The sequence below is a fragment of the Eschrichtius robustus genome, chromosome 20 (assembly GCF_028021215.1).
Source record: "Eschrichtius robustus isolate mEscRob2 chromosome 20, mEscRob2.pri, whole genome shotgun sequence".
NCBI lineage: Eukaryota > Metazoa > Chordata > Mammalia > Artiodactyla > Eschrichtiidae > Eschrichtius > Eschrichtius robustus.
Genome location: NC_090843.1, coordinates 4,172,835 through 4,244,923, shown reverse-complemented (window position 1 = coordinate 4,244,923; position 72,089 = coordinate 4,172,835). Strand labels below are relative to the sequence as shown.

Below are 72,089 nucleotides of genomic sequence, written 5' to 3'. Positions count from 1 at the left end.
ACTATCATTATTCTGAATTCTTTTTCTGGAAGGTTGCCTATCTCCACTTCATTTAGTTGTTTTTCTGGGGTTTTATCTTGTTCCTTCATCTGGTACAAAGTCCTTTGCCTTTTCATTTTGTCTGTCTTTCTGTGTATGTGGTTTTCCCTCCACAGGCTGCAGCATTGTAGTTCTTCTTGCTTCTGCTGTCTGCCCTCTCAACTCAGTTTTGAATATAATTCAAACTAAGATAACAACAGTTAGCTTCTGAATCACATTTATTCCTCAAATTATACTATTTTTATCAACTAATTAAAAAAAATCAGTTCCCCCAGTGATCACAGATCAGAATTTCTGGGTTCCATCTCAGTGTTTGTTTTACCTTTTTAAATCAGTCAGAATACTGATTAATGTGTATTACATAAATGTAAGCAAATGGGGAAAGTCTTTGGACTGAAAGAAATCTCTGCATTTGTTCAACAGATATTTACCGAATGCCTAATATGTGCCTAGTCTTGTCACATATGCCCAGGATAAGAAGATCAACAAAATAGGTCTCTGCCTTTGAGAGGTTGATAGATATATGGGGAGAAACATGGATGTAAACTTGTCAGTGTTAGAAGAAGGGCTCTGATGGAGTATTCAGGTACATTTACAGCCAACAGGAAGAAATGTGCTCAGGTGTGGCTGAGGGCAAGGATGGTGATAGGAGGCTTGTCAGAAAAAGATTTCATAGACTCTCCTGGCTTCTAGGCTTGGTTCTTCATGTCAGCAGATGGCCCTTGAGGTGAATCTCAGGAAATATGTGTGTTCCTGCAGTCAGACAAAACTGGGGAGAGGGAGAACTTTCCAAAAAAGAGAAGCAGGGTGAGCATGAGCAGATAAACGTGAAATAATACATCATATTTAGGCAACTAGAAATATACCAGTATGGTGAGAGGGAAAGGGACAAGCTGGGTTCAAGGAGACCTGAGGCCGTGGAGCCAGCATGGGCAGCAGCGTGTCACCTCTTGGCTAAGATGCAAGAGTAGCACCTTTATCCTGAACCTGGAGGGAAATCCAGGACGGTCTTATGCAGTAGAGCAACTTGATGATTTTTCAAAAACTGCTAGACACTTAAATGTGATTTAAAATATTTACTACATTTTAAAATCCAAATTTGGAAACTTAGAAACATTTGGGTTCTCTTCTATAAGCATTTTTGCTAAATTATTATTTTTTCAACAAATGGGAATTTCATACTCAAATGAGATCACACTTTAAACATGAAAAAGGGAATGGGATCTTTCATTCTATTGACATCTCCTTTCCATACTTGAAATTAGACCTATACTAAATTACTAAATTCTACTCTTTACCCCTAGAGAGATAGTGATTCAGTATTCAAGATCTCTTGTTAATGGAGTTCAAAACAAAAGCTTGACTTTTGCTCCTCAGACTTCAGTTTATGAATCTGAGGAAGAAGAAAACAAAAACATACAGATTGAGATTTTTAGTCAGGAAGGTGAAGGTTGATTGTTATATTAGTGTCCAGTGAAAATACATTGATTGTTGACTTTTTTAAAATGCAAAAGCCACAGCACCTGATCTAGCATAAATTGTTTGTTTTTTTCCTAGCAGTTGTTCAAGGGTTATTTACAAATCAATAATAAATGGAAAACACCAAACTTGAGAGTCCTTCTGAACTAATACTGCCAACTCTGTTGACCATATGTTGAGAGATTGTATCAGGAAAATATGTGAAAACTTTCTGAATCTTTCTTCAAGAGAGAAAAGAAAAACAGTAATAGAATTTCATCATAATGCCTTTCATTGGGACAATGTTGTATCTTCCTAACTGGTTTGCTACTTTAAATCTTTTCCTATTCTACTGTATCCACACTGTGTTACGTACAGATCTTATCAATTTGAAGGCACACTAATCTTTTTTAATCTTGGCTCTGCAGGTTTCTTACTCTGTGGTTCTGCTCTGCTATCTGTAAGACTGAAATAACAATGCCCGTTTCAGAAGAATGAGAGGTGCTGAAAGGATTAAATGGAAACTTAGATGTAGGGTCTTGTGCTTAGTAGGTCTCCAATACCTATTTATTAAGTTTAACAATGGCACACTTCAGTGAATGTTTAACTTTTCAACTAAGCTTATTATTTATGGTTCTGAGCTAATTGCACAAAATAAGATAGATCCAGGCATGAAAACAATTTCATTTCTAATACCTGGATTGTAAAAATCCTCAACTTGTTGGATGTGGAACACTATGAATAGAAATATTTTCAGGACATCCTGAAGCTCTAAGGCTTAATATTAACACATGTGTACTTGTGGAAAATTCAACTGCTTCCAAAAAGGAGAGCCAGAGCTATTCAGAAGTAGAAGAAAGCACTTCAAACAAGTGATGCCCTCAGTAGCTGTCAAGGCAAACTGGCTTTGTTTTTGATGGATTGTGGGGAATATCCCCTGCCTTTTACAAAACAATATGTAATTGTCATTAAGAAGCCAAATGGGAAAAGAAAAGGGAATTATGTACCCTTGGGAACTGGGGAAATTAGTACAAATAAGATATTGAAAGCTGATTACCAGTAATTATAATGGTTTACTGCTAGATCCAACCTGATTCAGTAATGAACCTGGTGAACCTTGAGCTAGTGCAGAGACTGAGTACTTGGACATCCATCCTCCAGGATGTCTTTGAATTTCCAGTGTCTTCTTCTAAGCTCTCTGTTAGTATTACCAACAGAGAGAAGAAGTAGAAACCATTCGCTTTAAAGTAGTGTTTCTCAAACTTCTTGGTCCTGGGACCCCTTTACACTCTTAAAAACCTTTGAGACCAAAGAGCTTTTTGTTTGTTTGGGCAATATCAATTGATATTCATCATGTTAGAAATTAAAAGAGAATCTTTATAAATATTTGTTAATGTATTTACAATAGCAATAACAAATATTTACATGCCAGACTATGTAACATATTTTTAATGAAAAATGACTATATTTTCCTCCCCAAATAAGAAGATGGCATTGTTTTACATTTTTGGAAATCTCTTTAATGTCTGGCTTGAAAGAAGACAGCTGAATTCTCACATCTGCTTCTGTGATCATTCTGTTTCTACATTTTGTTTTGGTTGAATTATAGGAAGAAAATCTGGCCACATAAAGATGGTATCTAGAAAGGGAGGAATAATTTAATAGCCTTGTCAGATAATTATGGGTATTTCTTCTTTGATACTATACCAAGACTCTAGAAGAGGTAGTGTCTTAAAATTTGATTGCAACATAGAGTGTGAAATAGTATCAATAAAATTTTTGTACAGTGTTTTATAAAAAAAATCATTGAATAGACCTTCTAGCCCTGCAGGATTTTCTAACATTGTAGATTGGTCATAAGGGAGAACATTGGTTCACCAAGTTATGTGGATCCTCTAAACAATGACATATTTCATTATATTAAATAATCACATCTATTACTATTATCACTGATCACATCAAAAGAGTATTGAAATATTGGGCAACTGACATGCTCACGATGATGGAAATAAGTATTCCAAAATTCTACTTCTTGTTTGAGAGCTTACATTTTATCATGGACAGCAAATACCACCTTTTGTTTTTCTTGAAGTGACAGGTTCACTTTATTTATTTATATTTTTGATTGTGAGAACAATGGTAAGAACTCTACACTCTTAATAGGTTTTTAAGTATACAGTAACAGTGTTGTTATATATAGGTACAATGTTGTACAGCAAATCTGTAGAAGTTATTCGTCTCATTTAACTGAAATTTGATTAGCAAGCCCGTATTTTCACCTCTTCCTAGCCCATGGCAACCAGCATTCTATTCTTTGCTTTTATGATTTTGACTATTTTTAGAACATGGAATGATGCAGTGTTTCTCCTTCTGTGACTGGTTTATTTCACTTAGCATAATGTTCCTAAGATTTATCCATATTGCACGATTTTTTTTAAGGCTGAATAATATTCCATTGTATGTATATACCACATTTTCTTTATCCTCTCATGCATCAATGGACAATTAGGTTGTTACCACATCTTGGCTATTGTGAATAGCACTGCGGTGCACATGGGATTGCTAATATCTCTTTGAGATCCCAATTTCAATTATTTTGGATAAAGACCCAGAAGTAGGACTGCTGGGTCATATGGTTGTTCTATTTTTAATTTTTTGAGAAACCACCATGGTATTTTCCCTTGTGGCTGCACCATTTTGTATACTCAACAAAAGTGTATAAGGGTTCCAGTGTCTCCACATCCTTGCCAACACTTGTTGTCTTGTGTTTGTTTATTTTGTTTTTGTTGTTGTGGTGGTTTGATAATAGCCATTCTACAGACTTGGGATAAAATTAGACCCTTTTCTTACACCATAACACAAAAATCAACTCAAAATGGAGTAAAGACTCAAACAAAAGACCTCAAACTTTAAAACTCCTAGCTGAAAACATAACAGAAAATCTTCATAACACTGGTCTTGACAATGATTTCATGGATATGACACCAAAAGCAGAGAGAACAAAAACAAAATAGATGTGGGACTATATCAAACTGTAAAGTTTCTACACAACAAAGGAAACAAAGGCAACCTTCAGAATGAGGTAAAATATCTGATAAGGGATTCGTTTCCAAAATATATAAGGAACTCCTGCAACTCAGTAGCAAAACAAACAAACAAGCCAACAAAAACAAACTAAAAACTTGATTTAACAATGGGCTAAAGGCTTGAATAGACATCTCTCCAAAGAAGACCATACAAATAGCCAATGGACACATAAAAAGATGCCCAGTTCACTAGTCATTAGGGAAATGCAAATCAAAATCACGAGATATTGCTTCATTCATTTTTTGACAAATTGTCTGCCAAATACTCAAGTCGGAATAGTCATATTTTTAAGCCTTTTTTCAAGTAAAAATGGTGTTTATAAAAAATAGTGACTAGTTCGGCTCATAACTCAGAGAATCATACAAGGGTATTTTCTTTCCTCTGTAGACAGAAGGCTTTATGCCTACCTCCTATTTCATCATACACATTATTAAAAAGACATGTTTGCCAAATTCTAGATTTAATAAAATTAATAATTTTTATTGCTTCATGAAGGATTTCTTAAATGATCCTGGCCTTTTCTCTTTCTTTTTTTTATTATGAACCCGTAGCAGGGAAAAATATGATAAGTATGGTTTGATGCCACTGTCTGGACAGTTAACATTTAGGTGCCAGCACTGCTTCTGCACTATCAAAACAAATGGCAACACAGGGGGAAAAGGCCAGTCATTTCTTTAGATTATCATAAAAAATACTCTTGCTTTCTCAGACAACTCCAAATGGTCTCAGGGACCCCTAGGACACTGAGCACCCTAATTTAAGAACTGCTGCTTTAATTTGCAAAGCCATTTCACAAAACTGTATTATTCCTTCTTTACGTTTGGTCATTTTATAGATGAGGATGGAGTACTGGCAGAGTTAAGGGATATTTTAGCAATTAGTATATATTAGGAGCTTAAAAATCTTTGTGATAAGAGTGAATAAGCTAGGCATACTTAAAAGGCAGGTCTCCTGACTTCTGGCTCTGTGTTCCTTCGACTGAAGATTTAACTTCTTTTAGATTTGGGGGGATACAAGGAATAGGAGACAGCTAACTGAAGGTAGGAGTGAAGCAGGAATACCTAAATCTCTAACCCTCACACTGTACCACAACTCTGAATCAATTTGTATGGTAGTAGTTACCTTGACTTGTTACATACAGAACTTCCTGGGGTGATTTCAGTTCAATTGGCTTCAATCTAAGGTAGACCATGCTCTCTGTGATACCAATTTCTTTGTTCCCAACTGGCCTCCCACTAATCTCCTGTGAAAACACAGGCACCTCTCCTGAGAAAGGAGCTCTTAGAACTTTAAGTGTAACTCCTTAAAGAAAGCAGGGGGCAGGGATGAGACAGCAGGCCAGGGGGCAGATTCAAGTCAAATTGGTTTAGGACAAATACTCTTAAGTATCACACAGGTGCTTTCCCTATTCCCAGGAGGTACTGTCCGCATGAAGGCAATGCTTGCCAATGGTTGTCCCCAGAGGGAAGCCAGAGGACTACAAAATAATCTTCCACTGCTAGTTCAGCCAAATCAGAACTGTAGAAAATCCAAACTGTGGTAGGGTGAATTAGCATATACTTGTTCTGTGAACACATGGAAAACTTAAGTTTCCAGGGAGGTGCTTTTGGCACCTTAAGTGAAAGCCAAATTAACTCAGGGAAAAGCTGATAGTGACTAACAATTCCTACAAAAGACTATTTTTAGAAGCAAACCTGGTGAAATCATAATGGTCAGTCAAGAGAAGGACTGGCCCAATGACCTAATTATCACTTGGTGGGAAAACTGAAACCAGCCCTGGAAAATTGCGTCAATATTATGTTCTTTAATGGGCACCATTTTTAAAAATACCCATGGCTATCCTAAAAATTTTCCCTTTTTTTATGAGTAACCGCATACTGAGAGCCAGTTTCATTTCGAAAAAAAAATAATAACAGTGAAGTTCTTCAAATATCATGACAGTCCCACCAAAAGCTCTAGTCTTGAAATGTTAATTAGGTAATTAATTAAATGAGCAATAATGCTCCTCCTTCTGATACATCTCTTGGACCCAGATGCCTGTGAACTTCTCATTAGTTAATTTAATGCCAAGTAAGTGAGTCCCTCCATATTTGTAGGTCAGAGCTTTCTTAGAGATGCATTTTTGTATACTGCTACATCTAAATGCTCTAGTAATTGCCGCTGCTCTTGACAGATGCCCTTAAATTTCTTTTCTTAGCTGCAAAAAAAAAAAGAAAAAGAAAAAAAATGCTACTTAAATAGAGTGAGAAGTTACCAAATGGACTTGCCTCAATTTTAGTGTGCATTTGTGGTCATAGTTCCAGAACCTCATAGGGAAATTCATCTAATTAAGGGAGATGTAAATCTGGAAAACACATGGACTGGCAATGAAAACTAATTAATCAATTTATTCATTCAATCAGCGGTTCTATAGTAAGCGTGTACTACATCATCCTTATTGAGAGGACACATCATGAACAAAACCAGAGATGACCTCAGCTATTCAAGAGTTTAGGATCTAGAATCATTCTGTAAATGCTTGCTAATTTGATTTGACTAATTCAGTATATTCCAGGCATAAATTATTTGGCTGAAAAATAAAGATAACAGGGCAAATGTTTTAAGTGAGTTTAATTACAAGAATAATAGCCTAAACCCGATCATTTAGCCAAAGCCAAAGTCGCTGGATATGAAATGTTGGTGGGAAATAAATTATTCGACTTAAATTTCTACTTTGATTCTTCAAACAGTTTGCTTAGCTTTTCTTCGTCTTCTGCCCAAAGCCCCTCCCCAAGGTACAGCTTTCATCAAGACCTAAGCAGTTATTCACAGTGAGAAAGCACACTATTTCAGCCTCCCTCTCTCTCATGGCTGATTAGAACAATTGGAACTTCTCAGACATCCTTACACTCCCTTCCAGCTGCTTGTTGTAAATGGGATCGTACAGCTGTTCACAGGGGCTTCCCCTTTCAATTCTGCACCATCGTTCTGATACATTTCTTTTCCACTGACTATCTTACTCTCCCACAAGCCCCAGAATCCCTTTTGTTCGAAGATACGTTTGTCTGGGCATAAAGGCAATGTGCATGATTTCAGAGCATATAGTTTGAAGTATAAAGATTCTTTCAGAGTTTTTATCAAAGTCCTTATTGTTGTGGTCTGTTTTCACAAGCCAAGATGGCCTTCTAATTCCTCAGCTATCTGCCTGCAGTTGCAACAAACTTTTCTATTGGCTTTTTTGAATTGTAGAGGCCCAGTTAAAGGTTCAGCTTAGAGTCTTATCTTTTAACTAGTAGCACTTCTGAAACGTTATCAGTAAAGCAGATTATTTCTATGAATTCGAGTACCTCTAGATCCAGCTTTTTCATATTTAATGTCTGTTTCCATTTTACCACTGCTCTTTTATTCCCTTTCATCTCATAAATGGGTCAAACTCACCAGATTTTGCCTAACTGTTATGGTGATGAAATTAAAGAGAAGTTACTTGTTAAATCATATTTTTCAGGGACTAAGGCAGAAAGGGGAAACCTCTTGATGTAGGTTACACAAATGCTCAGGACAGTGGGTCAGAGTTCACTGGAGCTTGGGCCCTACCGCCCCCTTCCTTTATAGAAAATTGAAAACTGTTCTTATAGTTCATCAAGGCCATGGGTAATGTTCATGTTGCCTCTGGGTGAGGCTCACAGGGGACAATCCTAAAGCCATCTCTATATTAGCCAAGCCTAGTATTGCTTGATCTGGAATATTTTTCTCTTTATATACTATTTGTTCCGTGTTACTCCAGATAAGAGTTCAATATAACAATAAGGAGATCTTCACTCCTCTCTACACTAGATATCACTAGATTTCAGCTCGACTTTCTGAAAGATAGGGTTTTTACTTCCTGTTAAGGGTTGAGAACACATATACCAACATTCCTGAATGGTCGGTGATTACATTCCAGCAGAGGCCAACAATAAACATGTAATCAAATAAATGTTAAGGTAATTTCAGATGACGATAAATTTTAGGAGAAAAATAAAGCCAGATAATGGGGTTGCGGATGCGCCACAGGGAATATGGGTGTGGGTGGGTGAAAACTTTAGCTGGGAGGACAAGATGAGAAACCTTCTCTGAGGGGGGACATTTGAGCTAAAAGCGTATCAGATGATAGGTAGGCACCAGATGTGGAAAATTTGTGGGGGGAGCATTCTAGGGAGAAAGATGGCAAATACAAAATCTTGAAGCTAGAAGAGAAGTGGCAGAAAACCAAAGTGGCTGAATGGTAGTGAACGAAGTGGAAAACTTTTGGGAAAAGAGGCAGGAGAGGGAAAATGTATTTTCTAGACTCTAGTAAGGATTGGGGATATTTTGGCAACTGCAATGGGAAACCACTGATCCTTGAAGCATGTATGAAATCCTGTGAAATTTCTCTCTATGAAGTCCTCAATATTTTGCTTATAAGTTATCTTCTCTAGTTAACTGAATACAGCAGTAACACCAGCTTTATATTGTATCTGCTGATTAGGAGTCTTGCTGCTTCTCCTTAATTCTCGGTGTCTTGCTTGGGTTCCCGGTAGCTATTGGTCAAGTCCAGCGATGCCAGAATGCCACCCATGTGCTCCATTTTTAATTTTCCATAAACTGACATTGAATAACTGAAACTTCTAGCGAGCTTATAAACTAGCTGAGAAGATAGATGGTCTTATAAACTTGCCTTCTGTTTCCCATTTTCATAGCACATACACCCACATAAAAGTTTAGTGACGATCTCTCATTTAAGAAATGTGAGGATGAACTCTTGTGATATCAAATTGCTGCAGATTTGGTGTTAGGGCCTCCCTGAGGAAAAAGTATGAGAAGGACAGTCCCAGACAGTCCCTTATATCTTTTGGTAGTAAAGAAATTTTGTCCTGTCTTCAAATATCAGTGGCACATGGTTTTGGTGAAAAGCTGCTGCTTTCTTTTTTTTTTTCATTTTCTAAAACAGCTTTATTCACACACTATGCAAATCTACCCATTTAAAATGTACAATTCGATGGCTTTTAAAAAATTTTATATTGGAGTATAGTTGATTAACAATGTTGTGTTAGTTTCAGGTGTACAGGAAAGTGATTCAGTTATACATGTATCTATTCTTTTTCAAATTCTTTTCCCATTTAGGTTATTACAGAATACTGAGCAGGGCTCCCTGTGCTATACAGTAGGTCCTTGTTGGTTATCTATTTTAAATACAGCAGTGTGTACATGTCAACCCCGAACTCCCAAACTATCCCTCCCCGCACCCTTCCCCCTGCTAACCAAAGAGTCTGCTTCTGTTTTGTAATCGATGGCTTGTAATTTATTCACAGAGTTGTCTGTCTTGCTTAGGCTGCCATAACAAAACACCATAGACTGAGTGGCTTAAACAACAGAAATTAATTTTCTCATAGTTCTGGAGACTTGACGTCAAAGATCAGGGTGCCAACATGGTTGGTTTCTGCTGAGGGCTCTCTTCCTGGCTGATGGATGGCAGTCTTCTTGCTGTGTCTTCATGTCGCAGTGGGGGAGAAGACAGCAGGCTCTCTGGTGTCTCTCTTTTTTTTTTAAACATCTTTATTGGAGTATAATTGCTTTACAATGGTGTGTTACTTTCTGCTGTATAACAAAGTGAATCAGCTACATGTATACATACATCCCCATATCCCCTCTCTCTTGAGCCTCCCTCCCACCCTCCCTATCCCACCCCTCTAGGTGGTCACAAAGCACCGAGCTGATCTCCCTGTGCTATGTGGCTGCTTCCCACTAGCTATCTATTTTACCTTTGGTAGTGTATATATGTCCATGCCACTCTCTCACTTTGTCCCAGCTTACCCTTCCCCCTCCCCGTGTCCTCAAGTCCATTCTCTGTGTCTGCATCTTTATTCCTGTCCTGCCCCTAGTTTCATCAGAACCATTTTTTTTAGATTCCACTTATATGTGTTAGCATACAGTATTTGTTTTTCTCTTTCTGACTTACTTCACTCTGTATGACAGACTCTAGGTCCATCCACTTCACTACAAATAACTCAATTTCATTTCGTTTTATGGCTGAGTGATATTCCATTGTATATACGTGCCACATCTTCTTTATCCATTCATCTGTTGATGGGCACGTAGGTTGCTTCCATGTCCTGGCTATTGTAAACAGAGCTGCAATGAACATTGTGGTACATGACTCTTTTTGAATTATGGTTTTCTCAGGGTATATGCCCAGTAGTGGGATTGCTGGGTCGTATAGTAATTCTATTTTTAGTTTTTTAAGTAACCTCCATACTGTTCTCCATAGTGGCTGTATCAATTTACATTCCCACCAACAGTACAAGAGGGTTCCCTTTTCTCCACACCCTCTCCAGCGTTTATTGTTTGTAGATTTTTTGATGATGGCCATTCTGACTGGTGTGAGGTGATACCTCATTGTAGTTTTGATTTGCATTTCTCTAATGATTAATGATGTTGAGCATCCTTTCATGTGTTTGTTGGCAATCTGTATATCTTCTTTGGAGAAATGTCTGTTTAGGTCTTCTGCCCATTTTTGGATTGGGTTGTTTGTTTTTTTGATATTGAGCTGCATGAGCTGCTTGTAAATCTTGGAGATTAATCCTTTGTCAGTTGCTTCATTTGCAAATATTTTCTCCCATTGTGAGGGTTGTCTTTTCATCTTATTTATGGTTTCCTTTGCTGTGCAAAAGCTTTTAAGTTTCATTAGGTTCCATTTGTTTATTTTTGTTTTTATTTCCATTTCTCTAGGAGGTGGGTCAAAGCGGATCTTGCTGTGATTTATGTCATAGAGTGTTCTGCCTATGGTTTCCTCTAAGAGTTTGATAGTGTCCGGCCTTACATTTAGGACTTTAATCCTTTTTGAGTTTATTTTTGTGTATGGTGTTAGGGAGTGTTCTAATTTCATTCTTTTACATGTAGCTGTCCAGTTTTCCCAGCACCAGTTATTGAAGAGGCTGTCTTTTCTCCATTGTATATTCTTGCCTCCTTTATCAAAGATAAGGTGACCATATGTGTGTGGGTTTATCTCTGGGCTTTCTAACCTGTTCCATTGATCTATATTTCTGTTTTTGTGCCAGTACCGTACTGTCTTAACTCTAATGGATATTATACTTCCTGCCTAGGACTCTTCAAATGGAAAGTCATGGGGTTCCTAGCTAGGTTCTCCTGTTTACCAAAATAAGCAAACATTTATTGAGCACTGTATTCTATGTGGAGCACTGCTGGGCATTGGGCCAGAAAAGAGATTGGATTCATCTGCAGCAGCACTGCATTCCTAAAATATAGCTGAGATGTCAAGCACACAAGGAGAGCATGAGTACCCTTCCCTTCAGCCTTCAATTCACTTCACTCTTAGTGAGCGTCTTCTCAGCTTTCTTCTACAGTCCTCTCCAAGCTCCATATCCCTACAAGCCATCTCTCAGAATCTGTGAATAACCAAGATAGTATTTTTGTTCATCTGGTTGGTTCTGTTTTAGTCTCACCTGAATTCTGCCTCTTCACTCTTAAAACTTGTTTGGATAAGAAGGCAGCAGCTTGTCCTTGGGAACCATGAGGTCTACTGTCAAAACCAGCACTTAGAATTTGCAGTTCACACTTCTTGTGAAATGTAAAGAGACCTTCACCTCAAGTCTTTTTAAAACGTGTTGAGCCTACTTTAAGGAGGTTGCCCTACTATGTATCTGCCCTCATCCAGTATTTTCTCTCTGAATTTTAATCTAATATCTCAAGTTGAAAAAAAACCCAATGCCATTTGTGCTTACCTCTACACTCTTGGAAACACGGTGCCCGTAAACTTTTTTAGATGCATTTATAAACTCTATCTCTAAAGACTTTGAGAAAAAACAGACAAAAAACACTTCTATTTTGTATTTCATTCAACTAGTGGTCCTCAACTGTAAGTGATTTTGCTCCCTAGGGGATGTTTGGCAACTAGAGACATTTTTGTTGCCACAGCTTGGGGTGGAGGAGGGGCATTGCTGGCATCTTCTGGGCAGAGACTAGGGTGACTGCTACTGTTTACAGTGCACAGGGCAGCCCTCTACAACAGAGAGTGCTATTAGTGCCCAGGATGAGAAACCTTGAACGAGACTCATCCTTAGGACTCTCACAACCGATGTGTCTTTTACTGATCAATAGTCACAAGGCTTTAGTGTAGAATTTGTCATTATGCCGAAATACTGAAATTTTGTTAAATAATTTGTTAACAACCTGTTAAAGATTTTAAATATAATACTTTAATACTTAAATCACTCTACAGTATTTCAGGTTGCATTTCCAGTGATATAATTTTGTTATGTAATAAAAATCATGGTGTTTACTCCAAGCCTGCTAAAAATCCTTTGCCAAAGAAGGCTAGTCTGAATATGTTTGAAAGATTTAAAGACGCTATTGGTGTTCTAATTAGAACTAAGTTGTGTGTAAACACACACTCATGCTCACACAAATATATGTGAGTGCCGTATTTCCATCAGTAATCTTGCATTAGAAGATATTTATAACCTTTATGGTTGATGGCAGGGAAACCAGATCAACTGTTGAAATCTACAGGATGAATCACAAAACTCTCTAATACCTAAGTTCAAATATTTTCCTAGTTTTATTTGTCATTTGAAAACAAAACAAAGCAAACAAATAAACAAACAAAAAGTTCTTATAACATTGGTTTGTCCGCAGCTCATGTGTAACTGTCATCATGAGAGAAAGAGGGAGAGAAGGGACGAGTCATCAACTTGAAATGTACTTTCCCAGGTCTTGTTAATTGGGTTCTTTTCCATTGCTTGTTTTCAGTAAATAAATAAATTTTCATCATAAAATGTCAGGAATAGCATAATGTTTATTATATGAATGTGTTTGGGGGTTGGCTTTTCAGAAGTGTTGGTTTACCTTAAAGGGTATAATTTCATTTTCTGCGTAGCCCTACAATAACCAAAGAGACCAAAAGACTTCTGACCAGGGTGCAAACTTCTTGAGAAATCCCCAGAATACCACAAAGGATATTGTTGATCATTTCTACCTCTTAGCACCATGTTACTTGTGCCCTGTGAACAACCACTGTTGCCAATATTGTTTCAGGACTATGGTTAAGCCATCAGAAATAGAGCATGATGGTACAGAAATGGTGGCATTCAAGACTTGGTATTTACAATAAGCCATTTCCCTGGAGGCAGATTCCAACCTCCTATGTGGAACTATTTTCCCAGTGATCATCTCTCCTTCCCTCAATGTATTCTTGTGTTTGCTGGACTGGTTTGAAGTGTGAGGGTTAACGCACTGGGTGTGTATGTGGGAAGAAGTCCACACCACTACCTAGAAGCTGTTAATCATTCTGATTATTACTTTAACATTGAGAATGTACTCTATCTCAGAGAGTAGAGCCTGCACACAGGCTCATATACAATCTTATGAGCCAGTCAGCCTTTTTCTTGTCTTAATGATGAGGCTACAAGATCAGCTCTTTGAACATTACTGTGTACTCAATTTGTATACATGACATAGATTTGTATAACAAATTGGTTACCTGAATTTATTAAATTTATAAGATGCTTATATATTGCCAGCAGAAACAGTTGCTTGATCTTTTGGCTTCAATAAAGCTAAAGAGAGTAGAAGATAATCGTGCTATTAATGTCGTTAGGTTTTTCTCTTTTTTATTTCAATATCCTTCATCCAAAGAGGTATTGATATATATGTGCTTTGGGTCACATGTCTCACTCTTTTGACACCAAAAGTTATTTCGACGTTAGTTATATCACTAAGTTTTACCATCTGCCTGTGGTTGGACCTGATACCGACTCTCAGTGCTTGGTTAAATAGGCAGTGTACATATGATATGTGTATATTCTTTTCAGAACTAATTTACTTTTATCTCCAACTTGTTTCTGGGAGAAGAGAGAGCTACTTGTCCCTTTGGTCCAAATACCTTAACTCTGGTTTTTTTTGTGCCCTGTCAATACTGACTGCTCCCTTGAACCTCATATACTCTCAAGGACCCAGTAGCAAATGATCAACGTTGCATATTTATATCCCATTCCAAGGGGATGTTAGAGGACAACAAGATGAAGGGGTGAATGGGGGGCTTGCTTATGATAAATGGTGGCTTCTTGGCTAAAGTATATTTACTAGAATTATTAAGTACTTTAGTAAAAGATAACTTTATAACTGAAGAGGCAGTTGAAAGTATACATACATGGATAAAATCTGGGCAAATTATAATCTACCTTGCACTATAAAAAATGTAAACAGGGACTTCCCTGGTGGCGCAGTGGTTAAGAATCTGCCTGCCAACGCAGGGGGCACGGGTTCAAGCCCTGATCTGGGAAGATCCCACATGCCGCGGAGCAACTAAGCCCGTGCGCCACAACTACTGAGCCTGCTCTCTAGAGCCCACGAGCCACAACTACTGAGCCGTTGCACCACAACTACTGAAGCCCATGTGCCTAGAGCCCTTGCCCCGCAACAAGAGATGCCACCGCAGTGAGAAGCCCGCGCACCACAACGAAGAGTAGCCCCTGCTTGCCACAACTAGAGAAAGCCCGTGTGCAGCAACGAAGACCCAACGCAGCCAAAAATAAATAAATAAATAAATAAATTTATTTATTTATTTAAAAAAATGTAAACAGAAAATACCTGATATGACACCATGAGCTCAGGAAACAAGCCTTTATGCCATGTCTCAGTGCCATTGGCTGGATTCTTTCAGGGACAAGACAGTTACTCTGAGATATCAAGCCTGCTGACACACACCTGCAGACAACACATTAGAAATGGACGTTAAAATATTTGCAGGTAAAAGTTTGAAAATTTATAGTGGAGTGCTAAAACAGTGTTTCTGTTTTTTCTGGAAAGCTTACCACGCCCAGTAAGGAAAACTTGATATGTATGATGAAATGGAAAATACTGGCGAAAATTCACCCTGTGTCACTGTATATGTGTATGTGTGTATGTGTGCACACACACGTGTGTGTATGTTTGTATGATTGAGGGGTGCTTTTAACACCTCCTTCTAAGACACATATATCTTGGATTTAACCACAGTTGGACTGGTTAACAAAATAATTTAGTGGAGCCCTTGCATTTTTCTTTCTTTTTGCTATTGTTCAAGGAAAGACATTCCCCGATATATGAAGGTAAGGGGTGTTTGATGAAATGTACCAAATGCTAAAGTTTGACTCTGTATTCAGTCTTTCAGTAGTGGTAGAGTTTGTGGAAGTGTCACTGTAACTGAGGGTAGGGACTTGAAGGAGGCATTCTGTTGTCTATCGAAAGAGTAATTGATGAGCCGTCTAGGGCTGGCTGCTGGGATACTTGATCTATAAAGGGAAGTATGGCATTCTAATGCTAACACTGAGTAGAGGCAGGGACCAAAGAATGGGCCAGCTGCTTTTATTGGGAGGACGTGGTATCATAGGCCTTTCAGAAGAGTAATCAGACCTCAAGGGAATTTTGTGCCTCCTGGTTGGGCTCTGGATATGGTCTAGAAGCTTGACCTCTATACTACTCTTTCAAATGCTAGCTATTAAAGTGCGACAACTTAACTGTTATCTACCTTGCAATGTATATCATAAAACCTGTCTCAGGAAGAGAATTTTGAGAAAGGATGGACAGATGGAAAGATTGGAAGATGGGCTCATGCATGAAGGAAATGGCCAGTTTGTTCTATAGTTTACAAATATACACAAGAGCAAACATGAGTTCTAGACTCATATTAGCTGTAAACCCCAAGTCCTTTATAGGAAAGAGGCCTCAAGAGCACACTGACCATCTACTTAATAACAATATTAGCATCAGTTTAGAAAAGCAACCTCAGACATAACATTTAAGAATGAGATTTTCTGGAGCATAAAATTACAATTGTTTTTCTAGTAAAAGGATAAAATAAATGTCTACTCAAGCTAATTACTGTCCAACTTGTGCTTTTGTTGTTGTTGTTAGCATGTAATAAACCCGACTCATTTTATTATAAAGGGCTATGAAACAGTTCCTGTATAATATTATAAAACCTGCAAAGATATGACAGCAGCAAATTTTTTTTTCTGGCCATGTTCACTTTAACTCAAAACGTCTGTAGTCAGAGACCAAAAAGTAAATACACTGAGAAAATGAAAGCCATCTAGTTCAATACTAGTTTTACTTTAGGATTTAAGCCATTTTTAGAACATGGATTTCCAGGTGACAATGAAAAATATAGGGACCATGGGAAATGGAATAACATATTCCTGGGATAGAAAATCATTATTGGAAGGACTGGAGCCATGGAGTTAACAGCTGAGAGGTGATGATTGTGACACCAGACCATTAGGATGACTTTTTTGCCATATTATTTCTAGAGCTCAATTTGATCTAGTCAAGCTGTCAGGGCCTCATCTTAGTTTGCCCAGGACTTCCCCAGTTTTCAGACTGAAAGTCTTGTGACTCAAGAACCCCACAATCCTGGGCAAACCAGATCTTTCTTCACTCTAACCCTGGGGAAAGCAGCTAGCTTCTTTGGAAGCAAAATGCCTTAGAAGAACACATGCCTTTCTGCATTAGACGCTCTCTGAAGCCGAGAAATGAATATAATGTGCTTCTCACTTTCAGGATACCAGAATTCCTTTGGTACCTGAAATTAGTTATTTTTATTAGTATTGCTCCAGAAGGAGTTTTTTGCTGTTCAAATATTCATTCCTTGGTCCTAAAGACTATCTACTCATCTCAGCTCAAGTTGACGTTTTGACCTAGACATTTGAAGTATCCTCCATAAGTTACTTTCTAGGTTCAGCTTAAGTGGGACAAGGTTATATGTTATCTACCCTCCCAACTGACAAAGGGCACTTTGTATTCAGTGGATGAAATGGATATCCTCACACCTTTCAAAGCCTCTCTTTGCTTTGATACAGTGGTACCCACGGGAGGGGGAGGAGACTAGCAAAGATAATCCCCAGGATAATACTTTTTATTTTAGGAGTAGCACGCAGTTTTTATTATGTGAGCGTATTATGTTTGCTTGGAACAAAAGCTGCCGCCAAGAACCGGACAACCCCAACTCTAGGCATCTCACTTGGGAGGGAAGACTCAGTTTGTGGCGGGGTGGTGGGGGGGGCAGGTCACCAGAGGCAAAGTGCAACGTGCCGTTTCTAAGTCAGCTCACTGTTGAGGTATCCGTGCAATCTGGGGTTACGGCATGATCCACCGTGTACCAATTATGCCGTTAATATGCTTCATTTACTAGATACACACATCAGAACCAGAGTTTTTCTCAAGGGCAAAACCCAAGTCAGGCCGCCAAAGCCACAAATCACGTAAGCCTGCACCAAACACCCACAGAAAACAGTGCAGCATGCGTGTGCGCCTGTGTACGTATATTTGTATCAAAAGCTAAAAGAATGGCCTGGACTGAAGTTAGGGGGAGATCAAGACAGTAAAGAAGACCCCAGATAGTTGTCATCTTGGAGGTAAAATTGGACAGACACAGTTAGAAACCAGAAATGCAGTCTCACCCATTCACCTAGGAATTTTTGACAAATCCTGAAAGATATTGATATTATGTCCTTATACTATGAGCTTTGAGTTGTGCGTCTTTTTAAATGTACTCTTTCACTCTTGTCCTTGTATCCGAACGTCAGTGCCTTCGATTGCCCTACCTTACTCTTTTAACTAATAAGTCATCAAGCTCTTCATTTGTGTTAAGTTTCAAATGACTAAGGACACTATAAAATTATGTTCCTCATATATATCAAAACCTGTGAGAAAAGGAAAGTTTAGGAAAGTGGAATTTCAGACATTAATTAGGAGATGAGATGGGGTTTATTCGGCCATGGAGATCCCCGGCGCCAAGAGTCGAAGCCCTAAGTGGCTAGTCCCTCGCCGCCGGTTCTGAGGGTGAAGGGGCTGCATCTGAGAAAGCACGCTGAAGGGCTTCGGAGAGTTTCCCTTTTAGCTTGAGTCAGATGCTCTTTATTTTCTAGGTGGAGGAGGTGAGAATAAGGTGTTGACTACAATTTTTGTATGATATTGACAACGTCTCAGGGACAAATTTGATTTCATAAAAGGAAGGTGGGATTGAGAGAGGACACGTGGAGGTTATCAATCTCCTTTGTCCGTCAAATCTTTATTCTTAAAGATTTGATCTTTCTTTTATGAGCAAGTACTCTGTATTTGATAAAATTACCAAGACAAAAATATTTATTTTGTTCAAAAATTTAGAAAGCTGTATATCAATAAATTGGCACTGGTATTACTAAAATGTAATAAAAAATTCTATACAATTGCCCATTTGCAAGTCACTGACTGACACGATTCAGATTGGTCAGGTGAGATTTTTGTGAATTGGTGAGTGTGTGTATTCCTAATGGAAGCCGCTCTTATCTGTTTCTCAAATCATTCCTTATGTGAATACTACACCTGTTTATGTTTGTAATCAATAAATGACACACCAAAACACCCAGAATATTAGAATAATGAGAATCAGATGCCTCTTTGTAATAAAGCAATGCCTTGTTAAAAGGTTTTAGAGGATGGTGCCACAAAATTTTGTGTCTTTTGTAATCATAGCTGATATTTACTGGGTGCTTACTTATGATAGGCATTGTGTTAAGTGCTTCACATACATTGTCTCATTTTATTCCTAAAACAACCACATGAGAAATGTACCAGTATTATTTTTTTATAAATGATAAAACAGGCTTAGAGCAGACATTTCCTCAGTTTAGCATGACATTAGTTTTAGTAAGTATAAATATTCAGTGACTAAAGTTATATTATGCTTCTAATGGATATATGAGTAAAAAAAAAAGATGCAGTTTTAAATCTATATACAAAGCAATGATATAAAAACTGAATTTGTCCCAGAAAATTAGGGCACTCTGCATTAAAATTAAAATTTTAAAAGTGTAGTTATCAAATAAGGATACAAGTTTTAACATTCATTTATGAATGAGACAAAGCACATTTCTTTTAAATAAAACAACATATTCTTAAATTACTCTTACAGTTGACCTAAGAGTATAGAGGTCAGTTTTTGACTGTTGAAGAATGTAGGTCCATATAATGTTCATGATGTCTAATTGCACAATCATGCCAACAGAAAAACACACAGTCACAGTAGGCACTTTATGAGTATTAGGCGCTGAGGTTAATCAGTTGATAATTGGGTCTAAATTATTTGCAACTAAAATTTAAAAAAATTTTTATTTACTTGCAACTAATATTTGAATCACTTGAGTCCTCCTGTTGCATAGAACAGATTAACTTTCCAACTTTGCATATGTCCCTGGCCTGTAGCTGAGAACGTGAGGAAGAGAGTTATCCTGCCCTCTAGGGGTGCCTTGGAGAAAAACGTCCCGAAGCACAGCTACCCCAAACAAGGCACTCTGCTCATTTCTCACCCAGCACGAAAGGGTGGGAGGGGACACCTGGGCTGGAGAGAGGCAGTGGAGTCCTCCTGCCTCTGGGGTGTGCCTCCACGGGCTCATTCTTGGAACTGTTCCATCATATCTTACAAGGATCCTAACTGTACCAAACCCTCAATTATTTTGTTATTGAAAGGGGAAGTTTACAGCATGCTGTCAGTGTTCAGCTGCATGTTATGTTATTTCTTTAGCCTTCGTGTTCTAAAATGACTGTTAGTGGCTGGATTTGCACCTAGGAGGGCAGGATCCATACGGGGGCCTCCCCCCACACCCAGTCTGCTGCTGAGTACTGGGCAATGCCTGAAGCTGCCCCTCAAGATAACAACACGTGTTTCCTTATAAAGAGCTTGACTTTCCGAGAATCAGGCTCTCTTTTGAACATAAACAAGTTCCTAGGGAGAGATAAAGGGTAGGAGAGACTCATGGTTGCAGCAACATCAATTCAAAAATAGTTGTTGATGGCTGAAAATAAAACACAGAGCCTGCCCTGTACTGGGGATAAAAGTATGCATGGGGAGTTAACACTTACTGCACAGAATAACTGTCAGGCAGTACACTAAGCAAATTATATACAGTAGCTTTTTTAGTTACTGACTATACTCCTAAAAGGTGGTTTTTGTTATCACTATTTTTTTTTTTTACAGAATATAAAGGCCATTCTAAAATGATAACCTATTTAGGGTCACACGATTAGAAAATGGCAGAGAAAAATTTGATCTTTGATCTTCCTAACTCCATTTCCTGTGCTCTCTCCGATTACCATGACCTCCGCCTTATAACTTATAATTTTGTTGTGTTTGGGGAGAACAGAATAGTGTAAAGGAGAATAGAACTAATGATAACGTTTATAGCACCATCTAATTAAAGCTGTAAAAGAATGATATATAGAAGGAAGTGAGAGCTCTCAGTTTGCTGGGGAGTCAGAGGCTTCAGGGAAAAGAGAGACTCAGGATTAACATTAAAGGTCTTTAGAGAAACTAGGTAGGAATAGAGGTAGTAGGGAGACTTCAGGAAGAAGAGGGAGTGAGGGACTTCCCTGGCGGTCCAGTGGTTAAGACTTCACCTTCCACTGCAGGGGGTACAGGTTCGATCCCTGGTTGGCGAGCTACGATCGCACACGCCTCTTGGCCAGAAAAAAGCCAAAACATAAAACAGAAGCAATATTGTAACAAATTCAATAAAGACTTTAAAAATGGTATGCATCAAAGAAAATCTTAAGAAAGAAAACAGAGGGAGTGAAACGGCATGAGCCTAACTCATGATTTATCATTTTTCATGTAATATTGCAGATGTGTTTAATCAGATTGCTGCTCTACCTCTATGCTGTATGGTAGTTTCAAATCTGATTAGAAGGAAGGGATCAGATGAACAAAAAACGTGGCAAGAAAGATTTTTGAACTTGAGTAATACTGAAAGAGAGCAGCCGAGACAAGGCACTGCAATTAAGAACTCTGACTAGTTTAAAAAGTCACGGGGATTCTGTGAAATGGAAGAAATTAAGTGTCAGAAGCAAGAGTAGCTGAAGCACAAAAATATTATTGAGTGGGCTTCAGTCAAATTTGGCCCTTTCCCCAGTTTTACTTAAGAATTTGTTTTCCGAAATGTATAATTTAACATTTATCCTCACAATAATGTTTTGCCTCCCTGGAATGATGAAACAATTATAAAGTAGGGAAGAACATTTTACAAGGTGTTGGTGGCATAGTGTGTCTTGATGACAAACTCAGGAACGCAAGGCAGACCCAAGACTAGCCATGCCCATTAATAGAAAGTGTGCGTCAGGCTTGTTTAGTTTATGTCATGGCCAAGCCACACACATGCATGGTTTAAAGGGAACTATGGAAATAGTTCAAAGTTATCCCTCCTCCAAGTGGAAAAAGTAAAATAATCTTACTTGTCACTTCTTGCCAAATTTTAGCTGCCCTTCATGCATGCATGTAAAACCGATATTGTCAGTTGCTGGAGGCAAAGTACATATGATAGGCTTGGAAAGGAAGTATAAGAATGGTACATAATATACAACAGTAAGATGCGTCAAACTATTTCACCCTTAGAAATGGGAGGAAAACAGGCTTCGATCTGTGTAAGCAGATGGGCAAAAACTCCTAACTCCCAATAAGCAAATTTCTGCTTGTCCCATAGGAAGAAGAAAAATGTCCTTTCCAAGCACATGACCTAAAAGGAAACATAAAGATTGGGTTGATCCTTTGGAACTGTCACGATAGTGACACAATCACTTTGACCTTGGAATTTACGTATCTAGTTATCTGAAAGCTTATATAATTAAATTCCCTCTCCCCTGTCTTCAAGACTTACTTTTCCTTCATTATCAGTTTTGGAGCCTTGATTCTTTCGGATAATGTTGTGAATTCTCCCCTTTGTGTTGTCCATAATGACATTGCCTAAGAGAAAAATCAAGTTTCGGGCTTAGTGCACGTTTAAGAATTCACTTTCAAGATCTTGATGTGAGCCAGAGGTCTGCCTAACAACAACAAAGATGAATGCAGAAGGAAATTTAGGTTGACAAATACCAGTCCCACCTGCGTTGGTTAATAAGCAAGAATCCAGCGCAGCCAGTAATCCTCTGTCATTTCCATGTATCCAATCAGTTGCCTGGGAATTATCCCAATAAAAAGAATACAGTGTGTCATTTATCAGGCAGCCAATTAAAGGGCCTCTGCAGTAGTAGGATAGCTGGAAGCCGGTTCTCACAAAGGAAGCAGGATGGGGCCAAGTCAGCATGGGCCTTGAGGGAATTCAAGAAAGTAAGTTGTGGCTGATTCATAGAGGGACCAGATTTACAAAATATTAGAAGGAGTTGGTAACGTCAGTTATTTCTTTTTGACAAGAATTTATTTAGGACATCAGTGTGCAAAAAGGCAACGAATAACCTCAGGTGATCTTACCAAAATGGGGCTTTAATTTTTGTAGCTATGAAATAGTTTTCATAGAGTATTTCCTTTGATCTCTAAGCCCTATTTTAGCATTAGAAGTCTTGAAAACATGAAAGGAAAATAAATAAATAAATAAATGAAAATTAAGTAAGTACAAAAATTCCATGAGTTTATTGGGCATCTTTGACCCTCTCCTTAATGAAAGTAGTCAGCAGAATGAACAAGAGTTGACAGGGACCTTCATAATCCCACTTTTGGAAAATGGAAACAATTCTATGTCCTCAAAACCCTGCTAAGTCACAGATTTCCACCCTCATGATCACCTTGGCTGGTGAAAGTTCCCTATAATAAAATTTTAAATCCAAAGATTAAACACTTTCTAGCCCCACTTTAGCCAGTTTACTAATCTACAACATTGATTCAGTATCTAGACATGTCAGGGAAAAAAAAAAAACCATATAAATGTATTTCATGGATGCCAGGATAGACTTTTTTCTTACATTTTAACATCTCTGAATCTGGGACAGATCTAACAATTGATGTGGTCATAAAGCATAATACAATAAATTAATTGTTGGTATTTTTAATTGTTTAGCCCTAAATAAATTAATGATAATGTCATGAAGTTTGGAGTATCACAGGGTGAAGAAGCATGGAGCCTTTGGTGCAGGGAATCAGTGGAAACTCTTTCTTGGAAGAGTTAAATTTTAAAATAGTTCAAAAAAACCCCCATGAATCTAGGGATCTGTGTCTTGGTTTTCATGAGATAGACCTCAAAAGCCAATGTATAGAAGAATCAACCTAAAGTGAGTTGAACTTCAGTGAGCCCAGTCACTCATTTTCTGATTATCTTACTTAAACCAGAGCTAACTGAAAAACCATTTAAGGCTCATCTAATCTGTTGCATGGTATCGATTGTCTGTAAATTATTTCAATAAAGAAAACAACTGAATGTTTTAGGAGGCACTTACAGTTTAAATATTCAAAACAACTTCGCTCTTGGGAAGGATTGTATTAATTATAGAAAATAGTCATATAAATCAACATGTTTTAGTAGATACTATAAGATTTCGCTCTTAAAATGTGTCTCGTTAATGTTCAGTTGAAATCATCAAGAATTAGCTGAATACTTAACGTGTGCACTGGAATATATTAGATATAGCCTGAGATTTTGGTATTAGACAAACTTGAGTTCAAGTTCTAAGTGCAATGTTTACCATCTGTGTGATCTTGGAACCTTATTACTTCACCTCTCTGAGATCCAGTTTCTGTTTCTTTAAAAAGGAGACAATAACACTTGACTGAATCAGGTTTAGTTTCAAACAAATAAGATTCTATTGTGAAGTGCTTAGAAAAGTGCCTGGTACACAATACACTTTCAGTAAGTGACAGCTATAATAATACTTTTTATTACAATTAGCACCCTACTATTGGACAGCACCTATGAATCTAATTCAGTTAAAGAAGTTGTTTCTCATTTCTTCTGCCCAGAACAAATTAAAGCCTGAGCATTCTAACTCTGTCCTGAGACAGTGTCTAACGTGACTTGGCAAACCACAGATGGGCTCCAATTTTATTAGCTGTACAGGAAATTTCTGATTGATTTAACCTCCAAAAGACAATACCGTGTAATTAACATGTAACAAATGTCAACTCTTGTTATTGCTGGAACCGACAAGCCCTCCAGATCTCTGTCCTGTTCCTCGCTTTACTATGCATCAGTGCACTTTTTTCCCCCTTTCTTTTCTTTTCACTTTCCCATAGCGCCTCGCTGCACCCAGTTCCCTTTGAGTGATGTTGGGGACAATTTCAGTTGTAGTTCTTCCTGAAAGTCAGTTATTTTGAAACATAAAGAGACATAGAGATAAACACCACCTACCTCCTCTGTTTTGGATGGCCTAGAGCCAGAAGTGATGCAACTGGTGTGAAGCTTCATCAAGAGTGTTTTTTTGAGGATTTTTTTGTTTTTGTATTTGCATATCTTAGTAATTAAGGGATTGTTTTTCCCCCAGAAGCAATTTGTCTAAATTCTTTAAAACAGCATGATGGGAGGAGGGTCTCTCCTCGTTTAAAATTATGATATGATGGAGATTAAGACAGTGTGGTGTCAAAATATACTGTGCTTAGAGTTGAGACTGCTGAATCTACCAGTGAGATCGCGGGCCAATCACTTTACCTCTCAAAGCTTCAAATTCATCTTTTTTAAAATGATTCCCTGAAGTCCCTTTTAGTTTTTGTATTCTACGATGAGAAATACAGATTGTTGAGTGGCACTGCAAGTTCAGCATCCTCTTAGCAAGGTTATCAATGGGGAGAAGCCAAGACAGCTAAGGCATGCATTACCCTTTCCCTGTACAGATGCTGCTTCTGATCTGTGGTATGTGGGGTGTGCTTTTCAAACTTTTCCGTTAATAGAGGTAGGCCATTGGCTGGAGTTATGGCTGGAAATGATTTCCACTCTCGTAAGCAAATTTGCTTGCTTTTATCAGCACCAAACAGAGAACTTGGCCATATTAATACTGAATTCCATTGGATTGACTCAAACATTGAGTGGTGATGACAAATATAATGAAAAAGAAGCAGAAAACAATTTTTGAAAATTATGATGATTTAGTGATCTTAGTCTCTGTGCTGTTCCCCACTCTACTATTACACCAATTCATTGCTCTAGCCCTCCACTAACTACACACACACACACACACACACACACACACACCTCACTTTTACTTTTGTGTTTAGAGATTAGCTTTCATTCAGTTGTTCATGCGATAGATATTTATTGAGCCCTTGGCAAAACTTTTAGTAAGAAACCAGAAGAGATCCTAATAGTTAAGACAAAAAGGTCAGAGAGCCATTCACAAAGAGCTTACTCTCCATAAGGAGAAATAGGCGACATACATAAATAACTAGAGTATAAGGTAAAGAAGAGAGATTACAAAGTGATATGAAAAAAGATATATTCATAATGAGATACGAATTCAAGGAAGGGGAAATTACATAAGTGGTTTTAGAAAGAGTTTGTGGAGAGGATGGCATTTACCAAGGCTCTTGAAGGATGGGAGAATTTGGACACAAAAAAGTAGGGTTGAAGAAGCAGTCCATGAAGTTGGAACTATGTGAGAAACCCTACAGTCATGAACAAAGAACCCTAGTTAGGGCTAGAGTCAAGAATTTTTACAGAAGCATCATGGGGGCTAAGGCTGGAGGGATATGTGATAATCAGACCATGCAGGGTTTGGATGACAGGACAGAGATTGGAAATGTATCTGGTAGGCACTGGGGAATTAAAAATAGGTCCAGCAGAGTCTTTGCAGGTATTAGCTTGGCTGGTTCCATCTGGCCTTCAGGTCTTAGGTCAGTGCTACCTCCTCAGCAAGACCTACTTAGATTAAAGCAGCCACTTGTATTTCTCCTCGGTTACCTTCAATTATGTATTACATTGCTCTATTTTGATCTATTAATAAAAATTACAATCTAATCGCCATGCTTCTGTGTTAATGTCTTTATGGTCTGCCAGTACCTTCCAGAGTGTGACTTTGAGAACAGAGGTGCCTCCTCATCTTCGGTCATGGCTGTTACTCAAGACCTGGCACACAGTAGGTGCTCCAGAAATAATTGCCCACGGGGGTGAATGAATGAACTTGAACACATTTAATAAATCCTCAGCTACGGATATCCTCAGCCTACAGATATATACGTTTTACTTGTCTTTGCAGAATCTGGTAGAGGGAATAAAAAAGTTTTTAATAATAAAACTCAGCTGCTGCCAGCCTGAATTAGTGGCATCCCCAACTACTGTAAGGATCTCTGTATTTACCGCAACTCTTCTCCCAGATGTTGTTGATGCCTGCTTTTCCTTTCCAAGTACAACTCACACTTCTCATGTGTTCCAAACCACATGGAAGTGGAACGTTAAATCTGGGGGTGGGCATGTCTGTGTAATTTCCTTCATTTCTATAAGGTTTTGGTGGCTTTTTCTCCCCCTAGGCCACAGATGAGCTTAACAATTGCAAATCAGCTTCAGAGGTTTTCCCTTAAAGAAAAAGGAAAAAAAAAAAAAAAAAGATAGCATGTTTGAACAGGCTAGGCCTGGTGAAAGTCTCTTTGTTTTACATCTTAAACTGTTCTCTCAGCTTTTAGCTTTTCTCTTTTCTTTGAATAAGTAAAACTCTCTCTCTATATATAGTATATATATATACACAAACATGTATAGTTCTCATATATGTAATATGAGATGTCTGATATGATACATAATCTGATATGTATGTCTGGTCCCTACATATATACACTCATATATATATTTGCTCCTTCAAATTGTCACAGGAACCAGAGGACGTGATGCGCCCTTCCTTTATAATCCCTACCAAGACTGTCCTGCACGCGCACGCACGCGCGTGTGTGTGTGTGTGTGTGTGTGTGTGTGTGTTTGAATACAAACTCCCAAAGGAGGGAGGAAAAGAAGTGTAGTATAAATAAGCAAACAACCAATTGACTTAGCAAATCCTTATTTAGCTGGCCTCTGATTTTATTTTTGAGAACCACTTTCCTTGTTTTGATTTGAAATGATGCCACCCAAACATATTACAGAAACATTGAGCTTTGCAAAACAGAACAAGTCAAATGAGCCTCCCCAAGTGTAAACAGAAATCTTGTTTGGATGAACTGTTTTTAAGAATCCAAATTAAACCAAACGGCGTCCTTTTAAAGTGCGTGTGTGTTCCTCTTAAGTGCTAAAACTGTATTATGTTCCTGCAATTCTTTTTTATCCCAAATGTTCCAGTTAAGCTGTGGTTTTTTAAGTGTCCTGACTATAAATGGTTTTCATACATTCAGCAAACATGATTCTAGAGTGACCAGTGATAACAGAAGGCATCTGGGTGGTTCAGCACCCCGGGAACTGACCTTGGTAACACACAGCTTGGTGGAAACCAGTTGGGTGCCACTGTGAGTAAAGATGGGCGAGTTCCTAGCATCTGTTGACCAGTAATTAGATCAAGTCTCTGTTTTCCCACCCTGAGTACAATTTACTTAAGTACCTGTATCATGCCTTCCATCATACACATCGTGACTTTTCCCTTCTTTGCAAACCATTATTGGTGATAGCAACACATTTTGAGTTTAGGTTCCTGGGCTGAACATTACTTGTTGTTAACCTCTGAGAAGGTAAGCTGTGAGTAACAAGTCCAGGCGTGACCATATTCCAAAGAAGCCCAGTTGTCTTTTCTGGATTGACCGAAAATGGAGATAGGGTGTTCTTTTTTCAGCATTTTATCAAATCAGCTTGTGTCTTGAGAGTCAAAGGAATAGAAAATTAGTCTCTTTTGCAAAAGTCCATTGGTCTGTCTCTGCTTGTCTACTTCGCACTTGGAAAACAAATTTACTTGCCTACTACACGTGAGATTGATCCTCAGAATGAAGTGTGAGTGGAAACTATCCCTTTCCTTTCCTCAGTGGCCCTCACTCTTCCACCCCCGCCCATCCCCACATACACAGCAAACACAGAGGGCTTAGCCCAGTGCTTTTAAGCAGAGCTTGTTATTTGGAGACCTACCGAGGTGGCGAATGGAATTTGGATGATGTTTCTCTGAGATAAATTTAGTTCTGGCTAATCCTGCCCCGCCCCCCTCCCCCCCCACCCCCCCCCATCCCCACCCCCCGCCCCGCAATCTGAAGCTAGTTTAATGTTGAGCAAGGTCAGAGCGCAAGAACATAATTTCTGGCTGCCTTGTACGTGACTACTAGTGAGTGTGCCTAGTTAGCTTGCCCCCCCATACTTGTCTTTTGTGGACCAAATGGTATGAAAAGAGACATGGGGCAAGACTAAAAGGTAAATAAATCTAGTTATTTTAACAGACGTCACCAGCTACACATCCCCATGGGTGTCCTCACCTTCAATTCAGTCCCTTTGAAAGTTTATACAATTATTCATAAACATTTTGGACCTCCCCTTTTCAGAATTGTTCCTAGAGCCCAAAGCACATTCCTTAAATATTTAAATATTTGAGGGCGTATTTGACTTTGGCTGCAGTCAATTATCTTTCCCAGCCACAGCTGGGGAATCCCATTTGGATCTCAAAATTGTAGCTGCAACTACAGAAAGTCATGGGACTAGTAGTTTTACGTGTATAATAAAATGTTTCTTAAAATCCAAGAGAATTGTGAATGTGGACCTGTGAATGTCTATGGTTTTTTCAACTGGCATCACTGACATAAATGCAGAGATTCTCTGCATGATTAGTCTGGGACCTGAACACGCATTGGATGGGTACATGTCAGGTCAAGTCAGCTCTGCGAAGGTTCAGTTGTGTTTAGGGGTGGGGTCAGCACCTGTGGTAGGATAATGTCTTCCTGATATTCCTAAGTGCCTATGGGGATAATGATAGACACAAGGAAAGGGAAATAGGACACAAAGAAGAGAAGATGGAGAGAGAGAGAAGGCAGGGGCTTTGATAGCATGGCAGGGGGAAGGGGTGGGTAAACGGATCAGCAGCAAGCCTTTGGGTCTTACTCAGTAGCACTGCTTCCAAGCAGTCCTCCCAGGATTAGGGGAATGGTTTGTGTGATGGTTAATTTTATGTGTCAGTATGACTGGGCCACAGGGCTCCAGATGTTTGGTAAAACATTATTCTGGGTGTTTCCGTGAGCGTGTTTTTGGATGAGTTTAACATTTAAAGCAGATTTCCCTCCCTATTGTGGGTGGGCCTCATCTGATCAGTTAAAAGCCTGAACAGAACAAAAAAAGTTGACCTTCCCCTGAATAAGAGGGAACTCCTCTTACCTGACTGCCCTTAAGCAGGGACATCATTTTTGTTTTTGTTATTTTTCCTGCCTTAAGATTCAAACTGGAACATTAGCTCTTTCTGAGTTTCAAGCTTGCTGGACATCAGACTGTAACTACCCCGTCAACTCTCCTGGGTCTGAAGCTTGCAGATTGCAGATCTTGGAACTTGTCAGCTTCCATAATCATGTGAGCCAATTCCTTATAACAACACTCAGATGTAGATATAGATATAGAGATATATTATAGCTATAGATATAGATATATTATAGATACAGATACAGATAGAGATATCCTATTGGTTCTGATTCTCTGAAGAACTGACTAATACAGTTTGGCTACTTATAATGACCTTGTATTCTGGAGTTTTGCAGACCTTGCCTTTCATAAATCTCCATCACCATATTAACGAATCCTGACAGATGAGAAACTCTGATCTCAGTCAGAAGTGGATGCGGGGAGTGGGGAGACCGGCAGCGGCTTGTGGTGGCTGCGTGTCTGTGCCTGGGGCTCCCGGGATTAGCACGATCCGCAGGTGGCCGGGGAAAGACATCTGAGCCGGAAGAATCCTCTCCTTCCTCACTCTCACCCTCTGCACCTCTATTCTGTTGGGGATCGTTACAGATTTTTAAACTCTTAACTGTGGAAACGAATGCAGCTGCTCTTTGCAGTTGTTTGTGAAACTGAGTTAAAGGGAGGTCGCTGTGGCGCTCCAGGTGCAATCATTAGACACATCTATGCTGTGTAATTAACCTCATTTCCATGTGAATGTCCACGGTTGGGCGCTGCTTAGAGAACTCACGCCATGATCATTACACTTACAGTCAATCCAATTAGACAAAGGTTCCCACACTTAGAGAAGGATCAGGACAAACCAGACGGTAGGCCTCTCTCAAGGTCTCTAGTTGAATGTCTCAAAATAAACAACTGTGGCCTAAGCAATTGTAAGGCAGGCCAGAGGAACACGCCAAGGCGCTACTTATGTGTCTGGAGCCCAATCCCAGGGGCTGCTGAATAGAATCTCCTGTGTCCACACTTTCAGCACAGTTGGGGGAAGGAGGTCCGGTGGCTACCCTCCACCCTCTCTCTCATCACAAACTCCGGTTGTCCAAAAAGATATAAAATAGCTTTATTTTGGTTTATTTTATCTCCTCTGTGTTCTTAGAACAGTTAGGGAAAAAAAAAAAAATCCACGCATGCTTCTCAAAGACAGTTGGTGGAGCTGGCAAAAGTTTTCCACAATATTTTAGCAGAACTGCAGCTAGAGGGCACCATCAGGGATATTTTCCCTGCATGTCCCAGATTTATTGACTTTTTTTTCTCCTAAAACTCTCTAATGCTGCAGATGGGACACCTTGTTCTAAACGTTTTGTCGTAAGGCATGTGCTACGCATGTCCATCCTTTCTCAAGTTTGTAGTTAGTTCCTTGAAGGTAGACAGCATGTCTTAGAATTCTGTTATGTCCCCAGAGATGGTTAGCACCATGCTGGCCACTTCAGGGGAGCCCAGTCAACGCGTGGGGTGTAACCGACTAGATGGAAAGAACCACGGTTTGTCAAATAATGGCAAGAATCCACCCGGGCTTTGTATGTAAGTCTCTACACGGAACACATCAGTGACTGCACCTCAAAAAATGCAGATTAAAAATGAAGGAAGTTAGGAAAAAGCAAAAAGTTAGGTAATAAACTACAGTCCCTGAAAGAATAAAAACACATGATATTTTTGTGCTAAACGTTAGAACCTGGCTACTGAAAGTGTAATCCATGGACCAACTGCGTCCGTTATCACCCGGAGTTTGTTAGAACTCCAGAATCTCAGGTCCCACCCCAAACCTACTGAGTGAAAACCAACACTTCATGAAGGGCCCCAGGTGCTTCTTACACACTTTCAAGTTTGAGACGCACTGCCTTAGCTATGAGTCAGCTCAGCATTGAGTGTCTCACAAGACTGCCGAGCTGTCCTGGTCCCTCACGGCTCTTGTTAACTGTTCTTTTCCTCTCCTCATCTTCTGCCGCCACTCTATAACTTTTCTTTCTTATCTCTTTTTTATTTAAACCTGAGACCATATTTCAAAGAAATCGATTTGGTATCTCCCCCTCTTTTTCTCCATTACGTTCCTGTGTCTGTACCCTCTTTCTTAGACTTCTGTACTGAATTCAGGGGTCCTTTCTTCTAGGAAGCATCTCCACATCTTTCAGGCTGGTTCAGTGCCACATTTTTTTCTATTTCATTAATAGCACTTACTAGATACTATAAACACTTAATTTACTTATTTAAATGTCTGCCTTCCTCATTAGACTTAGAAAACACAGTGATTAACATGGCACCTGGCATATCAACGATTGTAGGGTGGGCAAAGGAAGGAAGAAGGCCCTTTGATTCCAAGCCTGGGATGCTGCACGTTCCACAGACAAATCAGTGTTCTTGGATGTTTTGATTGGCTGTAATATTTTCTTTCCTTCTTTCATGGATTCAAATGTTGACTGCAGGAAAAGATGTATAAAGTACAGCCTCTGTCCTCAAGGAAATTAAAAACTCATAGAGGTAGGCTCCAAATTTATTATTTTTTTTTAGAGTTTTGGCAGGGTTTCTCAAAGCTAGCTCGCTATATATTGAAATTATTTGTAGAGCTTTTAAAAAACACTGATTTCTAGGACCCACTCCAGAACAACTAAAATGGAATCCCTATAGATGAGGCCCAAACAGGCATTTTAAAAATCTCTCTAGGTGATTCTAAAGCACTTTTGGGAGGGAATCACTCACCAAAAATATTAGTAGGAGTTAAACTATTATAATTAAAATAAGCTTGGACAGTAGTTTCTGACCATGCATCTCAGAGTTTTAGGGGTTCCATGGCTTGTGTCTCAGAGCCTGTGTGTTTCACAGGGTGGGCTCAGGAGGAGGCTGAATTGGCTCTGGACTCCTCACCCCCACTCTTAACTTGAACAGCATCAATTTTAAGGCTTGATGTATTCGATTTCTATGAAAGATTTCTTTGAAGAAAGGATTGTGCTGCTGTCGGGAAAAAGACCCCTCAGAAGCACTAATGTAGAGAACATCCAAAGATGATATACTGTAAATTAATTTATCACTTCCATTTGTATTGTTTTCCTTTGTCACTCTTCTGATTCAGGATGTTGTGTTCTTAAAAGAACAACTGCCTTTCCCATCACTCAGCTCTTGAGAGCTTATGGGAGGTTTAAATGACCCTTTCTCAGTCAGTGGTTTGAAGGAAAAGAATGCAAAGAACTGAGTTGATGTCAAACAAACAAAATGGTTCAGTGTAAAAACAGAGAATTAGGAATTAAATAATAATAACACAAGGTAGTTCATAAGCTATTCTATTTTTATTTATTTTTTCTATCAACAGTTAAGCAACCGTTATATATAAAGTATGAAACTGACTTTAAATGTACAGTCTTATATATAATATTATATAACTGATGTTATATGATGTACATATATAGTATATAACATGTGTAATATATCGTATGTGTGCACAATCTAAGCACAGTTGACTGGAAGTGAGGCTCTGTCCTACTGAGAGGAGGTATTTCCAAGAATCATACTTTCTCCATATTTCTTTCAGATACTTTTTTAAAGAATATTTTTGAGGTATCTGAACCAAAAATGGCAGAAGTTTTTAAACTCCTGGTAGTCAGTGAAATGTGATTGTTGCGTGATTTTCTAGATAGTTAAAATAAATAACAAGAGAAACAAAAGGGAAACAACCAAGGAAGATTTATACTGGCATAATATTGATAAAAAAAAGTTTAAGTCAGACCAGCCATGTTTATCCATCTAATGTGACGACTGTCAGTTTCTGGCTGACTGAAAGTCTGTAACCTGCTGTTGAACCTCTCCACTTGTTCCGTCTGTGGGAATACTCTTCTGTAGGACAAGCCAAGGCAAGTCTAGGGTGATTCCTGTACAAGAGTTTAAGACTGACTGTAATTTAGGAAAGTCCGAACTCCCAGCCAGGCAGTGCAGTGCATGCCCGTTAGGAAGGAGAAGCGTGGCATATGATGGCTGTTCTCTGTTTCCCCTCCCTAGTAACTCGTTAGCCTGCTTCTCCATACTTTCATGCCCCAGAAGGCAGCCCTTGTAGTGAACTTAAACAACTGGAGCACCGTTGTCCTCTGGAAAAGTCTATTAAGCCAGAAACTCAAGTATCCTATTAAATTTGATAATTCTTGTAAGGTGACCATATCCCCAACAAGGCTCAAAGATATTCTGCAGCAATACCTTTAACTTGGGACTTAAGCCATGGAGAGTGTGAGGTCCAATTACTGAAAGTACTAATTACCTTCATAAACTAGTTGGGGTTCGGGGCGGGAAACCTAAGGGTAGATATAATTTAGTTTCTTTCCATTGGCGCATGTAAGGCCCAACCTGGGAAAATAAAAGCTAGGCGTCAAGTCTCAGTGGGTCCTAATATTTCTTTCCTGATCCATAATTGCTAATTCACTTAAGTAAAAACAACATTTGGTCTCACAGGTGCCAACCCAAGTAAGCTATTGCTTTGCTTGGAGTGGCTGAAAAAGTACAATCACGTTACTGTCATGAGCATTTCTCCTTCTTGAAAGAATGCAGTTAACATTGGAAAATGACTTGCTGCTGGATAATCTCCGTCTCTTAGGTGTAGGAAAAAAATGTCAATAATAAGACATACGTTTCTGAAAGCACAGAACTGTATCACATAGAGACCTGGTCTAGATATAAAAAAATCAGTATTAATCATAACTTTGGCCTGTTTGAAACATCCTGATGCCTCCTACTGCAATAATTTGTGAATGCATTGTGTCTGCCCGTCCACTCGGTCCAAAGAAACGTCCACTCTTTTAGGAAACAAATTCCCTCAAACAACAGCTGCTCCTGTTGGTACTCTTATGGTAGAAGGTGTTATATTGCCTTTAGCACATGTCCCTAAAAGTCTGCATTTTATAAGTTGTATCACTTCATATGATAATTGGATCTGAAGTAAGATTGAGCAATAATGCTAGTATTAGTTCCTGGGTTAATAAAGCCATTTTGGAATTGGCATTCACGGAGAGGGAGCCAACATTTTAAAATAAGAATGTTTAAACAAGTTTGCTGGCTCTATTTTTAGACTAATACATTTATGTCTGTATTAAAACTGCATCTCTTATTATGAAATAAATCGCGTATGAATTATGCATATGAAATTCTCTAAGAGCAGTTAATTAGGAGAAAACAGACACTTTATTTGAGGAATGACCACATGAACATATATATTTTTTTCTAACCATAGCTTTGCTGTCTCATTGCTGGGTGATCTATCTATGTCCAAGTCTGTCTAATCTATGCCTATATTTGTATTAATAGGTAAGTATACGTATATATATGTGTGTGTGTGTATATATATATATATATACTATTTTAAAACAAGAAAAACTAAATTCAATGTCATGAGTAGGAGGAAAAGTGATGAATTTTTAATTTCTTGTAATTACTTCATTATGTTCAGGCAGACAGTGAGAGCCAGCCTTCCACAGCAAATTCAAGTTCTGAATCAAATCAGAATAATTTACTGTATTAAAAAACCCTGTTTGAAGTACATTTATTCCTTGGCAAATCTGACACAAATGTTCAAAGCACATGGGCCAATTTTTTAGCAAAGTAATATACTTATAGCATTATTTAAACAAGGCTTTCTGTAGATGAGGACAAGCAAACGAGAATAGGAAACTTCATCACTTTTATTGTGCGTTGCAGGCCAGGCGTGTATCTCCTATTCGTGATCATGTATGTGTGTGATTATTGGTTAATGTGTGAATATTCACATTTGACCATTGGACTGAGAGTAAGTCTAGATGAGAACTGGAAAATTTATGCATAATCAAACAATGTCTCATGAACGGATTCATCTAGGTACTTACTGCTGCGAAGGTAGAAAGAAGCATGTTTCAATGATTTTTCAAATTTTTTTTTTTTTTATTTTTATTTTTTTTAACAAATCTACTTCTTTTTTTTTTTTTAATTTATTTATTTATTTATGGCTGTGTTGGGTCTTCGTTTCTGTGCGAGGGCTTTCTCTAGTTGTGACAAGCGGGGGCCACTCTTCATCGCGGTGCGCGGGCCTCTCACTATCGCGGCCTCTCGTTGCGGAGCACAGGCTCCAGACGCGCAGGCTCAGTAATTGTGGCTCACGGGCCCAGCCACTCCGCGGCATGTGGGATCTTCCCAGACCACGGCTCGAACCCGTGTCCCCTGCATTAGCAGGCAGGCTCTCAACCACTGCGCCACCAGGGAAGCCCTCAAATTTATTTTTGATGAAAGATTTTGAAGCTAATTCCAGCCATCGTTTTACTTATAAATACTTCAGTATTGTGTGCACATGTTTTTCAAGGCATTTAGTACCCTGGCAAATGCTTATGATATAATTCTAATGGACTGTCCTAGTAGAGTATGGATTCTAATAGTTAGGAAACATTGACAACTGGAAATTTGGAGAATCTGCTATTTCAATGTTACCACAAGGATCAGGTTCACTTTGGGGGGAAGACCGATTTTTGCAATGTGGAAAAGGAAACATACTTGCATGGAATCTTAGGTGATGCTTCCTATGAAACAGACATCTCCAAGTGAGAAACATGTATCTAATATTTTCATATTTGTGGACTTTTATTGCTAATTTTGACAACGTCTTCCTCATTCCTGAGAAGCATTATTAAGACTATCCCAGTATTGTTCACATGAACTATCAAAGTAGCCAGTTACCTTACATGTGAATTGTCTCCATCAACATACTAATCATTCATTCGTTTAACATTTTTGAGGACTTTTGATGCAGAAAACTGTATTAGGGTCTAAGGAGGCAAAATAAAACATTGTTCCTGATAAAAGCACTTCATATTATACTGGTTATCAGAAGCATATAAGGAAATTATTATGACACTGTAGGCTTCATTCTGTTGTAGTAATCGTTATAGAAACAGATGGTAACACAAGACAGGATTTTGACTCGACCTGGAAAGGGGAGTCCAGGAAAATCTTCCCAGAGAGATGTCATAGCTGATTTCAAATATACCGTACAGCACCTTTCATATAGTACAGAAGCAGTAAGTATTTGTTAAATTGATTTTCTTCTAGAATAATATAAAATGTATAAATTACATGTTATAACCAAGTCCATATGCAAGATTTGCCTGGTTCAACATTTTAAAAATGTATTTTAAGATCAACAGCTTTGCAAATGGTTCAGTGGGGTTTTCTCAGCATACATGATTTTAAGTAAGGATATGGTCAAATTTTATTGTTAAAAGTGTATTGGCTTTGGAATAACAAGACTGGCAGACTGAAGATAGAAATTTAAGATAGTGTTCTAAAAATGCAGTCAAAGGACATGTGATTATTTTGTCAGTGAAGTGCTCTTTGTTGATTAATCCTAAACTCTAAACCTGGGACATTATACATTCTCATTTTGGTACCCTGGGTTCATCCTGATGTGCTTATTTTTCTGTGCACTAGGCTTGCAGCAGCTCTATTATACCTCCCCAAGAAAGAGCAACAGCTGAACCTCATCATAACCCTGTGTTTTGTGTGTCGATTCTTGCATTAGTGACATGACATTTATTTGCTTGGTGAGCTTTTACCTGCAAGGTTAACAAGGTCAGTGCATGTCAAAAGCGGTTATTTTCATTTGCGATTTATTTCCCTATGGATAGCCTTAAGATATTCAAGTTACTAATGAGGGCATTGAAGTTAGGGCTTAAGTATATTATTAGGAGAAACATAACTACCTGGAGAATAGCCGTGATACATATTTCAGCCACATCAATACCCTTTTAGGAAGCAGGAAGCATAAGTGTATGAGTGTGTGTGTGTGAGAGAGAGAAAGAGAGAGAGAGGAGAGAGAAACTCCTGTGTATGTATTCGTGAACACAAAACCAAAGACCTATACTTTACTTTTTGATCTGTTGATCTTTCTCTAAGACAGAAAGTTCTGTGTTGGTTTTACCCTGTTCTAGCACTAACTTTAATCTGTCTAAAATGAGAAGATGATTTTATTCTTATTTTATCTACCCGGTTTGATCTAAATAGATCTGTCTACATCACTAGACTACACGCTACTAAGAGACGAAAGTGTCACTTTGGAATATTTATATCCCTTATTTTATCCCTTCATACCCTCCTTCTCTGTCCTTCACAGTCTTGACTTGCATATTGTAAACATTCAAACTTGAAACACTGTGAGTGGTGCTTCTCAAACTTTCCGTGCACACAGAGTACCTGGAAATCTTGGTTCTGTGAAGAGCTGGACTCAGGAGGTTTGGGACGGGGTCCATTTCTAACAAACAAGCAGGTCACGCTGGTGCTGCTTAGCTCTGTTTTCAGGAGCAAAGGTCTACAGTGTACCCCACTCTGGGCTCCCTGATTAGCTAAGGTCCATTTCTACCATGAAAATGAAATCATTCATGGAAGGGAGTGTAATTGTTTGGGATAAGATTTGGATTTATTAAGTTTGGGTGTTAATATGACTTAAAAATAATTATATCAGGATTCACAGATGAATATTAGTGTTGTTCCCTTCAAAACAATGACCAACTGTTTTTCCAGCATGTAAACTCTGCTTTTAGAATTGTCCACAAAGACTCAAAGATGAGGATACACTCATTCATTCACTCACATTATGATTCAATGAATAGCTAAGAAGTACCTAAAAAGTCCTAAGTGCTGTACTGATGAACATGGGAAAGCTGATGTCCTTAAGTGCTCAGAGAGGTCAGAGAGGAGACAAGTAGCAAACAAATAATTATGTCTGAACATAATAAATAAAAATGTGTGTGCTTTGAGTGTATATGTTTTCTTAAACCAAATAAAAGCCACTTAAACTCGGTATCAAGTCTGGTAATACAGTTTCTGATTGAAAATAAACGTGGATATCAAGTAATGAAATTTTTTCTTGAATATCTTATAACTGGGTCAGCATGCACTTAGAGCTGTGTTCGGAATGGCTTATGGAATATGTATATAATGCCCCAAAATAACCTCTTTAAAGAAATCTAACCATGAGTAGCCGTGTAATTGTGGCAGGATTAACTCCATTATTTCGTATTTAAATATATTTATCTCACAAGCTATGGATTTGGATGCATGTGTGTCTGCACACACACACATAATGTCTTATACCAAATTTAATAATATTTAATAGTTCATTCTATATATTACTGGTTTATACAAATAAAAGACTAAACTTCAGGAATTCTTAACCCACACCTCATATATAGCTTAAAGGTGGGCAGCCATATAATTTACTATCCGGACTGAGATCCTTGAGAGTGGAAAGCAGCACTATTAATAGTTACTCCAGGATAAGAGGCATAAATGGGGACTATTCTGGGGAAACCAGGACATAAGGTCATCTAACAGAAAGGCCAAAAAATACTAAATAAAAATATTCTCTGCTCTTTTAGCTTTTAGAATTAAGTTCCTAAAACATTATATTTTTTCTGATTATATTTGATAAACTTCTGTCCATATTTCAGAAAAATGATGCTAGTGGGAGAGTCCTGAATCTTACTGGTTTTCCTTACTGTCCTAAGGAATGAATTTTGTCACGAAGTTAGGGGTACTGGGGCTTTCTGTAGACAAAACTGCTTTTTTGGAAACAATAAAAAGGCTTGATAGGGGAAAAAAATCTCCTGCATTTAGCAATTTGTGCTTTGAATTTAGTAGTCATTCTCTGGAATATGAGTACTGGCTTAAAAGTACTCATTTCTTAAAAAGAAATACTTTTTTTTTAGGAAAAAATCTACGGTTTTTAAAAGTTAGAGGATGCTTCTTAAGGATATATATATGAATATATATTTGATGGTTTAAGCAACCTATCTGGAAGACTCATTTGATCAGTAGTTACATTTTTTATATTTATGTGTGAACGGTTTTATGAATGCAGGGCATTATTTTATAATTTACAGCTGCATTTGGCCAGACATTCTTGAAAAGGGGTGGGGTATGGATTGTACAGCTCTTTCATTAAATCTTGAAAAAAATTATATTGAAATACATTGAAAGAAAGAAAAAAGAATAATTCACTTGGGCTTAATACTTTATTTCTGTGGGTATAGAAAGAAAAAAAAAATGTTGAGGCTAGTTTTCCCCATACACAAAAGAATGAAACCTGCATTTTCAATTGAAATTGAAATTCAAATTTCAGTTGAAAAGTTGTTTTGCTTTTAGTTCTAAATGGCCTTGCCTTTTACAACCTTCTATTTGATACTAATTTTTCAGAAAATTAAATTTCCCCATTATTTGAATTTTCTGTTTGTCTCTCTGCTGTAATGGGACTGTGATACTTAAACAGATTATTTTTCACTTTTACTTTTGAAAAAGTGCTACCCTTATGTGGTTTCCTCTATTTAAAACAAAACAGATTAAATAAATGATTAATTAAAAATACCAACACATAATTAACATCAAAAAGACTCTGTTGGTTGATGAAATCTTGTATTTCTAGTTGAAAATTTTCAGTTCAATCTCTCCTATTATTATAGTGCTTTTTTTCTTTTCAAATGTCAGTACTTAGTCAGACTTCTGGGTCTTATTATCCTTTATCACTTTTTTGTTTTTTTTTTTTTTTTTAAAATAAAAAAATTTATTTATTTATTTTTGGCTGTGTTGGGTCTTCGTTTCTGTGTGAGGGCTTTCTCTAGTTGCGGCAAGCGGGGGTCATTCTTCATCGCAGTGCGCGGGCCTCTCACCAATCGCGGCCTCTCTTGTTGCGGAGCACAGGCTCCAGACGCGCAGGCTCAGTAGTTGTGGCTCACGGGCCCAGTTGCTCTGCGGCATGTGGGATCTTCCCAGACCAGGGCTCGAACCCGTGTCCCCTGCACTGGCAGGCAGGTTCTCAACCACTGCGCCACCAGGGAAGCCCACTTTTTCGTTTTTAATTATTTTATACTTCGGATCTTCTTCTGTTCTTTGGAAATATAATTTCCTTTAACAAATGCAGCTGGTCAAATTCTGTCTTATTGTTTATCTAAAAGTTTACTTTTCTTTCAACTTTTCTCATCTTCAAAATACTTTACAGTTTTGTTTTAACAATAGATTTGTATACAGTGTATAATACATTTGTATTAGGCACGCATGGGAAAATTATCCAAACTCTCTATATAATTGGTACTTTTAATTATGGGTAGTTCAGAACCCATGTCTCATAGACTCTGGTTTTAAAATTAGTTGAACATAAGAAAACTTGAAATGTGTGACTAAAACCATATTTTTTTAATTGGAAGAACTGAAAGAATAATATTTTGGTGTGGCCTCTACCTATGATGCTAACTTCTATAGGATTTGGGTAGAAAGATGTTTGTTCATCAGTAGACCACAAGCATTGTAAACTCTCTGAGTTATTAACTTTGTTTTGTCTGACCCTTGGAGCTCATTTTTCAGTATTAGATTTTTATTTAAATTTAGTGAGGTGATGCAGTGGCTTTTCACAGTTTTCCTGCTTTTTTGCCCTTTGTAGAGAAACTTACATATCACAAAAGATGATGAAATGTATTTATCTAAGAGGGCCGTAAGTACTTGAACTAGGAAGTTTTTTTTAATATAAAATATTTTAAAACGACGACTTTCAAAGCATGGACAAAGAAACAGCTCTTGGTAATTTGCTCGAGTTGTTTGAGATTCGCCCAGAAACCCCTGGGAGAAAGGACACTACATCAGACTATAAAAGCTAAACTTATTTATGTTTTTGTTTATTATGTCATCCCAGTTATCCCAAAGTCAAGGCTCGGTTATTCCTCATCATCTGTTCTTGAACGCTGACCATTAGTTTGACCATTGACCTTGGATACGTCCTTCAGTTAACAAGGATTCTATTTTGAAAAAGACAGTCTCCCTCCTGAAAGCCCCACATGCAGCCTGGTTAACAGACATGGTGTTTTTCTGGGCGCTGCAGAGATAGACGACAGCAAACCCCACTCGACCGGCATAGGGCACATCCTACAGGAGACGAGGCTTGTCTCCTCACCACCCTTCTCATTCTGACATGACCCTCCAAAATCACACCCTGGTCTGCACTCTAATAGCCTCAAAAGGTAATATTCCCTATTTCCCAGTCACTGAAATTATCCTTTTCTCTTTTTTTCTGCTTTAAAATACCCTTTATCTCAGTGTCCTTTCCTTGGAAGACTGTCCCTGAGGACGGCAGTTTGCTAAGTGTGTCTCAGTTCTATCCGTGTCCCTGGTCAACATCACTTACATGGTGTCCTAAATCATGGTTTGATTTTGATGATGCTCTTCGAAAACATAACCTGTGTGTCTTGTGCTAGGCCTGCCTCCCCAGTGTTACCGTGATGTCTAGAACTCTTTATAGTTTTGAATATAGATGTGAAGTGTCAGCTCCCTTGCTATTTTATTATGATTATTTCACTACTGTCTGTGGCAGCGAACTCCATGTATAGTCTCTTTCCTCATCATTAATGAAACAATCAGTCGAACCTACATTTAGGAATTCCGTTAAATGGAAAACAGAGATACCAAATTGCGTAATCAGTTTTTTCTGTTACCAGGAAATGTTGGACTAACTTTTCAGACTGTAATACCCATGACAATAAATGTACATTTTACACATCTGTCAAATACTACCTTTTATCCAAGGAGCTTTACCAACACAGATTAACTTTGCTGACACTCTGAAGCCAACTTCATTCGTTTTACAGGTGGGTGACATATACCTTTATGATAAAGTTATTTCTGAACATTAAACAAAATACACAGGAAATTCATGTGTCAAATGAAAATGTAGATTTTGACAGAGGAGGTCAGGGGTGGCACCTGAGACTCTGCATTTCTGTCACGCTCTCAGGAGATGCTGCTGCTCCCGGGCAGCCGAGCCAGCCCTCTCTGCCCACAGACTTCTTCTGATCCTGCCACCCTCAGCATGTGTATCTTTAGCTCGCATGGCAGCCAGTAGCAATGTGCTGGTGTTTGGCGATTCAAGGATACTAACACCTGGTCGTTGCCATTAGGTACTCAAGTCAGGATGAAGCTTTGTGCGTACGGCCAAGTAATTCCAGCTAAATTTTGTCAGTCAACATGGAATGAAGACACTTTTTTATTCCCGCATGGCTCCTCAAGCCTAACACTGTACATTTGAGACTGACTCTCTCTCTTTATATATATAAGGAATGAATTTTGTGCAAACTGGGGCCGCATATACTGGACCGACTGGATGCCAACGTTTCCTCCAGACAAGGCTACAGAGTTGAGAAATTATTCAAGATTAACCTAACAGGAATATTTAAAGGAAAAGAAAATCTAGTCATCATGGTGATCACGGACATCAAAAGGGAGCTATTGAAGAGCAGTCTTTAGCAAGAAAACAGAGACTTTGCTCTGGGGGTTGAGGATGGATATAAAGCACCAGCATCTGCATCTTAGTCAGTGTTAAAGTGCTTATGATGGTTAGTTATATATGTCAATTTGGCTAGGCTATGGTGCCCAACTGTTTGGTCAAACAATAGTCTAGATGTTGCTGTGAAGGTATTTTATTAATGATTAACATTTATAGTCAGTTGACTTTAAGGAGAGGAAATGACCCTTGATAATGTGGGTGGGCCTCATCCAATCAGTTGAAGGCCTTAAGAGCAAAAACTGAAGTTTCCTGGAGAAGAGAAATTTTGCCTCAAGACTGTAGCATAGAAATCCTGCCTGCCTTTCAAGCCTGCCAAGATGACCTCAGATTTCAGACTCAAGTCTGCAACGTCAACTCTTGCCTTGGTTTCTAGCCAGCAAGTCTGCCCTACAGATTTTGGACTTGCCAGCCCCTGCAATTGCATGAACTCCTTAGAAATAAATATGTATATAATCTCCTATTGGTTCTATTTCTCTAGAGTTCCCTCACTGATACAGTGCCCACCTCTCCTTAACCTAAGTCTTAGGTGGCTTCTCCCTTCATCCTAATGTGTGATTGGTTTCCTTAGAATAAGTTAATTGAAATAATAACACTTAGGTTCACTAAGGAATGTATGTGGTATCATTCTGCAAGTAGGGTACCTGTTACTCTGCATGAGTGATTACTGGTCCCAGAACACCCCAGAGAGGTATAAGTCCTTAGGGTATATTCAGTAATTGGAGGAATGAAGAAAGATGAACGAGAAAAGATAAAATAATACAAAGAATTAAATAATCAACTGTTAAAGTATATAACCAAGTGTTTAGTTTCAATTATAAGGGCTGTAACTGTGTAACTGTGGAAGGAGAAATCTAGTAGCACAAGAGAATGGAGGATCGACTTGTGGCATAACACTGGCATGGCTGGCATTCAGATACATAGGAGATCGTAGGGATTAAGATATTTAAAGCACAGGCAATGGTATGAGTCAACAAATAGAGGTAAAAATCAGATGTTACTCATATAAAGGAAATCCAGACTTGTCAGATAATCATGCCTCAAGCAATATACACCTAGATCTTGAGCATCTGTTACGTGTACAGAGATACTCCTCTGTGACTATGCAGAGAAAATATTTCGTGAAAGTTGGGCCTTCCAAGAGGGAGTGTGATTTTAACATTCCACAAGAAGGTCAAGATTCAGAAGTTTTTTTCATGGTAACCCAGCACGGAGTGATGTGATGGAAATTAACACCTCAGTGTGTGTGTGTGTGTGTGTGTGTGTGTGTGTGTGTGTGTGTGTGTGTGTGTGTGTGTGTGTGTGTGTGTGTGTGTGTATAAAACAGCCCCGGTTGGACATTTTAAAACCTCTGCTTCCTGCATCGTGTGACTAAGTGTGGTTAATTAAGCCAAGATCACTTTTTCCACTCCACCCATGCTTCATAAAAACCTGTTGTAATTTTTTTCTTGATTTATTAGCTCTTTTGTATTTTTCTTTTGCCATTTGCAAAAACAATAATGATTTCAAATGAAAAGACTTTCATATCAATAGGTGACCTGATGATTTACTGATCCTTTTAACACTGTGGAAAGAGAAATCCATTCCATGCTGGGGTGGAAGGGGAACAGACAGGAGGGCTCCTCACAGTGGTGTTCTGTATTTATAGCGTTGGTTGGGCTTTGGCTCCATAAGAGGTTATTGGGGGCGGGTGGTAAATGATACTCATTTGTACATATCAGCCATATTCACCAAGAAAAATGAAAAATTGATCTGTGGAATCCATTAAGATACAAGCATGGGACTTTAAAATTTCCTGAGTTTTAAAATGCATCATATTTTGCAATTTCAAAAGTATGTGTTCCAAGTGGTGAAATCCATGCCTGAATCTGACCCATGAAATAAAACATTTAAACCAGAAACCGTATTTACTTTGGCTTAGTTTTGGCCTTTTTCTTTTATCTATCAATGAATCAATCAATTAGCATTTTAGGGAGTCGACTCTGGGCCCAAGCTGGTGATGAGGCATATGGAAGAAGTAAGGAGGACATACGTGTTAAAACTAACAAAAAACTCTGGGATTCAGTCCAACTCTTTGAGGGTCATCCCTTCTCTTTCCAGTTGCTCCCCCAAATATCACCTAATGCAATGACTACTTCTTACCTCGTGTTGCCAGATTTAGCAAATACAAATGCAGGACACCTATATTTACCTGGCAACTCAACCATCCACGCAGTCCTCATCATCAACGCTTTCTATAGCTTTCTACTCTAGAACAGATTACTACAAAATAATAGCAAACACTGATAAATCTTAAGAATGAACATAATATCTGCCAATGATTTTAGACTTGGAGTTAAAGTAGGAGCTTATTCAGTAATGTTAGTGGTAAAGTCAGCAAAATGGATAACACTTACTTTCTTTACCCTCTATTTCTTTTCCCCCTTTGACCCTGTTTCTTTGAATTAACACTATCTTTACTTTTTAATGCTAATGAGAATAAGGTGAGATTATAGTCTTTGGGGGACTTTTCAAGCTTCTCCAAACCAAATCCATTACTTAACCACATACTGCCATGTTGCCTACAAAGAAGCCAGGGCTTTGAGAGATTAACTGACATCCAGTTGCAAAGACAGTACCAGAATCTTTTCCCGTTTCCCATTTTTCATGGCAGATAAGCTTCCGCTCAATTCCCTGGCACTCTGGCCCATGTATGGTTACAATCCCAGACTGTGGCAAAGGCAACTGCTGGTTTTTACCGAACATCTCAGAGCTCTTAGAGTATTGGCTGTCTGGGGCTATGAGTTAGTCCTAATCGAAATTTTCAAAAATTTGTATTTCTGTGAAGGTAAAATCATACTTTCAGAAATCAAAATATATTTTTTATTATCTTACAACCTCTGTCTCTCTCTCTCTGTTTCTCTCTGTCTCTCTCTCCCGTACCTTTGTTCTCTCCTCCACCCCTGCTTCTGAAAGTACTAGCCAGCTAGAACCTGCTTAGAGTGTGAAAATATTCACTCACCCAGGTATGACTACCAGGCTTTGGGAAAGCTCTGCTGCCAGCCCAACACCAAGGCCAGGGAAGTCTAGGGTTTCACTGACGTTTGCTCACCTTTCGGTATATATAGGCCAAGCTATGATTTCAGACGAAAATAGTGTGATACGTGGTCGTATGTGCCCCCAAACCATGCCTGGACACATGGTTGATGTTTAGCTTTGCACTGTATTTGGAGGAGTATGCAGAGAACGAACTGCAAGCACAGTGGTGATGGGCAGCCTCAGGTGTGCTGGAGACCTCGCAGTGGCTTCCCAAACCTTTAGCCTAAACGATATTTGCCATCCGTTTCCAAATAGCATGGCCATTTGCATTTTAGATTTTTTCCCCCTAGAAGGGACCCTCGTCTCCTGCAATCAGTATCTTATTGTTTCTTCAGTAGCACAGAACTGGCTTTGGAGAATGGCAGTTCCCAAGAGAATGTCCTGCTGACTTAGCAAGACCAAGGATTTTTAGCGTGGTGTTTCTGGCTACATTGAACATGTGGAAACTAAGGTACTGGCCAGAGCTGTTTCAGAGGAAAAACAAATGAATAACCATAGTGTTCCTCCAAGTTGCTGAGAATTTAAGGGACCGTCTCTGTCATTACTCAATCATGAGAGCTGATTGAACATCCTTAGATGATGATATTAAGGCAATTATCTCAAGTACGAAGGAGCATTTGACTCTGGAGTCCTTATTCCAGAAATGGGTTTAAGCAATTTTCTCAGTTGCTTAATGGACTACTCAACTCTAGGCAGCATTCAATAAGTGATGTCAGGGCTCCAATGTAAGGACTTAATTTCGAGCTCAGAAATGCCTTTAGGGTTTCTAGGTTACGATAATCAAAGGGTCTTCGCGAGTATGAGCACCAATCAGAATCACTTCTTTCCTTGTTACTTCTGAGTATGAACAATGAGCAAAATACTATACACCCTTGGGCTTCCCTGGTGGCGCAGTGGTTAAGAATCCGCCTGCCAATGCAGGGGACACGGGTTCGAGCGCTGGTCGGGGAAGATCCCACATGCCGCGGAGCAACTAAGCCCGTGCGCCACAACTACTGAGCCTGCGCTCTAGAGCCCACGAGCGACAGCTACTGAAGCTCGTGTGCCTAGAGCCCGTGCTCCGCAACAAGAGAAGCTACCGCAACGAGAAGCCCGCGCGCCACAACAAAGAGTAGCCCCTGCTCACCACAACTAGAGAAAGCCCGCACGCAGCAACAAAAGACCCAATGCGGCCAAAAATAAAAAATAAATTAAGTAAATTTTAAAAGAAGTGTACACCCATTACTCTTCTGAAGGAAAGCATCTCCTTCCATGCAGCCTGGGCTAACAGTCCTTTATACTCTGTTCAAAGGGAAAATGAAATTTCCTAAATCTGTAGAACACTTTTTTGTTTTTTGTTTTTCTTTCTTGGAACACAGTATGTAAATACTTGAAAAATTACATTGGATGTTATGGAGGTGTGGGGAATCTTGATTTCAAATGTCTCAAATCACAGAGTTGAAAACATATAACAGACTATGTTGGTTAATTTTGGGGTGTTGTCCCTGATGATTTCCTATGTCAGAGGTTGAAGAAATACGAAGACTAAGGGGATAGGGACTATTATTGTAAGAGGTGGTGGTTTGTGATGGGACCCCAGGCCTGGGTGTGGTTTTTCTAGAACTACCTCCAGACAGGACTGAGGTGCCAGGCTGAAAGTAGCATTAGGACTGGCACAGTAGTATAAACAAAGCAGAATACTGTAGTGTTTGTGTTTTCAATGACTTGGCTACCTTCCTTGTCCTTCTCCTTCTTTTCCTTCTTAATTCACCGGATTCCTGACTTCCCCACCAGGAAGACCTTTGAATTCTTCCTGGTGGAGACAGAAACCTTGTTGGTAGACAAGGAGATAAACAAACTAATAAAAACAAAAACAACACATAACTGGAGAAAGAAAGCAAATGTCTCCTGTGTGACTACTTTGTTACAAATTTTAGGTACTTGCATATGTAAATTCATGCAATTTTCCTGAAAACATCAGAGGCTGGCATTTTAGCTGAAACTTAGAGAAGTTAGTTGACTAGTCCAAGTCACATAGTGGCTAAAAAGTGGGATTGGGTTTCAGATCCAGGTCTGTTTACTAAGACTGTCTACCCGTCTACAAAATTATACCTAAGTGTAGTGAAAATGGCATTTCAAAAATTCTACTTAAAGAGATATATGTACATTTTTCATAAACCCCAGTTCATTGCTTCATTGTCCCATCTCTCTCTAAAAGAAATAATTTTGCTCAAGGGACAAGAAGCAAAGGACTTTGATATGGTCTTTTTTTAAGTCCTGAAAATAAACTCTTGAGAGGAGTGGGAAGGAATGGATGCAAGTTCACACCAATGATAAGCCTCAACTGTTCCCACACTAAGGGTGATCATGATCACGAAGACCAATACTGGGATAATCACTGTATGTCAAGCATCGTGCTATATTCTCTATGTGCGTTGTCTCATTTAATCTTCACAACGACCTTATGAAGTATCTACCATTAATTAATTAATTAAAGATAGGTCAATTAATTCATCCATGGGCATGTAGTCACATAGGTTTATCTGAATCTGCATTTTCACCCTTCACCACTATGTGCTGGATTATGCCCTTTACATTTGAATAAAACTAATAAGGTTCAGCTTAATTTATCAATGGCATATGATTTCAGAGAGATCTCCATGAGCACTTGATAATTTCTGTATATTTTGGCACTACCATCAAAATCAGCAGAGGCAATCATATGCCTTGGCCTTAAAGGATGCCAGGTCTTACCTAAGAAAATACATGTTAATGGAAAATCAGCTGTTGGACTTAGAATGAATTGGCTCATCTTAGCCTATTCTTTTGCCTGCCATTTTAGTGAATTAGGCAGACTGAGTATGTGGTCTTGGGTTTGTTTTTTAATTTTTGTATACTGATGTCTCCACTTAATAGTGATACAGAGAGGAGGGCATTGGGAGGAAAATGGGGACGTATTATTGACAAAGTAGAGATGAGCAAAGACAATGGTAGGTGAAATGTTTGTTGGCAGAAGGATTTTTGCGCTTGTCTCCAAGGACGAATTCAGAGAACTTAAACCAATACACTCAAAGTATAGAATTTCAAACTAAGAAGTGGAGGGCAGAAGAGAACAGAATTTCTTAAGATCGTCTGTGTTATGTCTCCTTTAGATGTATGCTTTCACCAGGTTGACATTGTTTTACTCAATTTATAGTCTCTAATATTGCAGGTCAAGTCTAAGTAACTTGCCTAATGTCACATTTTTAGCGAGTGAAATATCTCGGATTCAAAAGCATGATCTTTCCAACTATAAAACTCATGTTCTACTTAATACTCCCATGTTGCCAGCCATGTTTCAGCAAACATTTTAAAGTTTGCCTTATATGTAAGAAGTTATATGTAAAGTGCTGCTTTTTGGATGAAATTGCCTATTACCAGAAAAAAATACTTAAAATAAGATTGTCTATCTGTTGGGGAGATTTGAGTGCTCATTTGTTGAGGGCAGGGGGCTGTTAAAAATGGCTTCCAGAGAGAATTTTTAGATCTCTAGGAATTGGATTCTGATTAAGAATTTAGTGCTGAGATTGGAAAGAAGAGTGGCTTAAACAACAAAAAAATTCTTTTTCTCTTAAAAAACGAAGCAGTCTGGAGGTAGGCAGTCTACATATCAGACTGCATGCTCAAGTCTTCAGAGACCCAGGTTTCTCTCCTTTTATCTCCCTGCTCCTTTAATCTCTGAGTTCCTTAAAGTGTGAGGCTTCCATAATTAAGTTCATCTCACACGCCAGGATGACTACCGGAGTTCTAGCCACTGGTTCTTTACTCTGGGCAGGAAAGAGAAGGAAGTTTGAGAAGGGTGAAAGGGCAAATGCCAATTATCTGCCCCCCTCTTCGGGGGCTTTCTCAAAAGCCTCAAACACAAATTCCAAATTATGTCTTATTGGCTACCCTTAGCAACAAGGGATTTTGCAAATAAAGTCTTTTGGCTGGGCACCTTGCCACACAGATTATATTTGGGGTTCTGTTACTCAGAAAGAATGGGATAATGGCTATTGGATAAGCTACTTGAAGTATTAGCCTAGCCACAATTAGCTAATCAGGTACTTGCTCCCAGTGACAGGACTTCCAATATACGTTCATTAAAATAACATCCTCCTTGCCATGTGTGGTCTGGGATCATTAACAAATAATTGGATCAGCTGCCCACTCAAGGGAGAAGCCATGGAGCAGTAGGCTTTGGAGAGTGTGTGTTTGAAACCATGCCGTCTGAGGACTGTCACCATGGATTGGGAAAAGAAGGAATGACTCACAAATGTTAATAGAGCTTAGTCATTGCCCTTCTGGATCTGTGTAAACCATGTACGAATCAACCAGGAGAAAGACAGCTATGTGAAGCTACATTCCCCATTGGCTCCAAACCAGACTGAGAGTCCCCACCCAGGCATCCTTCTAGCTCATTTCTAAGTATTGCATTTAAAAATATTTATTTTATTATGAGCAAATAATCATGGGATCAAAAAACTAGAAGGAACCCAGGATAATTTTCTAGTGGACGCTGGACCACATCTATACTTTCCCCAGGTAGCTTTTCAAAGTAGGTGTTCAGTCAATCACCCTCCAAACTCTTAAGAGTTTGGACTTATTAAACGATTTAAGAGTTTTATCCATCTACCCTTGAGTTAGTTTGAACAAACCCAGAGATTTTTCTGTCTTTCTCGTCCCCGACTCCTACTTCCTTCCAAGGTTTGTGACAGTCTCGCTAGAGGCAGAGGCGTGGCTTGAATTGCCATCATGCAGCCTCCCCTCCAATCAGCCATGTTATGGTGGAATTTTTATTGGTCATAAACTTTTTTACTGGCTAGATTAATGTGATTGAAAGCATCACACCCAGTAAATACCGTCTGCTATTTGCTTTAGCAATACCTGTGGAACAGGGCAACTTGGGACCCAGGCACCGTGGAGCTGGTGAAACCATTGGCTGTGCAAAACTCATTGGGGGCCCCTTTGACTGATGACCAGAAGTTGCTCTTTAGAGGGAGGTCCGCCCAGCAAGAGGCTCCATTGGTGCATGCCACTGCCATGTGTAGCCACGATTCACTTCACTGACTATCAAAGCTTTCTACAACTTTGCTTGCTGACTTTTGACCAGAGGTTCCCTTTCAACACGAGGAAAATCTGCCTAGAGAGAGAAGGAGAGAAAGCACATTACGGGGAAATAAATGGCAGCCGTGTTTCTGGCGGTCTTGGTTTTATTGCCCAAGGAGCTTCGGCATGAGTCTGCCCTGCGGTGTTGCCCAGTGGATGTGTATTGTGGCATTTTATGGAGCGTGGTTTATATCAGCATGGATTATTAGAACAACAACAAGGGGGATATTCAATAAAACCTTGTTTGATGGCAAATGCTCCCACACAAAACACCTCTCATAGGCCAAAGAAATGAGTGGATTGTTTATAAAAGCACTACCCTCAGAAATCTGCTTTCACAGAAAACCGGTCTCTGAAACAGGTTTTGAAAGAAGGTGTGGGATCTGGGAGCCTATGGTCCCCATCTGTTCTCTCCCCTCTGACCCTTTGTTGTTTGACTACAGGGTCATGACCCTGTATTTAGTGGGGTAGATGGTCTGTAAAGATGTTCGTGCAGCTTCACCCTCATGCCTCCCAGCAGTGCCTGAAGCCCTCTTGCTCCTTCCTTCCTGGAAGAAATGCCAGAATTTCACTTCAAAAAAAAAAGAAAAGAGAAACACAAACAGCGAAAGTGCCAGATTGCTAAGGGGATCCAGGATCGAAATACAGCCTCAAAAAAGTCGCATGTACATAGAGAAAACCCCAAATTTTCCCTAAATCCAACCTGGAACATTTATCTGTCTGGCTTTCTTTATACTCAGGCCAGTTTTTAACCATTAGATGACTTACAGTTGTATTGCTGGCAGTGGCTAGGTTAGGTGGTAGCTGGAGGGGATTCTCTTTTTAAATTCAGTTCCTTGGGTAGGTGGTGTTGGCGAGGCAGTAGTGTCCCGTTGGTGCCAAGTCTGAAGAACCAGAATGCCTTTCCTGGGCTGGAGTCCTCTGGATCAGGGTCTGGATATGCAAGTTACGAAGGGAAAGAGAACTTGATGTGAAAAGACTAAAAACGTGGTGAAGAAAGGTGAAAGGGGTTAAAAAAGGAAAAGAAAAAGAAGTCAGGAAAGACGTAAGAAAAAGAAAGAAAAGTGACTTCCAAAAATAGAAAGACTGAAGGGAGTAAGAAAATGATAAGGAGAAAAATAAGCGGTAAGTTGCTGGAAAATATAATTGAAAATCAAAAACATCTTTGGCTTGAAATCACGAAGTTGATTTCATAAGCGCTCCGGATACTTTTGAAATATGTGGCTCCCATTTTCTCCTCATGCCCTGTTCTTCCATGGCCATGACCAAGCCTTACTTAGCACCAGAGATGCTGTGGGTGCGCAGCTTGGGTTTGTGAACAGGAAGTGCCGTACAACAGTAATGTGAATTTCCAGCCTATTGATAGAGGGGGGGAAAAGACCTTGATGAATCACAGAAACAGACTTTTACATGAAACGCCATCCAGTTCACTACCAGCCAGTTGCTGTAATCTCAGCCGAATGTGCAGTGTTTATTTTTCCAAGAATGGGGCCCTCTATGACTCACGGTACTCAGATGCTACTTACTAATGGACCCTTGTACAAGTCAAGAATGTGACACACAGCGAGACACGCAGCTTAACAATCACAAACAACAGCACAGTTAATGGGGGGTGAAGCTTCGGTGACATGCGTCACACCAAAGAGCCGACTCCTCCTGTTCCCTGAGGCCACAGATGAAGGGTCTCTGGATTGTGTAATAATGATAAAATATTGCCATCTGTTGGCATCCTGTGTAAGCAGGCTCTGACATACAGAACATTCATGTTTTTCCAGACTGCCTCTCACATTTCTCCAAGGAAAGGATGTGTGAAAAGCATTGGGGAAAGACCAGAACATCGCAGCCTGGCCGTATAGGAAGAGAAACATTAACAACATTCTGAAAGTTCAAACCTAGAAGAGAACAGACTGTAGCACGTTGGTCTAATAATCTCTTACCTCAAGGCATGGCAGTAGTTAAAGCCACAGGAGGTTGCTGACACTCAGCTAGATGGACCATAGGGTTTTGTTTCAGATATGTGGTCTGATGATCTTGGAGAACATGCACTCCTCCTCACAAAGGGGTTCAGAGAGTCTTTAATCCAGAAGGACCTTTACTTATTGCCAGAGAGTTAAAAGGCAAGGATGTTGAGCTGTAAAAATCACATATATTATGGGTAAAATTGTAAATTACAATAAGCTAAAATATCCTCTACTTTAATTATCCATAAATTCTAGATAAAACTGACAAAATTGTGTTTCTTTACTTTTTTCTGAACTTGAAAAATATAGAAGAAAATTCTCTTGTTGCAAAAACGAAGTGGAAACTGAATACCAGAGTAATAATCATATGAGATGCTTCAAAAGTCTAGAGAGGTTTTTTTTTTGTTTAACATCTTTGTTGGAGTATAATTGCTTTACATGTTGAGTTAGTTTCTGCTGTATAACAAAGTGAATCAGCTATACATATACATATATCCCCATATCTCCTCCCTCTTGCATCTCCCTCCCTCCCACCTTCCCTATCCCACCCCTCTAGGTGGTCACAAAGCAACAAGCTGATCTCCCTGTGCTATGCAGCTGCTTCCCACTAGCTATCTATTTTACATTTGGTAGTGTATATATGTCAGTGCTACTCTCTCACTTCATCCCTGCTTACCCTTCCCTCCCCACGTCCTCAACTCCATTCTCTACGTATGCGTCTTTATTCCTGTCCTGCCCTGAGGTTCATCAGAACTGTTTTTTTTTTTTTTTTTTTTTTAGATTCCACATATATGTGTTAGCATATAGTATTTGTTTTTCTCTTTCTGACTTAGTTCACTCTGTATGACAGACTCTAGGTCCATCCACCTCAGCTACAAATAACTCAGTTTGGTTTCTTTTTATGGCTGAGTAATATTCCATTGTATATAGGTGCCACATCTTCTTTATCCATTCATCTGTTGATGGACATTTCTGTTGCTTCCATGTCCTGGCTATTGTAAATACTGCTGCAATGAACATTGTGGTACATGTCTCTTTTTGATTTATGGTTTTCTCAGGGTATATGCCCAGTGATGGTATTGTTGGTCATATGCTAGTTCTAGTTTTAGTTTTTTAAGGAACCTTCATACTGTTCTCCAAAGTGACTGTATTCATTTACATTCCCACCAACAGTGCAAGAGGATTCCCTTTTCTCCACACCCTCTCCAGTACTTATTATTTGTAGGTTTTTTGATGATGGCCACTCTGACCGGTGTGAGGTGATACCTCATTTTGGTTTTGATTTGCATTTCTCTAATGGTTACTGATGTTGAGCATCCTTTCGTGTGTGTGTTGGCAATCTGTATATCTTCTGTGGAGAAGTGTCTGTTTAGGTCTTCTGCCCATTTTTGGATTGGGTTGTTTGTTTCTTTGATATTGAGCTGCATGAGCTGCTTGTATATTTTGGAGATTAATCCTTTGTCAGTTGCTTCGTTTGCAAATATTTTCTCCCATTCAGAGGGTTGTCTTTTGGTCTTGTTTATGGTTTCCTTTGCTGTGCAAAAGCTTTTAAGTTTCATTAGGTCCCATTTGTTTATTTTTGTTTTTATTTCCATTTCTCTAAGACGTGGTTCAAAAAGGATCTTGCTATGATTTATCTCATAGAGTGTTCTGCCTATGTTTTCCTCTAAGAGTTTTATAGTGTCTGGTCTTACATTTAGGTCTTTAATCCATTCTGAGTTTATTTTTGTGTATGGTGTTAGGAAGTGTTCTAATTTCATTCTTTTATATGTAGCTGTCCAGTTTTCCCAGCACCACTTATTGAAGAGGCTGTCTTTTCTCCATTGTATATTCTTGCCTCCTTTATCAAAGATAAAGTGACCATATGTGCGTGGGTTTATCTCTGGGCTTTCTAACCTGTTCCATTGATCTATATTTCTGTTTTTGTGCCAGTACCATACTGTCTTGATTACTGTAGCTTTGTAGTATAGTCTGAAGTCAGGGAGCCTGATTCCTCCAGCTCCGTTTTTCTTTCCCACTATTGCTTTGGCTATTCGGGGTCTTTTGTGTTTCCATACAAATTGTGAAATTTTTTGTCCTAGTTCTGTGAAAAATTGGTAGTTTGATAGGGATTGCATTGACTCTGTAGATTGCTTTGGGTAGTATAGTCATTTTCACACGGTTGATTCTTCCAATCCAAGAACATGGTTATCGCTCTCCACCTGTTTGTATCGTCTTTAATTTCTTTCATCAGTGCCTTGTAGTTTTCTGCATACAGGTCTTTTGTCTCCTTTGGTAGGTTTATTCCTAGGTATTTTATTCTTTTTGTTGCAATTGTAAATGGGAGTGTTTCCTTAATTTCCCTTTCAGATTTTTCATCGTTAATGTATAAGGATGCAAGAGATTTCTTTGTATTAATTTTATCCTGCTATTTACCAAATTCACTGATTAGCTCTAGTAGTTTTATGGTAACATCTTTAGGTTCCTCTATGTATAGTATCATGTCATCTGCACACAGTGACAGTTTTTCTTCCTCTTTTCTGATTTGGATTCCATTTATTACTTTTACTTCTCTGATTGCCATGGCTAAAACTTCAAAAACTATGGTGAATAATAGTGGCGAGAGTGGGCAACCTTGTCTTGTTCCTGATCTTAGAGGAAATGGTTTCAGTTTTTCACCATTGAGAACTATGTTGGCTGTGGGTTTGTCGTATATGGCCTTTGTTATGTTGAGGTAGGTTCCCTCCATGCCTACTTTCTGGAGAGTTTTTATCATAAATGGGTGTTGAATTTTGTCAAAAGCTTTTTCTCCATCTATTGCAATGATCATATGGTTTTTATCCTTCAATTTGTTAATGTGGTGTATCACTTTGATTGATTTGCGTATACTGAAGAATCCTTGCATTTGTGGGATAAACCCCACTTGATCGTGGTGCATGATCCTTTTAATGTGCTGTTGGATTCTGTTTGCTGGTATTTTTTTGAGGATTTTTGCATCTATGTTTATCAGTAATATTGGCCTGTAGTGTTCTTTTTTTGTGACATCTTTGTCTAGTTTTGGTATCAGGGTGATGGTGGCTTTGTAGAATGAGTTTGGGAGTGTTCCTCCCTCTGCTGTATTTTGGAAGAGTTTGAGAAGGATAGGTGCTAGTTCTTCTCTAAATGTTTGATAGAATTCGCCTGTGAAGCCATCTGGTCCTGGACTTTTCTTCGTTGGAAGATTTTTAATCACAGTTTCAATTTCAGTGCTTGTGATTGGTCTGTTCATCTTTCTGTTTGTTCCTGGTTCAGTCTTGGAAGGTTGTGCTTTTCTAAGAATTTGTCCATTTCTTCCAGGTTGTCCATTTTATTGGCATAGAGGTGCTTGTAGTAATCTCTCATGATCTTCTGTGTTTCTGCAGTGTCAGTTGTTTACTTCTTTATATTTCTAATTCTGTTGGTTTGAGTCTTCTCCCTTTTTTTCTTGATGAGTTTTTGGCTAATGGTTTAGCAATTTTGTTTATCTTCTCAAAGAACCAGCTTTTAGTTTTATTGATCTCTGCTATTGTTTCCTTCATTTCTTTTTCATTTATTTCTGATCTGATCTTTATGATTTATTTCCTTCTGCTAACTTTAGGGTGTTTTTGTTCTTCTTTCTCTAATTACTTTAGGTGTAAGGTTAGGTTGTTTATTTGAGATTTTTCTTGTTTCTTGAGGTAGGATTTTATTGAGAGAACCTTCCCTCTTAAAACTGCTTTTGCTGCATCCCATAGGTTTTGGGTGGTCGTGTTTTCATTGTCACTTTATTGTTTGATTCTGAGTATTTTTTTATTTCCTCTTTGATTTCTTCAGTCATCTCTTGGTTAGTTAGTAGTGTATTGTTTAGCCTCCATGTGTTTATATCTTTTACAGATTTTTTTCCTGTAATTGATATCTAGTCTCATAGCATTGTGGTCGGAAAAGATACTTGATACGATTTCAATTTTCTTACATTTCCTGAGGCTTGCTTTGTGACCCAAGATATGATCTATCCTGGAGAATGTTCCATGAGCACTTGAGAAGAAACTGTGTTCTGTTGTTTTGGGGTGGAATGTCCTATAAATATCAATTAAGTCCATCTTGTTTAACGTGTCATTTAAAGCTTGTGTTTCCTTATTTATTTTCATTTTGGATGATCTGTCCGTTGGTGAAAGTGGGGTGTTAAAGTCCCCTACGATTATCGTGTTACTGTCGATTTCCCCTTTTATGGCTGTTAGCATTTGCCTTATGTATTGAGGTGCTCCTATGTTGGGTGCATAGATATTTACAAATGTTATATCTTCTTCTTGGATTGATCCCTTGCTCATTATGTAGTGTCCTTCTTTGTCTCCTGTAATAGTCTTTATTTTAAAGTCTGTTTTGTCTTATATGAGAATTGCTACTCCAGCTTTCTTTTGATTTCCATTTGCATGGAATATCTTTTTCCATCCCCTCACGTACAGTCTGTATGTGTCCCTAGGTCTGCAGTGGGTCTCTTGTAGACAGCATATATACGGGTCTTGTTTTTGTATCCATTCAGCCAGTCTATGTCTTTTGGTTGGAGCATTTAATCCATTTACATTTAAGGTAATTATCGATATGTATGTTCTATGACCATTTTCTTAATTGTTTTGGGTTTGTTATTGTAGGTCTTTTCCTTCTCTTGTGTTTCCTGCCTAGAGACGTTCCCTTAGCATTTGTCATAAAGCTGGTTTGGTGGTGCTGAATTCTCTTAACTTTTGCTTGTCTGTAAAGGTTTTAATTTCTCCAGCGAATCTGAGTGAGATCCTTGCTGGGTAGAGTAATCTTGGTTGTCAGTTTTTCCCTTTCATCACTTTAAATATGTCCTGCCACTCCCTCTGGCTTTCAGAGTTTTGGCTGACAAATCAGCTGTTAACCTTATGGGGATTCCCTTGTATGTTATTTGTTGCTTTTCCCTTGCTGCTTTTAAAATTTTTTCTTTGTATTTAATTTTTGATAGTTTGAGTAATATGTGCCTTGACGTGTTTCTCCTTGGATTTATTCTGTATGGGATTCTCTCTACTTCCTGGACTTGATTGACTATTTCCTTTCCCATGTTAGGGAGGTTTTCAACTATAATCTCTTCAAATATTTTCTCAGACCCTTTCTTTTTCTCTTCTTCTTCTGGGACCCCTATAATTCACATGTTGGTGCATTTAATGTTGTCCCAGAGGTCTCTGAGACTGTCCTCATTTCTTTTCATTCTTTTTTCTTTACTCTGCTCTGTGGCAGTTATTTCCAATATTTTATCTTCCAGGTCACTTATCCGTTCTTCTGCCTCAGTTATTTTGCTATTGATTCCTTCTAGAGAATTTTTAATTTCATTTACTTTGTCGTTCATCATTGTTTGTTTGCTCTTTAATTCTTATAGGTCCTTGTTAAACGTTTCTTGTCATTTCTCCATTCTGTTTCCAAAATTTTGGTTCGTCTTTACTATCATAGTTCTGAATTCTTTTTCAAGTAGACTGCCTATTTCCTCTTCATTTGTTTATTAGTCTGGTGGGTTTTTTACCTTGCTCCTTCATCTGCTGCATATTTCTCTGTCTTCTCATTTTGTTTAACTTGCTGTGTTTGGGGTCTCCTTTTCACAGGGTGGAGGTTCATAGTTCCCGTATTTTTTGGTGTCTGCCCCCAGTGGGTGGGCTTGGTTCAGTGGCTTGTGTAGGCTTCCTGGTGGAGGGGACTGGTGCCTGTGGCCTGGTGGGTGGGACTGGATCTTGTCTTCCTTGTGGGCAGGGCTGCGTCCAGTGGTGTGTTTGGGGTGTCTGTGAAGTTAGTACGATTTTAGGCAGGCTCTCTGCTACTGGGTGGGGTTGTGTTCCTGTCTAGGTAGTTGTCTGGCATGGAGCATCCAGCACTGGAGCTTGCTGGCCGTTGGGTGGAGCTGGGTCTTAGTGTTGAGACGGAGATCTCTGGGAGAGCTCTCGCCGATTGATATTACATGGGGCTGGGAGGTGTCTGGTGGTCCGATGTCCTGGCCTTGGCTCTCCCACCTTGGAGGCTCAGGCCTGACACCTGGCCGGAGCACCAAGACCCTGTCAGCCACATGACTCAGAAGAAAAGGAAGAAATAAAAGGGAATGAAAAAAGTAATAAATAAAATAAATAAAAATAAAATTTTAAAAATAATGAAACAAATAAAAAGATATAAAAGAAGAGAGCAACCAAACCAATAAACAAGTCCACCAGTGATAACAAGCACTAAAAACTAAACTAAGATAAACATAAAAATCAGACACAAGTCAGTCGCAGACGGAAGATCCCACGTCTACAGTTGCTCCCAAATTCTACCGCCTCAATTTTGGGAACATTCGTTGTCTATTCAGGTATTCCACAGGTACAGTGTTCATCAGGTTGATTGTGGGGATTTAATCCGCTGCTCCTGAGGCTGCGTGGAAGAATTTCCCTTTCTCTTCTTTGTTTGCACAGCTCCTGGGGTTCAGCTTTGGTTTTGGCCCCATCTCTGCACATAGGTCGCCTTCAGGCATCTCTTCCCTGCCCAGACAGGAGGGGGTTAAAGCACTGGCTGATTAGGGCTCTGCTGCTCTCTCAGGCCAGGGAGAGGGAGGGGTATGGTTGTCATAATTGGAATGCGGGGCGAGCCTGCAGTGGCAGAGGCCAGCGTGACATTGCAACAGCCTGAGGCTCACCATGTGTTCTCCCAGGGAAGTTATCCCTGGATCTCGGGGCCCTGGCAGTGGCATGTCTGCACAGGCTCCCAGGTGTGTGTGTGTAGTGACCTGTGCTTGCACACAGGATTCTTGGTGGCAGCAGGAGCAGCGTTAGTGTTTCATGCCCGTCTCTGGGGTCCATACACTACCCAGGTGCATGGGGATTTTCTTGCCTTTTGGGAAGTCGGGGGTCTTCTGCAAGCATTCATTAGGTGTTCTGTAGGAGTTGTTCCACCTGCAGATGTATTTTTGATGTATCTGTGGGGAGGAAGGTGATCTCCCATGTCTTACTCCTCCGCCATCTTGAAGGTCCCCTCGAGAGGTGTTTAACCAGACCCAATAACCTGGAACTTGGGTTTTGTCCATTTAGAGACATAAATTCAATGAATTAGAACTGAAATGTCTACGTAAATCTGGGATCCTTGAAAGGCAGCAACTTCAGAAGATGAGAAAAAATAAATAAAACTTGCAATACAAAGGCATGTGGATATTTGTCAGGGCATTGGCGGAAGCAAATAAACAAAAAAACTCTTCTGACAAAAACCACACCAGAAATCCTAAGAATTTCACAGATTTTGAAGTCAAAATTGACACTATTTTCATATTTCAGGGCTCCCCAAACAAAAACATTTACAGAAGAGCTGTTATGAGGGCCAGTGTCCCCTGGTATAGTGGCACTGTGATGTGTCCCAGAAGTGAACCAAAATTGTTCTAGAATGATTTTCCCATAAATCAGCCCACTAGAAAGTCCCCCAACGGGAGAGACAGAGACAGAGAGTAATCTAAGTCCCACTAGAGAGCTCTCAATATCATATTGTGAAATACACAGGGGAAAAAAAAAATTTCATGAACAACGTTAAAAGAAATTATGGCTCAGAATTTAACAGAATCAATGGATACATGTTCCTCAGTTTCAAAAAATCATAAGTTCAAAGATGTAACTGAACATTAATCTACATTTAGGCACATAGTTGTGAATAAGGAACACCAAAGATGATTGTAAGTCTCGGATCCAATCAGAGTGAAAAGAAAACATGAACAACAAAAAAGTCACACAACACGTGGTCACAGTTCCAAAGTACTGATTCACTTAATGCCTACAGATTTCAGCTGCCTGCTATAGAATGAACACTTTAAATAAACACATGAGGTTGCTTTCCAGTTGTTTAAAAGAAATACAATAGCTTAATTATATATATAAAATATATGACATATATACTAATGTTTATAAAAACTTAATAATAACTTGACTCTCTAAATTCCATTCATTTTGTTTCATTCCATATCCAGTCACTGAACTACGATAGTTCTCACCATTTCAAATCTTATGCACTACAAAATTACAAGTACAAATACGTAAATGCTCACTTGCGTAAAAATGAAACAATTTGTACCGAAAGCAGGTGCCAGCAAAATATAAATACACTTGTCCCTTGGTATCCACGGGGGATTGGTTCCAGGACCCCATCACAGATACCAAAATCCAAGGAAGCTCAGATCCCATATGTAAGATGGTGTAGTATTTGCATATAATCTATGCACATCCTCCTGTATACTTTAAGTCATCTCTAGATTACTTATAATAACCAACACAATGTAAATTCTATTCAAGTTTTGCTTTTTGGAGCTTTCTGGAATTTCTTTTCAAATATTTTCGATCCTCAGTTAGCTGAATCTGTGGATGCAGAACCCACAGGTTCAGGGGACTGACCATAAGGATTCATAGACATAGAGCATGGTTTTGTAATAAGACATATGAGTTGAAATAATTTTTCTCCCTGGGAATTCTGTTTGTCTTAGGATCTCACCCAGCTATTCAGTTCCTAGCAAAATTAGTTTACCTCAAGTTGCTTCCTTTCTTTCCCTTACTGATTTAGGGAGGATTTGAAGACTAGAAAGATGAAGGTGACTCATCTACAGCCAACGGAAATAAATTTTTAAAATACCTTTCTAGAATTAGGATACATTGATGTCATTGCACTAGGCCAAAACCTACATCACACCACACTCTTTTTTCTTTGGTATGCAGTTTGTTATCCTATAGAATATTTTTACTCTTAAAGATTTGCATGCAGATATCCGAGGCCTATAGACTAAAGATCCAACCATTCCTGTCACTGCCAAAAAACATTGAAGAGCTTTACGCACGTTGACTCCATAGCTGTATTTTTCCTCACATAGAGCTGCCCACTAAGCTTGCCTTCTCTTACATGTTGAACCCTATCTCATTTATTCTCACTTCTTTAATACTCAACACTTTCTAATAGCCTCCAGGCACATATCATTGTAAATGCACTCGATTTTGGTGAAAAGACAACTTCAGGGAGCTTGCAGTATTCCAAACAGAGCCAGCTAATTTGGTGGTTGAGTTCTGATCCAGATTCTAACTGGATTTTTCCCTCAGAGTTTTCCTTTTTCATCAAATGATTGTCCCAGTCTTCCTCTCTCTCGTCTCAAATAAGAAAGTAAAATGTGGATTTTACAAACCTTGTATATTCCAGATCATTTAACTTAGGTGTTTTGAGCACGGCACTGGCAAATATATAATTTTAAGCTTGATTCCTGTGTGGGTTGGCTCAGTGTTTTCTGCTTCATAGCTAAATGCTGTATCCCCAAACCATCCAGTTAAAAGTGGTGAGAATATCAAAGAAAATAAGACAGTTAAATGGCATATCTGGAGTTCAGAGATGTCTTTACATAGTTGATACCTCCCAGTTCTCTAATCTGGACAGCTGAATATTAGGAAAGCCCATCTCATTATTTTATGAGAGTTCTAAATGTCCATTAAAAAACAAACAAAGTTTAGATGACATTGCTGTGGTGTATTAAAACTAAAATGTTTCATGTGTATGTTTTGATACACAGTGACTGCTTTGTAATGCCTAAGCATAAATCTTTTGGCAAAATTTGGAGAATATTGGAAATTATAAGCTATAAACATCGTTTGGCCATTTTGGCCTGTTACAACTCAGAGTTGTAAGGCTATCTGGTTTCATTTCTGAAATGTACTTCGATTTTAGTTGAATGAATTGCTGTGTTTTCAGAACGTCATCTCCACAACTCATTGTGCCTCCAATGTATATGAATTCATCACTGGCACACCTAGGATCTTTAACATTTAGTGGATTAAAAAAAAAAAGGCCAGTGCTATCGTGTGCCAACAATGTTATAATCAAGGCCCATGCTTAGTAGCACCTTCCTAAATGGAGGCTGCACTCACAATGTTTGTTCTGCTACAATTAATCACATGCTTTTCAAATGTCAACATAATTTTCATGGTCTGCTAGAAAGTAGTATTCATAATAGAAAAAATAATAGAGTTACCATTAAAAATTGATCTGTTCCTTTTAAAATCGTTGGTTCTGCCTGAACAAACTGTATGGAATTTTAAAAGTTTCCATCCAATGTATCCCCACATGCCTGCTTGGAAAGTTTACCTGGCTTTCTGCATTCTATCCAAGCTGCTCTGTATGCAGTGCTATACTTGAGTACAAATATGATGAAGGAAATAGAGTAATTTGATTCTTTCTGAAAGTTGTATCTCAATGTCCAGGCGCTGTACACATAGTAGGCTCTCTAACAATATCTGCCATATGTTGATATTTGAAGTATGAATGACTCTCAGTGAAAGACAACAGAATTTTTATGAATTCTGTGGTGTTTCTAAACTTTCCAAAAATAAGAATTTCTGATAGAGAGACAGTTGCTGCTTATATTCAAAAACACTTTGTAAAAGAGAGTATCGTGAACTAACCATGTGTTTAGGTGTCTTTTCGGTAAGCTGTGAGCCAGTTTTTCATTTTATGAAAATAAATGCACCAATCCTTAGAAAATTCCCCTGAAAAAACACGTTCTTTCTTAGTTAAAATGGAAACAGTCTGAAGCCTAAGCCATTATTTGTCCCAGTAACTTCAGGTCATAGATAGATATTGCATGGTCTGTGAAGTTCCTTTAACAAGAAACTAATCATTTGTGATCATGAGGATGACAGTTCTCCTATATGATCGTTGGATTTCTACATTCCTGAATAATTAATTGTAGCATGTACATGGGGCCGAAACAAGAGGTCTGTACAATTAATTTAAATTACAAAGTGGAAAGAACAAAAACGGAGAAGAATCAGACTAAGTATGCAACCGACTGATTTCTTTTTGTATTTCAGTTATTAGATATTACATAGAGTTCATGAATTTATCAGCTCAATTTGTGCACTAGAACCCCGTATTACTTTAATATAGGTATGTGAAAAATTAAGTTCGAATTTGGAAAAATCTGAGAAAGTTCACATATAGAGATTCTGACAGTCAGTTTTAAGCGCAGACAAATCAAGTTACCGTCAGGAGAGCACGTGTTTCCCTTGTCACAGCCCGGGACCAGTGGGAGAAATGTTAGCTCCATCCACCCACCCTCTCTTCTCTTAACTCCATCCCCTGTCCACGCTGAAATGATCTGAGTCTGGGGGTTGAATCTGCAGCACGCCGGCTGAGGAGACCTCTCTGGCCCAGATAGAAATGCAACCTATGTCCGTTCAGACGCAACAGTCATTTCCTCTCCAGTGGATTAGCCCAACCCCAGCCAACAACAATAAAAACCTTCCACATAAAGTTCCCACAACATTTGTCACAGGTCGCCTCTTAGACACGTTTCTTCTGAGTTAAAAATAACTAGCCACCAAATTTCAGACTTTTAGGGGCTGGTGATGAAATGCAACAAAATTATTTTGCCGTAAATCTGTTTAAATCTTGGCTTCTCTCAGATCAGCCTGATTCCCTGTAACGCAACAACTGCCTTTACTTTTGGCAGAGCAATCCAGATCCTTTCAGGGGCACCCTGGATGGGTGATGAGGCATCAAAACTTGCTGCATTTCTTATGTTCCAAAAAAGTAGGGTGAATAAAGTTATCTGAGATCCCAGGTACCATGTTTGATAGATAAACGCCAAATCAGGTTTAAAAAATATAACCATGAATATAATATCTATGCTTGAAAGTGGACTGGTGGTTTCCAGATACAAATCTGGGCTCCCCTCGAGGCTCAGTGGTTAAGAACTCACCTGCCAATGCAGGGGACACGGGTTCGAGCCGTGGTCTGGGAAGATCCCACATGTCACGGAGCAGCTAAGCCCGTGCGGTACAACTACTGAGCCGGCGCGCCACAACTACTGAAGCCCGCGCGCCTGGAGCCCGTGCTCCGCAACAAGAGAAGCCACCGCCGTGAGAAGCCCGCACACCGCAATGAAGAGTAGCCCCCGCTCGCCGCAACTAGAGAAAAGCCCGCGTGCAGTTACAAAGACCCAACACAGCCAAAAATAAAAACAAATAAATAAATTTATAAGAAAAAAATTATCTCCAAATACAAGTCTGAATTGTTTCATGGTGAGTGCTTAGGACCTACAGACTTTCAAAAACCTCGTTAAATTATTTGATAGCAGGGAAAATATTTGTTGGTTCCAAAATATTAAAATTATACAATCGAAACTATTAATAATGTCAAAGTTAAATTATATAAATCCTTTAGTTACAATAGCATAGTGGAATGTTGCATCATTTTATTTTGTTTTATACTCTGTGGGCAGTAATCTCAAAAGTCTAAATACCTAAGACCTAAGAAGACCTTAAAATGACCCTGGCCGAAATCACTTGGAAGAATTTTAAATACAGATTCCTGGGCTCTACTCCAAACTGAGAGATTCAGACCTTCCAGAGGGTGAACCAGAAATCTGTATTTTAAAAGTTCCCTAAAAAATTCTGATAATTAGCTCCACGTAAATGATATAATATGGTTCAAATTCTTTTTTTTTTTTTTTTTTTTTGGCCAGGCTCTGTGCTAAGAACAAAATCTTATATTTGTATTCCAAATACTTAAAACCGTCTTCAAAATGGTACTGATGGGCAATATTTATTCAAGTTACAAATTCATGTGATTCTTTACCTCAGAAATACCACTTATGAAAATTTATCTTATATATTTACCTGAATTTTTGCATATTTTCATCACAAAAACCCAGAAACCATCCAAGGATACATCTACTGGGAACTGGATGAATAAACTATTGTATCTCACATACTCTAGAGCTGTAAGAAAGGATGAAGAAACACCCTATGCCCCCCCCCCCCCAATTTGGAAAAATATCCAGGATATATTATCAAGTGAAGAACAGAAGTATACATTATAGAATATATTGTACACCACCATTTGTGTAAGAAAAGGAAGAAATAAAAAACTTATATCTTTCTATTCTGTGCTTCCATGAGTTTAAGTGTTTTAGGTATAAGTGGAACCATGAAGTATGTTTTCCTTCTGTGACTGGCTTATTTCACTTAGCATAATGTCCTCAAGGTTCATCCATGTTGTTGCATATTGCAGGATTTCCTTCTTTTTTAAGATTGATTAATGTTCTGTTGCACGTATATATCACATTTTCTTTATCCACTCATCCACTGGTGGACAATTAGATTGTTTCCACATCTTGGCTATTGTGACTAGCACAGCAGTGAATGTGGGAGTGCTAACATCTCTTTGAGGTCCTGATTTCAATTCTTTTGGAGAAACACCCAGAATAGGATTGATGGATCATATGGTAGTTCTACTTTTAATTTTTTAAGGAATTCACAAACTCTTTTCCATAGTGGCTGCACCATTTTGCATTACCACCAGCAGAGTGCAAGTGTTCCAGTTTCCCCGCATCCTCACCAGCACTTGCTGTCTTTTAGTTTCTTTCGATATTAGCCGACCTAACATGTGTGAAGAGATAGGGGCAGGGGAGGGGAGAATGAAGAGTTGCTAAACAATGGCAGAAAATTTTAATTATGCATGATGAGTAAGCTCCAGAGATCTACCGTACAGTATTTTATTGTACACTTAAAATCTGTTAAGAGGATAGATTTTAAATTAAATATTCTTACCATAATAAAATAAAAATAAAATGTATCATTTTATTTGTTTCTACTTGTCCAAAAAGGAGTAGAAAGATACACAAGAAACTAATAAATATAGTTACCTATGGGGTAAAAAGATTGAACGATGTGCAGCTGGTGAATGTGGATGGGGCAGTACTGAGACATTTTATGTACGTTTAAAAAATTATTTTCAAGCCATATAAAATGTATTTATAACATAATGTGTTTAGATAATCAAAATGCAAAATAAAATAATTTGCACGTGTTATCTTACTCTTAGAAGTTGTTTTATCATTTCTAGAAAATAAAAATTTGTAAGCCCAATTTTTTTCTTGATAATACATCCTTACAACAAAAGGAAATAATGCTTTAAGAGATTCTTCGAAAAAGACATCAAATAAACCCAAAAGTTTAGGAGAGAAATGTCAAGCCAGGAGATATAACAGTCTACCGTCAGTCTTGGTTTGAAAACTAAGTGCTTTCCAAATTCCCAGAGATGACTTCTTTTCTTCACTCTTTGATATTTTCTTGCCAAAAAGCTCTCACCCCATATCCAACAGTCCTGAGGCAGAATATGGTGATCTCTAACCAACTACAGTATGTTTTTAATGCAAAAAATGAAGAAAAGGATAAGTCCATATGAAATTCAAAATTCTTGGGGAATTCTGGAGGTGGGTGGATAATTGTTACCAACTTTGACACAAAGCCAGAGCACCTGGGAAGGCACACCTGAATCATCTTTCCTTAGTCCCCTTGTGTTTGAGGGCTATCAGAAGGGTATGTAGCTATGTGCATGAGTTAGAGCTTTTCTTTCATGGAGTTTGGTACAAGAGATATAGTGCAGACTCTCATAGTAAGATGCTTCTTAAATATGACTTTGCTCTTAACTAACATGCCAAAAAGAATATTTCTGAGGGTTAAGCATGTGGGGATTTCCAATTATCCACTGGACCTTCTCTCACAGTGCCATGCTGAAGCTTGTAGAAGGGGAAGGGAAGTGTCTTAAGGCTCCCACCCACACTCATGTTCCCAAAATACCACCTGCATCTCCAGTGAGCCTGGCTTTCTTGCTGCAGGCTTTGGATTCTTTTCCCAAAATAAAAGACACCCAACCCATCAAGGAATTTTTAGTCATTTCATTCTGAAGCTGGTGATTCATCAGTATAGAATTAGGTAAACATATAGGAAAAAACTGTTGCAAATACATAAATGTTCCTATGTGTCAGTTTGGTAATCAAACTGGTACTTGAACCACTTTTGAATGGCAATTATTACACCACTTTTCTCGCCTGTTGAACTCGTAGCAGCCATTAACTTTATACGTGTTTATTTTCTGGGTTACTGGAGCAATAGCTTGAACGTGCAAGCAGGGTTATGGATGCATGTGTGACATTCTCTCCTCTTGGCACTAAGCTGGATTTCAATCCACGTGGCAAAAGCAAATGATTTTGCACAGCAGTCATCTCAGCTGAAAACCTAAAGCAACCTACTGGCCTCTGAAAGTCTCATTCATAACCTCTCTGAGATCCTGTTTCCTCATCTTTAAGTCTTTTCTTATCTAAGTCCCTGGGATTTAGATGTTCCTATCATGGCATAGCACACGAAAGCAATTTATGCTTAATTATTTTACTCATGTGTAATGTATGTATTATGCCATATGATAATTACTCAATAATGATAATAATAATCAGCCTTGAAGAATTTTCAAACTACAGGGACCTTTATTGAATTAGCCCTAATTTATCTTTTCACGGAAGAGGAAACTGACATCTAAGAGATAGTGGGACTTGCCCAGGTCACTCATCTACTTTACCGGCAAAGCAGTAGTGTCTACATCACGGGCCTTCTAATACCAGTCCAGAGTTTTTTGTACCATATCATATTGCCTTACCACTATCACAGAGAAACACTCTGATTCCAGGTTTCTAAAAGATGTATATGTATTTGCACAGAAACTTAAAAAGAAAAAATTTCTGTTCCATCTCTTAGTGATCTTGTTTTTCTTTGAGAAATCTTATGTTTTATTAATTTTCTTATACTAAGCCATAATTATTTTATAAGCACTTACTAGCAAAAATAACTTTAAGCATAGCTGGTATTACATCACCCTGTAGCTGTTTAGAAACATCTAACAAACAGAAAACACAGATTAAGAAAAAATATATAAAAGTACAATTGTGCTGGAATCCTAGGCCAAGGAGGCTAAGGGCTTTTCCCTTTTGTTTTGTTTTTGTTTTACACTATCCCTTCTGGTGCATTCTGTACCTTCTAATTACTGGCTTTTGAACTTTAAAAATCAAGTCATACACTCCCCTGGGTAAAGTTCCTAGAGAGAAATAAGAGCCAGCGAAAAAATTTGCCCCATTGCTGGCTCAGTCCGGCTCATTTCTAGTTGGATTTTAACTGGGCATATGGTAGGCATTAAAAGCTTGTTGACGTGTACTCCTTTTGTTAGTATGCTTTAAATCAGAGGGGTTCCAGCCACTAACCTTCTCAGATGTGTCCATTTTTATGGCATTACACATAGAAGATACAGCTGACAATTATTTTCACCATGTTTATTTTAGAGTAGAGATATTAAAAGACACACATAGGAAGATGATTTGCTTTTATTTTTGATAAGGAAAGCAGTTTTCAAAAATTTTTATTTGAGTCCCAAACAGAGCAAAGCAGCGGAAGCTGGATTCCCTTGGTGAGTCAGAATGTATCAGCATAGGGACGTCTTCCCATAACCTGCTTGGATGGATAACCATGCGTTCTTTGTCAGGATAGCGGCAGATCTTTGTTGTTTTCGATCGAAGACATAGGTTTATATGTGAAGATGAAAGAGTACAACCCCTTTGTTTAATAAACACTCAGCCACTTTCCATGCCACCAGACTATTGAAGAACTGACTTTTCTCCTGGGTCTGTGTCTTTCCATGACCGTAAAGGGAAGCAGTGGAGAAACAGGGCGGACGCAGAGCTCTGAGGGAGCCCGCATGTTCGGGCTCCAGGATCCACTCTGTTCTTAGCTAACTGGATTATTTTTCTGAGCATTTTAACTCTCAGCATATATTTACTGAATGAATAGCAGTTTCCCTGGATTTCAGCTTTTTGTCTGTAGAAGAAAGAGATAAACCACTGAGGTTCCAGCCTGTACACAGGAGATGGGACAGCTGCAAGGCCCCGAGGACCGGGGGAAGTGAACATTTTTGGGTGAGTTCATGGGAGGGACACTCTGTTCGTCGCTTCTATCTCCTCGTGCCCGGTGTGAATATTGGACTTCTAGATAGGACTTTTTTTTTTTTTTTTTTGATTAGGGGTTTGGCTGACACGGTAAAGAATTTGGAGACCACTACACTCTGTGAATTTAAAGGTTTCTCCCAACTCTAAGATTCTGTGGTTCTGGTTATTGCGATGGTAATTAAAGTTCACAGTTGTTATGTACATAATTGCTTTTATTTAAATACGTAATTTGAAATGTATTTTGTAGGCTACTGTGATGAGTTTTAACTTCTTCAGAGGTGAATTACAGGCATACCTTGAAGATATTGCAGGTTTGCAGACCACCACAATAAAGCAAGTATCAAAGTAAAGTAAATTTACCAAAGTAAATATTTTGGTTTCCCAGTGCATATAAAAGTGGTGTTTTCACTATACTGTAGTCTGTTAAGTGTATAATAACATTATGTCTAGAAAAACAATGTATATACCTTCATTTAAAAATACTTTATTGCTAAAAAATACTAATCATCATCTGAGCCTTCAGGGAGTTGTAGTAGTAACATCAGAGGTCACTGATCACAGATCACTGTGACAAACACGATAAAAATGAAAAAGTTTGAAATATTTTGAGAATTGTGAAACGTGACACAGAGACATGAAGTGAGCAAATGCTGTTGGGAAAATGGCATCAATAAATGTGATTGTTGCAGGGTTGCCACAAACCTTCAATTTTTAAAAAACACAGTCTCTGCAAGGTACAGTAAAGCAGAGAGCAATAAAATGAGGTCTGCCTGTATATCATCTTCTCATTTTAACTTTTACATCTCCAATTCATAGATGAGTTTGACAAAACAAAGAGAAAGTAATTTGGTTGCCCAAGATCACATAGTGGGTTAGATTAGTGCCAGCGTTAGGATCTAACTTTTCCGTTTTCTGGTCATGTTTTGATTCCAGTAATTTACCTGGATATTAATCTGTCATCCAATGAGTCCAATCTGTTGTTGCGTGAAGTGTGAAGGATTTTTGTAACACTTGTAGACTTCTGGGATGGGAAAAGTTGCTCAGGGTCTTCTACTCCAGCTCTGCCACCGATGCAGAAGGCCCTGCCGCACGTTAGTAGCAGTTGCCCCTGATGCGGGTCCCTTCACTTCGAGGCCAATCATGAAAAGCCTTCTGGCTTAGCAATGTAAGAATAGCCAAATGATCCTGATTAAACTCTATTTAGAAACTTCTGATTTAGAAGGTGGAAGATTCAATCAAACCAGACTATGTGGGACCAAAGTAACAGCTACATTTTGTCAAACGTCTCAAGGATTTATCAGTGGAGTTACCTGAGACTTTAGTAGTTGGCTGATTGGTTAAACTCTTTCAGTGCCTTCCCCAGACAAGTCAAGAGATGTGCCTGTACGGTCACATATTTAATCTCTTTCCAAAACCACAGCAGTGGAGTGGGATGTAAAGTTAGAAAAAGTTGAATAGTGTCAAAGAAGTACTTACCTAGCTCTGTCCCTAACTATTCCTTTAATGCTTTTAGAAACTCCCCAAGGAGACTGTCTGGTGTACTAGCTACAAACTGTCCCCTCTACTTGTCACGGTGTTTCTTTATTCATGATTGTTTCACTCTCGGGCCCCTTCAGGGATGTGCCTTGTTACTTCATGCCCTCATGTTGGTACTGCTGCCCCCCACCCCTACCCAAACGGTTTCCTCACTCACATGTTGTTGGTGTAGCTCTCTGCTTTCGCTCCCATAAGTGTTTTGAAATCTAAAATGGAGCACAGCACGTTCATTTAGCCGTCATTTAATCTCCATTCTGTGTTAAAGCTACAATGCAATGATGTTTCAGCCCCTCAGTATCTTCCAGAGATTTTGTAAAACTAGTGTTTTAAGTTTTTACTACCATTGTATTAACTGTCATTCTTACCAGTCGTGAGTCCATGGAGTCAAGACCAACTATGAAATTGTCTCTTCCCTTTGACACCAAAAGTGACTGTAAAGCAAACTTAATGGACCTCAACTCTCTTTTCCTGTTTTGTTTTTTTTTTTTAAAGGTTCTTCAGTCTCTTTTGAGATTAAGCTCATTCCAGCTGTCATACACAAGAGGCCAAAGTGCAAGGACAATGTCCCAATGTCCCGAGCTTCACAGGCTGAGACTCCTAACTACACGTAGAGT

The 72,089-nt window shown here is 38.8% G+C and overlaps 1 long non-coding RNA gene across 1 annotated transcript; it reads right to left on the bottom strand.

Moving 5' to 3' along the window:
• Nucleotides 1–15,207: 15,207 nt before the first annotated feature.
• On the bottom strand, nucleotides 15,208–52,219 carry LOC137755189 (uncharacterized). Its single transcript, XR_011071976.1, has 3 exons — nucleotides 51,955–52,219; nucleotides 22,266–22,351; nucleotides 15,208–15,306 (listed from the first exon to the last, which is right to left on the bottom strand). It is a non-coding gene; the product is annotated as an uncharacterized lncRNA (long non-coding RNA).
• Between the last annotated feature and the right edge of the window lie 19,870 nt (nucleotides 52,220–72,089).